At 39.8% G+C, this 72089-nt stretch overlaps 1 long non-coding RNA gene across 1 annotated transcript; it reads right to left on the bottom strand.

Annotated features, from left to right (window-relative positions):
* Window positions 1-42952: 42952 nt before the first annotated feature.
* LOC130431236 (uncharacterized) lies at window positions 42953-70775 on the bottom strand. Its single transcript, XR_008908190.1, has 6 exons — window positions 70567-70775; window positions 61560-61640; window positions 61116-61416; window positions 52795-53078; window positions 43799-43866; window positions 42953-43274 (listed from the first exon to the last, which is right to left on the bottom strand). It is a non-coding gene; the product is annotated as an uncharacterized LOC130431236 (long non-coding RNA).
* Window positions 70776-72089: the final 1314 nt, after the last annotated feature.

Here is a 72089-nt window from a genome sequence, read left to right as displayed (position 1 = left end):
AAGGACACGTTCTGGCATCCCAGATCAGACCTCTGGAACACCCATGTCTGGTCTCTAGACGGGACGAGAAGATCCTAAGATGGCTACTCCCCCTATACGGCTGAGACCATCACCCAGGCTAGGGCCCCATCTACTAGGCGGTTACACGCCTCTAGACGGTGCCTCTTCTCGTCCTGGTGTCTTTCTCAACGAGAAAGACCCACTGAGGTGCTTGATCAGGATTGTGTTCCCCTCCTCACGAGACTGGAGACTAACATCTCCCTTCCACACTGAAAGTGTATGTAGTCGCTATTGCCACTCATCACGACTCAGTCGGTGGAAAGTTTCTAGGGCAACACGACCTGGTCACCAGGTTCCTAAGCAGCGAGAGGGCGGAATCCGCCTCATCTCCGCTCCATACCCTCTTGGGACCCTAAGTGGTCCTGGGGAGCCTCAGGGCCCCCCAAAGAGCCCCTCGGAGGTTCTGATCTTCCTCATAGAGTAAGACGGCCCTCCTGACGGCGCTCACTTCCTTCAAGAGGGTAGGGGACCACCGAGCATCCTCCGTGTCCCTGGATTGCCTTAAACTCGGCCCTGGAAACTCTCACGTTATCTTGAGACCCAGGCCCGGATGCGTGCCCAAGAAGTTCCCATTACTCCCTCCGGGGCCAAGTGGTGAACTTGCAGGCGCTCCCCATGGGGGAGGAAGACCCAACCCGATTAGTGTTGTGTCCAGTACGTACTGGACCGCACGCAGAGCTCTGAAGCTCTGACCAGCTCCGTGTCTGTTGGAGGACAGCAGAAGGGGAAGGCTGTCTCCAAACAGAGGCTGGCGCACTGGGTCGTGGACGCCGTTACGACGGCATTCCGATCTCAGAATCTCCCATGCCCATTGGCAGTGAGGGCTCACTCCACACGGAGTTTAGCCACCTCCTGGACACTGGCAGAAGCGCCTCTCTAGCAGACATCTGTAGAGCTGCGGGTTGGGCTATGCCCAAACACCTTCGCAAGGGTTAACAACCTTCGCGTAAACCCGGTGTCAGCCCACGTCCTGCGTGGCGACATGTAGGACTGGCATCCGGGGGGGCGTATGCCTGCGAAAGCACCTTTCCACCCTCTAACAGGTTGGGTCAGTGTGCTATTTACCTTTTCTTCTTACCCGAACACATCGCTAAGAAACTGGTACCTCACCAGCCTCCCTTCTTACCCAGACACTGGTTAAGAATAGGCATTCCATCCATCACCAAACAAGCACCCCCTGGGGGCTGGCTGGGCAGAGCAGCCTTCCCCCTTAGGCCGGGATACCATGTGAGCTATCACAGATAGCTCTAACCGGACCTAGTGCTACCGGACGTCTGTAACACCCCCTCCGTGGGCTGTTCCTTCTGATGTATCCTCATGAGAATGGTTCCCACTCCTGGTAACCCATGAGCTTCCCCAGGTGGGCCTCCACCTCGCGGTTAACTACTCAGTCCGCACGTTCCATGCGTTCTCCTCCAAGGACGAGACCATACCTATATCCACCATATTCCTCCCCACGGGTAGGAGGTGGCCTCTGTAGCGCTTCTCTGATTAAGAGTCGCGCTTACCCGGTGTAAACTGATCTGGACGGCCTCTCGCCTATAGAGAGCTAAGGCCCCGTCCGTGAAAGTTACCGGTCAGGGCTGTACCCATCTTTCTCCAAGAAAGCTCTGGAACCCCCCGACCACCACACTGGAAGGTTACAGTCTCACGAAAGCTTCGAGATGACACGCCCAGGCTTGTTACCGTCGCTTCGCTAGAGATTGTGACGCGATACAGCGTTGTGGCGTTTTCCATAGGCAACCCCATCTGTCGTTCTCGACACAACGTCGAGAGACCGACAGAAAGGGAACGTCTTGGTTACGTATGTAACCTCAGTTCCCTGATGGAGGGAACGAGACGTTGTGTCCCTTATGCCACGAACACGTATCGTATTCTGCTGCAGTTTGAGAGGTCTCAGGCTCTTCAGAACAAAGGTAAGTGAATGCTGCACGCCGGCCTCCTTTTATACCGGATTTCCGGGGGCGGAGCCCGGCATGCAAATTGCATTCGCCAAATTTCATTGGCCTTTTCTATAGTAGTCAGAGTTGATTGGTTCTCAAGGGCGAACCCCATCTGTCGTTCTCGACACAACGTCTCGTTCCCTCCATCAGGGAACTGAGGTTACATACGTAACCAAGACGTTATTATTGCAAACTAAAATCAACATAATTACGTAACAAGCCCTTTCGTAGTAATAAAATAAAATATATAGAGTACTTTTTCTTACAGTATAATATATAAATATATGTGCAAAATGTTCTGTAGCTTCAAATGAATACAGAGTCACTTGGTCTGGTGTATTCAGAGTTGAATCAGTCTTAGCAATAATCATCATTTACATTTAGTCATTTAGCAGACGCTTTTATCCAAAGTGAATTACAGATGAGGTAAACAATGGAAGCAATAGGAACAACATAAGGGCAACAAACAAAAAGCATAATGGCAATAAAAAACTGGTCTCATATAGCCTAACACAGTATAGAGAGCTAAGTAGAAAAGAGATAGAAGTCAGAGAAACGAGATAGAAGTCAGCAATCAATAACAACACTTCTCTTCCTCTTTTTAAATAAGCAGATCCAAATCTAATGTCATCTGCCTTTAGATGCATAGACAGGCAGCATTTGAAGACTATTTGAACACATTTACACCTATTTATATTTCTGTAAAATTGAAAATGCATTTAAAATTATTCTGTGAAATTCAGCTAATTTTCCCCAAATTTAGGGTGGAATAACCAAAAAGTCTGCAGATTCCGTTTGACCTGCTTATGAAGGAAACAACTTGAAGAAAACCGTTATGTTAGCAAAACCGAGAGGGAAGATTTACGCACAACAGGATAACAAAGTATGTGATTAAAAAAAGGAAGTTCATGTTATGGGGATGAATTTTTTGTCTGCAGCCCCGATATGCCACACAGAGCCTGTGTTACACACAGCGGAGGCCTGCGTACAGCAGAGACAATATTGACCTTGAGTAGACTGTGAATATTTAAACAATTTGCCAATAGAAACTGCCCATTTACACAAGGGTTTGATCTGAAACCACCGCACGAGAGCTCATTATTGAAGACTGCTGGTGGACAGTATTTAGCACAACCGCAAAATCAAGCTAATCACACAAACCGAAGGTAATTAAATACGAGACGTTCCCCATGCCATCATCCTCACACCTGGGAGCTTCTTACAGCGTTTCTAACAAATCTATTTGAGAAAAATTCTTGTGAAAATCCACCAGAGTAATTCAGGTTAAATGAATCTCTCTGAGGTATGGCAGTGAGTGTTCCACCAGGAATTGAAGTCTGAAAGCCTCTGGTTCCTCTTCCCGTGTTTGATTTAGTGTAGCTCCAGACGGACGCAGTCAGACGGTTCCCCTCAAGACTGCCTTCTCCTGAGGAACTGTCTCCACTCCCTAAACTTTTCCTGGGAGATGTACCACCTTTCCAGAGAGCTCCACTCCACCGAGGAGCAGAATGAAGGACCTTCGCTCACTTTTGACACATGCATATTCGCTCAGTTTTGAAACACTGAGGGTGTCTATTGAAAAGTAAATCTGTGGTGGAAATGTTCCACCTTGACAGGTCAGACACTGAGCATATATAGTATTTAAAGGCATATTAAAATATTAAAACCATATTATGTTCTCAGACCCAAGCCAGCTTTACAACTTGATCAAAAAGCATTAGATCAAGGAGGAGTTTGACGTGACACTGTTCATGTGATCATTAGTAACCCGTTTTGAAATGTAAATGAAAGAATTATTTAAAAAATATCGAAAATATAATTAAAAAATAACATTATATTTATTTTAAAACGTTAATATTGTTGTTAAATATTCACCTCACTAGTAATACCCTGCCGCAATGTAAATGAAACAAAAAACTGAGATCTCTTAATTTAACTTTTTTTCTGTAACGTACCCATTTGTGAAATATTCAACATTTAGATTTTTTTTAAGTTTAATAGATTTTATTTAAATCAAGAATCTACAGAATGCAATGAGGGTAAAAAAGTTGAAATGCATAAAACACAAATTGGACAGGCTCTAGACTGCGATCAAATGGTCGCATTTTGCGACTATTTTCCTGCGAAACATAGGACGAAACATTCACTGATGAATTGTGAATAACCAAGGAATTGTGTTTTTCTATGAGTTGTTAAGATAAAGAAAAAGGTATCGCACAGTAATTTCACAGTCAAAAAGGTGTTGATAGAGACTTTATGAATAAGCAAAAAATGTTTGGATGTACTTTAGTGTTTCCTTTTTCTTGCCGCACCCCACGACTCATACACTACCAAATTAAGGGCTGGTGCCACAAACATTTTAACTTGCTTTTCATGTCTATAAATCATCAAGAAAGGGCTTGGGATTGACAGGAAACAGGATATTGGGACACGGCTGTCTCAATGGGTCTTGGTCAGTGGGGCAGAGGCCTAGGAAATGACTGTTAGCACACTATCAACAAACTCCTTGACACCTGACCAAACTTCCTGTGTGGAAAGGAAGTGAGAGTGGCCGCAGGGGCCAACAGTTAACAGTCAGCTCATGTACTTATGGGGAGGAAGAAGGAGAGAGAGGAGATAAGGGCTGATTTAACCTGTCGTTTATCAGCTATCTGACATGAGGAGATGGGCCTAGTGCATTAGATGATCAAAAATGACATTATACGGGTTATGTAATATTATCCGAGACTGGCCAGAAACACACACGCGTATTCACACTCACTGGCACTTTCACTGACATGCGACGTGTTTGCTCTCACTCGTACAATAATATGAAGCAATGCTAATGTCTGGCTTAAAATATTTCAGGGTTGAGTAAAGTCGCCTATGAAATGCAAATTGTAAATCGGCAGTAAGAAAAAATATGACCAGAGCCATGTAGTCCTGAAGTGTTTAAACTACTGAGATTCCATGAATATTAATGTTCTGAAAAACGACAATATCACAGAGATGTTTACAGGAGTCAGCAGCGTGTTCTGTGGCCGAATATACTGCTTAGTATAAACCCGAAACGCTATCAAATATGCTGCTATCCAGCAGACGCTGTGCATCGTGACCCACGGACAGGAAAAAGAACAAGAGAGAGAGACTGATCGTGCCGGAGTCAACTGTAGCCCAACATTGTACTTCTGACCCCCTGTCTTTTTTTAGTGTGATGTTAGTGTGTCTCTGAAGCAGCGGTGCATGAGCGTCTAGCTTACTACATATGTTCCAGTCAGAGTTAGCCCGGTCGACGTTATGAAACAATGACAATCTATTCTACGGCTGGCAGTGAGCAGTCCAATATAAACATCTACACACTACGTCAAAGCCAAAGCATTTAATAGGACGTTATCATTATTATACCGTGGCTGAATTAACCTAATAAACATCAGCGAGAGACTGTACGATAGCAAACTAGAATTACCATTGCGGTCATCCCATCATAATTGCACAAACAGAAAGAGAAGTCACTCTAAATTGGATATCAGTGTATTGAAATGTATCATATCACATTAAGACCTGCTGAGATGATAGTAACTAAATGAGAGTGTTGATTGCAGACTGTTAACAAGTTTGTGGATTGGATAACAGGGGTGATTTTTGGTGCTTCACAAATTGAAATGAAGCACAATATACCTTCAATTTATTGGAATTACAATTTATCGTAAGTGTGTTAAAGAGAAGCAGCGGATCTAACAAACGTGACCACTGTTGCTGTTATGAAGACGTTATTAATACTATAATTTCAATATTTAAAGTATTGGTGCCCACTGTGAAAAAGAGGCAAAGAAACTCCACCGTCGGCCATTTCGTGACACCTGCGAGGACACAGAAAACAGTCGCTTGTGCTTTCCTTCTAGCAGAATGGTGGCTATAGCTTTATTGGTTTGTTAGTTAAGAAAGTAGGCCAGCATAAGCAGGACACAATAATAATTCCTTGAGTGGCTGGGCTCTGGCCTCGGCGAGGCCACCGATGATGAATCTTTGTGCCATGGTACATTATAGTGGGATAAAAGAAGGAGGGGGGTGAAGGACACTGCCTTTTCTGAACCTTAATCAGATGCAGATCAGACTAAAAGCATCAGAGCAGCAAATCCGCTCCGAAGTGCAGTGCCACACTGGCTTCTCTCTCTCTCTCTCTCTCTCTCTCTCTCTCTGTTTTCTTCCATGCCTCTAACCCTCTTCTACCCCGCCCCCTCCCTGAGCCTTTTATAAAAGGTTGGTAGATAGATTCAAGTCTTTATTGGAAGATCATATGGGAAGACTGCAAAATCCCATTACTTGTTGATTAAGTATTGATCCCACCCCCAAGTATTAACAAGTAAGCTAATATGGAGTGACCCGTGAGACCAGTGGCTGTGGAGCAAAGAAATCAAACGCTTCAGGGACAGAGAATTAGAGAGAGAGGGAGAAAGGGAGATCTTACACAAAACAAAAAAGGCATGGAGTAAAGTGAATTGAAACAGACAGATGTGCGAAGACAGAGCAAGAGAGAGAATGAGGCCTGCTCGAGACATGCAATAAACTCTCTGGTTAAAATGTCACTCATCAATGAAAGCCTTATTTTTCGCAACCTTTTTCTTTCTGCCATCATCAGATGGCTCTCCTCTCGTACCTCCTAATGACTCGGTCTCAATTCTCTCTCTGCTCAGTTTCAGCGTACAGCTAAGTTCCCTTTATCTTCTCTTGATTCCGTTCGGCCGCTTCAAGCATGCTCTGTGTTCTTCTGACACGCGTGCCATCCACCCGCCCACATACTCATACTCAAAGCAAATGGGTACCGGATGTATTCAAAATGTGGTCCACGGCTAATTTTTCTTTCAGTTTTATTCTGCGCTTTGCATTCGACCGGGTCTTCAAAGAATAGTTCAGCCAAAAGTTAAAAAATGTCACTCATCCTCCTTTCTTCATGCAGCTCTTTTCGACATCTCATGATGTCAAGGTTCTGTCAGGCTCCAAAAAGCTCCAAAAAAGTAGCCAATCTCACTTGCTAGTATCCAAATATTCTGAAATCAAATAATGTTTTGTGTGAGGTACAGAATCAGACGCAATTATTTATTTATTCCAGAAATAAGATTATATATGGGTCAATGACTAAGAAGGATTTTTTTTTAATTTCAAATGCAAATAAAAAACATCTATTGCAGTTATTCAAACATTAAGAATGTGGTGTATACATAAATGCATGATTTTAGTGTTTTCCATGGGGTTAAAAGTGTCCACGTGGTGTGACCACGATTTATCTAAAAAAAGAATGCATTGCCTTGACATGCTCAACTTCTTTTTTGTAAATCTTTATTATTGAAAGTGTTTAGAATTAGCGTTTCTTTGAGTTTTGGTAAGTAATCATCTCATTGTTTTCTTAAAGTCTTCTAAAATTAACAAAATTAACAAACTTGTATTTCCTGAAAATCACATACAACTGATATGAAAATAATTGAATGAACCATACTGTATCAAAGATTCATATTTCAGCAACAATTTATTTTTAATTTAATCTGATTATTGATATTATAACTTTTGATTTTATTAGTCGCACCACATGATATTATATGTTATACATCATTGATCCACATGCAAACTTTAAAAATGTTATTCTTTTCATCACAGAAGCTGTAGAAAATATAGTGTAGCATGTCATATAAGTCATACAAATGACATTTTAGGGCAGCCTGTGTTCCCTATGAACCAAAGCCTTGACACATATTTATGTAAAAGGTTTCTATAAACAACCATATTGCCCTGTTCATACTTTTCGCCATTTCTTGGCAATGTTGCACCAATTTTCCACTTACTGTCTTAAAAGAAACACGACAGATAAGGCCTCTATACTGCCTCTCATGTCCTCATGAAGCTGTGGCAGTTACGGCCTTACCCTCACCCAAGTGCTCACCGTCAATAATTCATATTTCATTTAAAGCCCATCCGTACCGAGATCACACTGTTTGCTATTGCACACAGGAAAATGACTTCAGCAGGACCGAACGGCCAGAGCATAAACAGATTGTTTGTCTTCATGTAACTGTCATCTGGTACTTCCCTTTTGTGTAAAGAGAACAAATGGAGACAATAAAACAAGCAAGAATCAATGAGTGAGACTGTCAGAATTTTCATATTAAAATGGCGCTGTGAAAAAATGCACACAAAGGATTTGTTATTCTGGCAGGCTGCTCGGCCAGTCGATATGTCCACAGATTATTCAGATTAGTGGGAGGTTTAACTCCACTCATTGACTTGACGAAGGTTTTGTCCGGTTAAAAAGCTGACACAGTCCATTACGAATAACATTGCACTATTGATTAGTTCATTCCGAGAGAAACTCTTCCACATCCCAGGCTTTCCTGCCTCATTACTCTGCTCTGTAAATTATGTGTGCATTATGTAACCCCACAAGGTCCATAAACTATTTTTATGAGTACAGTAAAAGGATTTTTTAACAAAATAATATTTATATAGTATTTATTCGGTTATGTTTTAGAAAGTATGGATGGGCACCACAGAAGAAGAAACTTCTTAATGCCTTGAGCCTTACTGAACTCAAAGAAAAAAAAAACAATGTCTCCTAGTTGCAGTTAACAGACAATTCGATTGAGTTTGGCAAAAGTTTGCTTTGCAATATAAATACAAAGCGGCACAGCTAACTCCTCTTTATTAGATTTACAAAGGTCTATTGATCGATCATTAAGAACTGTCCGGCTCTCGTTGCTGCTGTGTGGAATGTGTTTGTGGAGCTTGCTGAGTAACCAAAAATGTCTCTCCCTTAATTTATTAGATACAAACTCCTTATGAAGTATGAAGGACAAAATGATATTTGTCTGACTAATGGCCAATTAAGCCACTTTAAACGAGAAAGAAGGAAATTAGAAGCTCTCCGGTCCCCCTTTAAGGCACTAAGATAACCGTTTTCTCTCTCAACCTTTAGCTCTTTTGGAAAAGACGGATCTACTTTAGGAAAAGGAACAAAAGTGTTATGCAACGCTTCAAACTTATACTTGTACAGTGCCTATTCACTTTTTGTTAAAAAAAATTCAGAAAACATTTGTTCCTTCTTTGGATGTATTTTTGCACATTGTTTTAGACATCTGACAAGGTCTTTTACGCTAACAATTTCTCAGTGAGCGAGACCTCTAGCTGCAGACTCTTTCAGCCAACATAAAAAAACACTTCAATATGGGGTCTCTGTGTAGGACTCGGCCCACAAATGTTTTAAATCCAGGCCTTTGTCTCTTGCCAAAATATTCTGTGGTTTTCTGTGGTTTAAACGACTCTCCTGTGATCTAAGATGGCTTGGAAATTGGATATCGGCCTATAATAAGCGAGCCTGGAAAACCATGGCCCACCCCAGCCAAGCAATAGCGACATCAATACGTCCCAAGAACACTGGGTCACACAAAGGCTTGATTGATTGGATCAGATGCTTGGTATGATCAGATACCTCAGCCCAATTGAAATCAAAGGGAGGCGGGTTTTCTTAAGCACACATCAGGGGAAGGGGTGCCGGCCAAACCTTAGCTCTGAGGAGCCAGTCAATCTTGTTGTCTAAGACACTGGATTCCTGTGGTATTGAAAGGATAGCGCAAAGCCAATGACGAGTCTGAACATGACAAATAACGCTTACAGAAATTTCTAAAGTACTCCAAATCCTGCTAATGTGCTCTGGGATATTAAAAAAAGAACAAGAGAGAAAGAGAGAGGTTTCTGTTTAAAGGAAGACAGAGGATGCAGTCCCATCATTCTCTTCATTACACCCATGTGGTGACAATTGTAGTGCCCGTTCTCGGCCCCTCCCCCTACCATGTTTAGGAGAGGAGGACATCAACATGCACAGCATGTAATGATGTCAAAGAGCTATTTCATGGTGAACGTTTGGTTTGAATTAGAGGCCAGCGGGAGTGCGGACTCTCACACACTCAGGCACAGTCTCTTTGTTCCACCCTGATCTGTGGTGCAGAGGAGACTGTCTCTCTCTTTTTCTCCTGGTCTGCAACACACTCTTTTCACCCCTTTCCCACCCCACTATTATGCATATATCCACGACACCCTGATGTTCACACTCTCAGATGGATGATCTTGGAAACACTGACGTTTCCTATGTGCCACGCACATGCACATTTTAGCATCCATTTGGCACTTTTAAAATGCAAATCTACAGCGCATAACATGTTGTATAAACATAGACATGCTATGCATTTACACCGACCGAACAATATAAAGATGTGTTTCCACATTGCATCTCAATGTCATTTCATTGCTCAAAAGCTGAGGAAATGCGATTTACAGAGCAAATAAGCGACCCTGTTACTTTTTCATTTCTCTTTCAACTGCGTCGCAGACAGCTTCGTTGATTATAATGGGAACAATTTAGCTTTAACGCATCACATCAAGATGCTCAGCTCTTGTCAGGTGTGAACCAGCGTTGTTTATGGTTGCCAAGCAACGTCACATCTTAGTGAACTAATAAGGTTATATATAAGGTTAATATATACTGTATATACCATCATCGAGTCAGTGTGGGTTTATCTGAAAACAGAATAAAAACAGGAGTATACATCTATAAGAACTGTGGCGACATTGAATATCATGCATGATATGTGACCCTGGACAACAAAACCAGTCTTATGGGTCAATATTTTTAAATTGAGATTTTTACATCATATGAAAGCTGAATAAATAAGCGTTGTTTGATGTATGAGTTGTTAGAATATGACAATGTCTTACTGATATACAATCGTTTAAAACTCAGAAATCTGAGGGTGCGAAAAAATCTAAATATTGAGAAAATTGCCTTTGAAGTTGTTAATCAGGGACACTGTGGCAGGCCATCCACTCACAAAAATAAAGTTTTTATATATTAAAGGTAGGAAATTTACAAAATATCTTCATGGAACATGATCTTTACTTAATATCTTAGTGATTTTTGGCATAAAAGAAAAATCGATAATTTTCACCCACACAATGTATTTTTGTCTTCTACTACAAATGGTCCCGTGCTACTTAAGACTGGTTTTGTGATCCAGGGTCACATATACACTTTTACAATGTTACAGTATCATTCATAACACTAATAGTTGCGTCATTTGCAACATTAATATGAACCAATTCCTGCTTTGAGCTTTCTAAAGTTAAGGAGACATTTTAAAAAGTGTGAACAAAAAATGATGATTTTCTGTGAGCTGAATATGGATCGAGACCAGACATGACTGAATGAATAAATGGAAAGTTTGAGAGGCTGAGAGGAAAGGAGCGGACAGTGTGACCTTTTTAAGATCCCAGTCAAATGGGTAAATAAGATCCCGAGGTGACTGTCATTTACAGGTTGGTTATTGACGTGAAGTTGGTCAGTCCTAAGAGATCAGACCACACTGACAGAAGGAAAGAAAAAATACACATGTGCTAGAACACACAGACAGACACGCTTATACAAATACACCACCATAGAGATGACAAGGAAAACAGACATAAATTAAAAATTAAAAAAAGGCAAACTGCATTAAATGAAAATTTGCTTAAGTTAACCTGACTATCTTTAATGAAACATTTATTTATTTATTTAACATTAATAATAATTATAATCATATTTTAATCTATTTCATTTTATTTATTTGCTTTCCATTTAACATTCCCATCTGAAATTTGCTAGTAATACCAGATTTGCTAAATTATCTCCCTTGCTATCACTCTGTGTTTCTCCATCAAAGAGTTAATTTACAAAATTTAGCTAAGGGCAAACATGTCTCAATCCTCACTTCAAAACAAACTATACTACTTCTGTCATTTCTTTGCTTACTGTTCCTCTCCTAGAGCCATATCTAATAAGGGGGATGTTTTCCTAAGTTATGGTCAAGGATGCCTCCTGTTAACTTATCACACAGGGAAATGCCAGAGACAGCATTGCTGGAGGCTGTGCACTGGGTAAAACTTGGCATAAGCTCCTTATCAGAAAATATTAGGTTTACGCCCTTAAGGTGCTTGCTTGTGTCATCTTCTGAGGCTGTCTGAAATCCCTGCCTCGATGTGACAGGTCACTGTGCCAAAACTAGCCAGCAGATGGAAGAAGCCCCTACATGCATGTCCCCCACACACATAAATAAAAAATGTTAACTCTATTAACTGTATTTAAAACATTAAAACTTAAAACAAATATTTTCTTCTTAAACTAGTAGGCCTAATTTTTCTCATTCATTAAAAAGAAAAATACTCGGAGATTATAATTTGAATTCTTTTGTTTGTTTAAAATAAACAAAAAACAAAAAAGTTGGTTTGGTTTCACGTGCTCATTTTTGCTCTGAAAATCATTATTTTATCATTGCTCCTCATTAAATTTAAACTGTAAATAATATATTCATGGCCAAACAAGGAAAACAACATCAAGATATGTTGCTTGCCTTCAGAAAGTGGATTTAATAATGACAGGTTTGTACTGCTGTGCTATTTAATTAATCAAACACATAAATACAATAAAAAATACTATTTTATCAAGGTTGAGCGAAACTTTTCTGCAGTTTCTAGATCATTCAAATCGCATTTATAAATAACCGCGCACATGTAATAGAGATCAAACAATAGAGTTATTTGAAGTGCAAGCAATATGTGCAAGTTGTTCAGCGTTCTTGGATCGATTGAGAGGGTCTTATAGGGGTCAGAGTGGATGCCTGAGGGAGAGCAGGAGTCAAACATAATGTTTGGTGTCAGACTGTTGACATTTCAGATCTTCAGATGTATTTACCATGCCAGCACAAAGAGAGATAAAAGGATGCCAGGGGCAGAGTGCACACAAACACACACCGTATATGTATGTGTTGCCTGAAATGGCCGGGGTCATTGTGGGAGCTGACAGGCCAAGTTGCCAATAACGATAATCAGTATGGGTCATGAGAGCATGTAAATATATTTTGCATTAATTTACATATCTTAATTGTTTTTTGGCCCCAATAACTTTTAGATCGTAATTTTCTAGAAGTCATTATTAATATTATTTTAAACATTATTCAGATTGTATTTAAATATCATAAAATGTTAACATTAAAAACAACATTTAAGAAATGTGTAAATGATACAATAATTTTAAGTGTTTTCTCTACAAAAAAAACAGCTCACATTCAAGGTTTCTCATGTCTTAACATTAAACAAATCATGGTCAAATCAAAACACACAACTTTTTGTAATAAAAAAACATATTTAAAATTGATCATGCGAAATGTTTTTGTCAACACACAGTTAAAAAAAGATCTATGAGCGCTCAAGCAGGATGCTTAAAAATCCTGAAACACAATATAAATTAGCTTTAGAGGTAATGCCGGGACACATAGTAAAAAGATATCTTTTCCATGTAAATCATAGGTTTTGAATGGGATAAGTTTCCCACCAAAAGAATAGCGGGTAGAAAAAGTTGTCCAAATGACACACAAAATAATGTTTTCCTTGGTTGTTTTACTCTTTTTTTTTGTGTTCTCTCATATTTTCTGCTTATATTTAAAAAAATCTGCGCATATTTTATTTTTCCCTCGCTTGTTATTTCACGTTCTACGCTTGCATTTCCAAATGCTGCAGTTCCATATTCATTGAAATTAGGGCGGGCCTGAGCGTCACCATTGGTCCACTACTTCTAGATTGACAGCTCCTCCTCTAGCCAATCAGTCGAACAGGGGTTTGACGTCACTCTAAACGTGATTCACGTCATACCCTTGAAGATAGATAACCATAAACTGCAAATCCCGGACAATGACAGGTTATTGAACACAATTATATCGTTACTGAGTGTCAGATACACTTCTTTTGTCTGTTTTGAATATTCTCTGCCAGGTCTATTAAGTAATTTGTTGTCCGATTCGATCATATAGTCCGTTCAGTTAACATACTTATGTCCTGTTAACTGGGTTTAGTCAGTGGTGCTTTAGTTAACAGTTACTCTATTAAGTTATTTAAGATTATTGGCAGTGTATTTAGAAAAAAAGAGTGAATTGGTGTGAATGTGTGATGTTACTAGAGAATGATTATGCCTTGCGTATCTTAACAAATTTAGAAGAGCACATCATCTATGATTTTTTAAATATGCCAGCAATATTTTTGGCGGGAAATTTATCCCATAGATTTGTCCTAACCAGCCATGACAGCGCTGCGCAATGAGCTACGGATGTTTCAATTTTATCTTACACAAAAATGTTGGCCTAGGAACGGTACCGGAATCTGATACCGGTAATATCCTAAACATATCGGTACCACATCGGTACCATAAGTGATCAATTATCAGCCCCAAATAAATTATTTTAAAAAATATTAAGAAGACCACATGAAACTGCTGTAACTGCTTAATGCATGTTTTATATATTATTTTTTATTTAGCACCATTTTATTTCTACTCTTTTACACTCTATTTCTGAAAAATGCTTGGGTTATATAGACTTATCAGCATAATCCCACAAATATGAACAATTACATTTTGAACAACAATTTGATGTTTCAAGTAGGTCTTTTAATTAGACTGCACAGTCTACACTGTATAAAATAAATATGCAATGACTCTATATAAAGCAACACAAGTTTCATTTTCTCTGTAATATGTGACAAGCTCTTTTTTTGATGCCGATATACATTTAAAACACTACGGACTGTGCTTATGTAAATTTTTTGTGTTTTTGACATAGCAGCGTGTGTATTTGACATCATAAGAACATATTCAAGACGCGAAAGAGAACTTCATGAGGATTATTAGGCTAACTGAGATGTCTGGAATAGAGATAAAGTTATATATGCGATGCATGCCATTTAATGGGGATCTACAGACACATTGCAGCATGTAGAATATATGTTACACAGTTAAAGAATCTAAAGATCTCTCCGCAACAGTAGAAAGAGACAAATTTATAATAAATCACCCAGAGTGTCTCAGTTTAAATGATCAAAAGTACTTGTAGAGCCGAACCGGTTAACCATGCAACCATAAGCTCCGCCCACTAGGCATGGGCCGGTATGAGATTTTGACGGTATTATAACCTCTAGCCAACATTTACATTTCTAGCCAACATTTACATTACATTTTTTTATTTTAAATGCCTGAGTAAAAACATCAAACACAATACATTTTATTTTTAAGCAACACAAAATATCTGGAACAATAGTAAACATGTAGCCTACAATATGTCAGGTTAAATCAGTGCTTCCCAAACATTTTGAAAGCATGGCACCCCTTTCTAGTCTTCTTTTAAATGCATTTCCTGCAATTAACCTTTCAAGGTCTTAAAAACTGCGACATTCCAAACCGTGGTATACCTTGAAACCGCCCATTCCTACCGCCCTTACAAAAATCTTATACGATGTAAATTCTGCACCTCATAAATATTAATCTCCGAACATGGATGAGGATAGGGTATATAAATTTGATTACATACGTTTAGATTCTGAAATTATAGCATAGTGTCCAGTTAGGCATCACTGAAGTCATGAGAACAGGACGCATCTCTCTTAGCAGCAGTGTGAGAGGTTGCGTGGACAGAGAAAACTTTTCTGTTTTTGTGATTGATTGTCGTGTCCCGCCCCTTTTTCACGTTCGGTATGGACAAACAAATTGTTTATCCCAGTAATCTCATCACATCGCATTTGGTTAGGATGCGGTGATAGACTTAACATAATAGCAATAAAAACAAAAAAAGAATATAATGGAACCAGCCAGCTTACAGCGATATAAAATAACGGCAAAGTAATACGGTTTAGAGTAACATTAAACATAACCATAGCTATAGATCATAACTAAATTGCACTAAAACTATTGTGACCTACAATAACAAAATGTTCCCTTTTGAGTTAAAACAGCTGTTGTAATGTGGCTAATAACACAAGCCGTATCATTTGGTTGGAGTGACCCATATCTGCCACACGCAAAGGGCCTGGTGCAGATCCCCAAAGCTTTTCTCCTGTCTCCATGTGCCGAATGCAGCGCCTGGCCCTGGCTCTTACTTCTGGGCTTGGATGGGCCCCTGACGAGGCTATCTTAAAAATGCTCTAAGATCCTCTGTCCTTTACTGTCTCATTCAAAGAGTCTCGTTTTAATATTCAGCACTGCAAGATGGTGGGAGCATTTGTTCCGGCCGCCACATTAAAATAGCTCCCACACTCTCTGATGAACTTCAGGCTCAAAAAGTGGGACTATGAATCTATCATATCAAGGTCACAATGGTTTTCAACTCATAAAGAACAATATTTGCATGTATGGATTTATTCAAAATGATAATGTAATACAGTCTTATATATCAAGACATGTGAATAATTTGTTTGTGTGACTGTGTGGGGTTTATTTCATCTGTGTCTTCATGCATATATGGGACTAAAAACACAGGAATATATAGATCCTCATAAATCCACACACAGGTACTTGATAAATATACAGTACATGTGTCCTATGGTGTGGGACATAGCAAAAATGTAATGTAACAAACTATTTATAATATGTTTTTATATTATTTACATTTATAATAAAAAAAGCATAAAACATAAAATATGTCTTCGTTGATAGTATTTATTTTTATTTTGCAGTCACACCATAGGACAATTAAATTTTTATTAGGTGTGCTATAGTACTCGACAAACTTCTAAAACAAAATAAAGAAGTATAACCTATTTAGAAAGTGAGGAATAATTTAATAATCACAACAACCATTACATTGCTCTTAATACTAATAATATTGCTTTTACATTAGAAATGCATATCTGAGAGCATTTTCGCAGGAAGGTGCAGAGAAATTCTTCGAAAAGGAAAGAACCAGACAAGCTTCGAGAACTTCTCGGAGAATTCTGTTAAATGAAAAGAGTATAAGCAACTTCCCAGATTACAGATTCTGCATGAAGATGAGATCACTTCACCCTCTGCCATCATCCGATAGTTATGATACCTTACTATGTGTGACCCCTACATAACAGCAAAAATGCTAATAAAATAAACCATTAGTTTCTCTGAATCTTCATTCTACATGACTCACAACACCAGATGACACCTTTCTGGTTATTGGTTATTTATTGTGCCTCTCAGAATACTTAAGTTGATTCTGGATGTGGCTACCTAGGGAGAATGAATCAGATGATATTGGCTATTCCAGGATTCACTCAAAATTAACCGCCTTGGTTTGACACATCTCTCTCTATTGGAACGCCACATGTTTTCATAAACGCAGTGACACGAGCGTGCACCCAGCTGGGATATAATTAGCTCCTACGGTGTACAAATAAAAACTCACTTCACCATGCATCGATCCTATAAGAGTGATGAGAAATAACACAACAGTGCGTAAGAAAAGTCCAGATGGTTACTCTGGTAAAAAATGTACTGAGATCCATACGTGCAGTAAAACAAGAGAAGGTCTTCAACCATGAAGAGGACATTAGCTAATACCCCTGACACAACTGACCACCTCATTAAACTACGCATTTATGGGCCATTACGCACTGGGTCAATGAACACACAAGTTCAAGCTGTCCATAGTCAGACAGCAACGCACACACTCCGATTTGGTGCACTTCCATATTTACGTGCAACATTTTCCATCAAGATATATAACAGCCTATAAGGGGGCGGAAGAGAGTTTGTTTTGGGGAACCTGAACAGGACCTGATAGAGCATCTCATTCCGCCCCATCTCTTTATTTCTCTCCCTCTCAATTATTGCTGTGATTTGTAAGTTGTGATTACAGTCGTGCACTTGGGAGTGAGCTAGCGCCAGTCTACACCAGGAGATAACACACTCCATGCAAACTTACAAAGCGGCCACTGACTCCTCTCTCCTAGGGTAATGAATAGAAATGCAGCTTTCAGGACAGCGGGGGGGAGAGGCGTTTGTGTGTGTGTGTGTGTGCTACAGGGGTGGCAGGGTTGCAGGGTGAGCAATGCAGTTCCATTCTCTACCTCGCTGTCAGAAAATATAATTTGCGCCTTCAGTGATTCACCTGGTTCATATGCAGCATGCAAATTTATTTCCTTAATAATCAGAGCAAGAGGCTGCCCAGGAGGATTAATGGCATCATTCCTTATGCACCGGCAGCTTCCCGGACCGCAAGGATATTACCCACCTCTGACATGGAAAAATTGTGTTAGTTCTACAGAGAAAACGCCAGGATATTTGTCCTGTGCGACAATATAATGGGCTGGTGCATCATCAGATTGCAATGTCATTTCAAAAGCCTTGAATACAAATAATGTACAGTGAGAGAATAGATGGCGCGTACCTTAATACAGTTGGCTAGTTATCCTTCATGCAGGTATAAAGGGGGTTTTCTGACATCAGCCTTTATTTAAATGAAGCTCACCGCATCGGGCGGCTGTAGGGTCTGTCCTAGGACAGATCCCTCACGTTTCTCTTTTAATTAATCTTGTCTTCTCTCCCTCACTCTCGTTTTTTTCGCTCTCCGAGAATATCTTTTCTTGCCTCCTTCACAATTTTAAAGCAAACAACATGAAATATGTATGGGGCAGACGTATTAATTATCCCCCTATGAGGGGAAAAACAATGCCATGGTGGCACGGAGGGTTTGGGTGCAGATCTGTCACCGATCGTGGGGAGGGGAGAGACGGCGTGAAGTGAAAACCTAATTAACAAGATAAGTGACCAACAGGAACCCTTTGTCAGGAGTCACACCCACCCCAGAGCCGAGCCAACATGGACGCCGCTGGAGCTGGAGCAGTGCTACCGCAGAGCTGCCTGGGCAGCCATCTTGATGAAGCTGTTTGTGCGGTGATCCACAGTGGCACGTCACTGCCGGCATCATGCTTGCATTAGCGTGACCTTTGAATAGCAGTGGCTGGTGGTAATGCAGCTACAATTTCATGAAAAAACAACATTAGTCATCTGAAAGCTTATAGACTTTATTTTTTAAATGATGACCGAGACAGTGAAATGTTTCATTGGAGAAGTATTATGATTGCTTTGAGTAAATCTGTCTAAAGTCCACCTAAAGGTCGAGTGTATGAAATATGGCGGCATCTAGTGGTGAGTAGTGCTTTCGAAGGACTAAGATATCATCAAATTTTTGCTTCACTGTTGAAGGAGATAACATATCTACAAAACGTGCTCCGTAGAGCAGTTTGTCCATTTAGGGCTACTGTAGAAACAACATGGGGAATTCCATGCAATCGGATCTGCGACTGTGCGCGTTTGGCTACAGCTTCACTCCGGGCTGTTTGTTTGGTTTTGTTTAAACTGTTTGTTGTACGTCTTAAACACTTTGAAATTAAAGACTTCAACTTTAATCTCACTTTAACTTGACAATTCATTGCGTCGAGGAGGTGGTGTGGTCTGCTACATTATGTTGACTGTTGTGATGTTTCATCCGGTCTACCTAAACCCACCGGCTGGTGTTTGTTGTATTGGTGCTGCGGGCGGATTGTCTGCGTTCCTGGTGGGAGGTTTTCCTGGTGTCGCTCTGACTCTGCCCTGCGTTTGTTTGGTCGCTCCAGTGGATGCGTCGAGTGATCCCGTTTGCTGCTCCGAGTCCTAGAGTTTTCACTCGCTTGGACTCTGTGGTGTTCAACTGGAGGCATGGTTTGAGGTTGGTTGCTCTTTTAGGGAATACTGGGGTTGCTGCCTTTTTTGTTCTCTGCTTTTGCTCCAAGGACATTTTGGACGGATAATTTCACAGACAGAACATTTGGACAGAAAAATTGCTCACTTTGGACTATGTTTTGAACTCTGTACTATCACTGTTTGTGATGTATGTTGTGTTTTTATTTCCCATTTTCTTTTCCCCTTTTGGTTCTTCTGTAAGGCCCAGGCTGACTTGCAGTCAGTACTACTGGTAGTTTTCCTTACTGTCAAATAGGGATGGGTACCGAGAACCGGTACTTTTTTGGACCGGTACATAATTGGGTCGATACCAGAGTATCGATAAGCTGCACGACAAACAATACTGATATCAATACTTCCGTTGTTTTATCCGTGTGTATTCGGGTGTTAAATGGCGAATTAGAGGCTGCTGCCTGACATTTTCCACGTATGTGTGATATCTAGGGCCATATGATTTCCTCAATGTATTTGTAATCTGCATGTTTTGTGTGTTTATGAGTGAAATAGTGGCATGGTTCTAGAAGAGCTAAAAGACGGTTACACGCCAAATATCTAAGTCTTCATAGTTTGAATATTTTTCCATAAGAAAATTTGCATCATTTTTCATACCTCTTTTGCCATTTTATGAAGTCTCCATTTACAAAAAAAGAAAAACCTTAAAAAGCCTAATCTGGGTTGCTGCTCGGCTAGCCCGACCGGCTGAAATATGCACAAAACCCCTATAAACCAGCAAAGAAACAATAAATGGTCCAGTAAAGCTACAACACACTAACAACCTCTCAGTATTACACAGAACCACATAGTACTGGTCAACCACCCAGAAACTTGAGCTATACATTTTTATCAGTTATAAAGGTTGCCCTAAATAGTGTCACCTTTATTAAAAGGCTGTTGAGATGACAAAACATATTCAGATACTCACACCGTGTCTACACCGGATGCGACAGGCGCGACTCAACATGACAAAATTTTAAATTATAATGTGTTCTAATCCGTTTCTAATGTCTTTTGTCGTGTCGCGCTGGTCGCGTCCGGTGTAGACACAGTGTTAGGATAGTGGATACATAGAAACATTCAAGTCATGTCCGTTTCACAGCAAGCTTCTTAAGAAATATTAATCTGGACAATTCCAACACATCAAAGACTGCATAGAAATGCTCTGTCATTGTTCAACAACAGCCCCCTGATGTTTACATCTGAGGTGAAACGGCTTTAAGATGACCTGTCGCCACGCAGCATGGCTGATGATTAAGCTGTAGGTACGTTAATGAAACGTATTAACGACTCTTCTCATCTGAAATGGGATTTATTAAAATGAACGCATAATTAAATTTAGCGATGAGCCACGTCGAACAATGCCAGATAGCGGCTACTTTGATTTTGTTTAAAGTAATTATGCAGAATTGACATGAGTGAGAGTGGAGCTGTGGCCCCTCTAATGAGTTAAATAAGAAAAATCGCTCAAGTTTCAGACTCTGGCAGGAGCTAATTGTGTTGATATGATGGTTTCCACATTGCTGTCATTTCATTTTGGCTTTTATTTTCTTTTTCCTATCTGCCTCTTTTTTCTTTCAAGGTAAACAAGGGGTGATTGCTTTATTTTCATGTCTCATGCTTAACATGGATTTTCGCGGCAACATTTATATACAAATAAACATATACAAGCCTTGTCATTAGCAATGCTTACACAAGCCGAGCAGACAAATGGATCTTAGTCTTTGTATGGAGGTTGTTAATGTGTTAGTAAACATCAGAAAATAAGGAAGACACACAGAATTATTGTCTCTTTATGAACAAGTTTACTTTGGCTTCTCACTACGGTTTCACTCTCTTCTCATGGTCTTAGTCAATATTAAAGAGTTTATGTTTTCATAAACGTTTTTTACATTATGTTGGATGACTTCATGTATCACTGTAAAATCACAAAAAATAAACTTAGCTAGGTTTTCAAAAGGAGGTTTACGTGTTTGTGCAAAACTTCTAGTACACAAAAATATAACAATGACACTCAAGCTTATGTCCAGTGCGCACATAAAAGATTGCTTATACCAAATATGCAAGTTTATGAAATATCACTTGTCCAATAATCTTTGAGAATCAGAATTAACTGCTGTATAAATGCAAATATCGGTCAATGTATGCATCCTACAAAAAACCGTCATAGTACAGGTGTCAAAGGAAATGAGATAGTTTGCATATTAAAACTCCCCCCGCTACACTCTCAAACAAACTACACATCTTCTTTTCCATTAAGTGCTGACAGACAGACATTGACTAATTGGTAGTGTCACTAGTCTGAAAGCTACAGTCAATGTAGCCTTCTGTAGAAAACTCCAGACAGGATCAAGTGCCCTCCTGCAAACACAGTCTTCACGTTAAGGGCCCACAAGTTTACCAACACATTGCCATGGAGACGGATCGCACAATAGCCATAATTTGGCCCCTTGGCCAAGACAACATGAAGTAAGAAAACAAACTGCTGCGACACACTCGTTCGAATATAATAAACGTGGCCCACACAACACAAACTGGGGAAATAATCACGGTCGGTGCCCTGTGCGCTGCACAAAACAGAGCTGTAAACATGGATGCTGTGCTGAGGGGCGACAAACAGTACTTTTCATATGAGGTGAGAAGAGGTTATCAGCATCACAACCCTCGCTGCATCTGGACACGTATTAATTATCACACTCGGCATTCACGGCTGTTTCTCAGAGCCAGAAGATATTAGGTTGGGGACGTGAGGTCTCATTATTACAGGGGCTGCTCGCAATGTCCTCTGCTCTTCCCATCCACAAGGAAGACAAAAAAAGTCTCACTGTCCTCTGGTTCCCAGTAGAAATCGGCAAGCCCATCTCACTGCTTAGCAACCAGCCCTGGGGCCTGTTTTACACAGCTTAATTCAGATGTGAGTTAGCTGCAGTTGATTGGCTATGCGGCCTCTCTCTCCATCTCTCAGAGGTGAGGACTGGAGAGAGAGAGAGAGAGAGAGAGAGAGAGAGAGGGCTACTGTGTGTGACAGTAATGAAGGATGGCTAGCACAAGAGGAGGGCAGCACTGGGACTGCGCTCAGAGGAGATAATGGTCAGTATCCTCGCTAAGAGCTCTGAACACCTTTTTAAAAGTTTCGCTTTTCAATACACATTAGCTGACATTTCAACTGTCTTCTTGGTTCTTGTGGGGGATTTCTTTTTTAAGTCACGATGAGCTGCATGCAAAGCACATTTCTGGAAATTTCTTGTTTTAAACTAAAACAATTAAAATGGTGCTTTCATGCCTGTAAATCTACAACCATAACAGATACTAAAATAAAACATAAACCTATTATGAATAAGTAAATTATTCAATAAAATGTACTTTTCGTAAACTTTACTTCTGTATATACAGCTGTCACATCATTTAAAGGGATATTTCTAAAAAAAAAAAAAAAATTTACTCTCTCTCATTGCAGTCCAACCCTCCAAACACAAAAAAAAGATATTTTGAAGAATGTCGGCGGCTAAACAACATTGCCCTGTTATGAACACTATTTTAAGCTGTTGGTAAAATTTGTTTAAGAAATTCCTTAAAATGTAAGAGTCATATACAGGTTTTAAACCACGAGGTTGAATAAATGTTGAACGAAAATTTGACCTTTAAAAAAGGCGTTTTTATACTAATTTCTAATAACTTATAACTTATAACTTAATATACTAAATAATAAAATTTGTGTCATATGCTGTGTAAGAAAAAGAAAAGATTAATATTGTGAGAAATAATGTGTAATTTGTTTCACAACACTTGCAGCAATATGCACTATGAGACGTAACCGTAATTGAAGCTCAACCCTCTACTGAGGGCTAGAAAGACAGAGAGACAGATTGGACGGAAGTGAGCTCAACAGGGACTTACACCAGTGAGCTTAACATCTTGGCTGATAGTGGGTCAATTACCTGTGTGTAATTGCAATAATTCCAATAACGCACCAGTCATGCTTGACAGTTTCCAGATCAGGTCCAGTAATTGCTGGGTGATGTGTATGACTGGAATCAAAGGAGAGTCTCTGGATCTCAACTCTGCCATCCGCAGCCAAACCCACAATGCCTAATGCAATAAATCCTGAGCTTATTAGTACTGCGCTAAATGGCAAATTGGTGTGAATACCAAATTATTCAGGTTATGATTGAGGGGCAAAAGTTGAGGAGGAGATTTCACAGAAAATGGCAGGTATTGAAACAACTGTCTGCGAATCGACTTCATTTATTTCACCTCACGCCATTACATTTATGTTTACACGCATAAATCAGCACAAAACAATCCAGAGGTAAATGTGCACCACTCTGATCACTTGTAACACCCCACAACATTTCGGATTATTGTGCGTTACATTCAGCTGTGATCGCTCACTAGGCAACAGCACTCGCCTTAAGCAGCGTTTGGTGAAAATATTTACATTTACATTTACACATTTGGCAGACACTTTAATCCAAAGCGATTTACATTTCATTGTATTATACATTTGTTTCCGCCTATATGCAATCCCCTGGAATCGAACCCATGACCTTGGCATTGCTAGAGCCATGCTTTAACCACTGAGCCACAGGAAAGCTGAGTGAAAACAGGGCCCTGTTGACACTCACATCACAAGGCACTCAGCAACTCAAAGCAACAAGAGGCTAATAGGACCACCGCCCGTTTACCGAGGTAATTAAACGGCCGTGCGAGAGGACTGAAGAGAGAGAAAGCTACGGGGACTGAGGAAATATCGCCCGAGTGTGGGGCCACTTTGCTAATAGGCCTGGCGTGATGATGGATCTTGTGAAGTGGGCCCTCTGCATTAGCAGGAAGACATTAATAAACACGAATGGGTTAATAGCGCAGAAAAAGCCAGCAGTCAGACCGTGGGGGTGTGGAATATTCCTTTCCTTAAGTCAGCTGTAAGTAATTACGCCACGGTGAGCTCCTGACGATTACCATAACAGAGCAATTGGACGTGAAGAATGGATAATAGTATGAATATGGAAGTGTGTTTAGAGTGGGGCTGTGAGAGCTGGGTAATGCTACACATTCTTCTCCTCTCACAGGACATGCGTTGGGGGCGATCCCAAGATTTCAACATAATTTCAACCATGATTTTTAGGGCGACCCTTTGAGATATTTCAGGTTTACGGATTGTGACAAGGCCTTTCTTCACCTTGGTCGAGGTTTGTGCTCTATGTTTCAGGCAGCTGTCCATTCTTTGTACATATAAACTAACATTTTGCCGCCCTGTAGACAAAGGAAAGTAAGACAAGAATATTGTGTTTTCTCAAATAAGGGCACCTGCTTGTGTTTAATAATCAAGTACAAGGAATGCTGAAATTATTACCCTTTGTGCGGGTCCCAGAATATTCTTTAATTATACGTACAAGTTAACTAATAATAACTGGTTCTCCTTTTGGCAGTTCCTTAATCTCACATTAATAATGTTGATTTAACGTTCAAACAGAGAAATGAAAATATAATAAAAATGAACCTCCGTCATGAACAGAGAGGCAAGATTCTTATTTAAGATTTTTTTGTACTTTCCAACAAAGTGTAGCTACACACTGAATCTGAGCAGAGTGAAATTGGTTTTTTTCAGTACCATGCATGACACAGAAACTATATGGCAAAGGAAAAGGCATTCACAGATAAACAGATCTCACTCATAACACAGGACAGAAGACTTTGTTCTTCAACAGACGGAGTTGGGAGGGTGGAGGAGTCCAGAGGTCTCCATCCTTACAGTCAAAGCAGCCAACATGTGACGGTTCCCACAGCTGGGCTGCCACTCTGCTTTGGATAAGGTCATAGAGCCTTCGGAACGGTCAAAGAGCAAAGGTCAGCCTGTCTGAAGAAACTTCCTAAGGGACTCTCAGTACATTTCAGCATTGAACAACAAAGACACTTTCACAGGTGAATGAGTGTGTGGATTTAGAGGGAGAAAGAGACAGGAGATAAAACTGATTTTTTTTCCTGGAATATTTTCTCTCACCTCTTACAAAAAAACAGTCCATATGACAGGCATTCTTGAATGCTCTAAGTTGGTGCACACTATAAAGAAATTCTGGCCAGTGAATGAAACGACTTATAAAAAAAAATGGTGCAGTATTTGGGTTTATCATATTTTATAAATAACCACAGACAAACAATTAAATAGCAACTTTAAATATTAGATACAGTTGTATAAGGCCTTGGAACACTTTGAGCAACAGACATTACTAAAATAATTTAGAATAAAACAGGAACCTGGTACATACATTCTTGATTCAGTCATAGAACTTCCTTAGCATAGCTCCATTAAAGCTCAGGCCAAAAGCCACAGCTCATCTGCAGGGGTATGCTCTGGCAAAAGTTCATCCACTGCATCAAGAGCAGCCAAACTAGCAGCCGCACAGTCATGGCCAGCATCCAGACTGTGTACTCAGATATATTTATGTGCATTGCATTAAGGCTGAGGCCTGCGTTTGGACTGAGCTGTAAAGTGACGTCTCAATCTGTCGTGACACACAGCCGGCTGTCTTATTTCTCTCCTTGCGTCTGTCTGGCCCTGCGTACACGGCGCGCTGGCGGAAAGATGGACTTGACCAGACTGCCAGCCCGAACTCTCACCCCACCAGCCTTCCTAACCGTTCAGCTATCCCAGACTTCACCACTCCAGCACCCACTGCTCAAGTGCAACGCTTAAAAGATTTAGAACAGACAAGGCCATTTTTCTCCTCTGCCTGTCTGGGCCAGTATGTGCGTTTGTGCGTCTGCCAGTCTGAGCCATCAGCTTGGAACGCTCGGGCCGGGTCAGGGCCCAGCAGGCTGTCTCCTCCAGTCTTCCCTGTGCATCTTCCAGAAAATTCTACTTAAAAAGCCCTAAATAAATATTTGCGGACGATGTGACACAAGGATATCTGAACATCACCATGATGAGTTAAAGAGAAGGCATATGGCATGGCCAAACACTCCTATTAGCTGCTCAACAAGTCTTCTCTCTAAAGATACTCATTCAAATGAAAATTAAAGGGATAGCTTATCCAAAAAAAAATTCTGTCAACATTCACTTGTTGTTCCAAAACCATATGGTTTTCTTTCGGGCGTTAAACAGAAAAGGAGATGTTAAGGAGACTGTTAGTGAATGACAGCCTCAGTTATCAACCTGAAACCTCAATGTTAGGAATACATCCCACCCCTATAAAAATTCCTAACACATTATACTACTGTCAATAAATGTCTGCACTTTATGGATTACCAAAGGATCACTAAGGCGTTACCACTGAGTGAGAAAAATTTGACCATAAGCGCTACTGTCGAAGCATTACAGTAGATGTCAACTATGCCACAAAGATTTCCAGTACTAAACGGATAATTTCTGTTTTCCTTTCTTATAGTATTCCTTTTCTGAGATGGTGGCTTATATATGTTGTCAGCTAAGCAGAGCAGGGTGCAGTTTGTGGCCATTTTGTGGGATGTATTTTAATAGATGGTTAACCATCACATCCCTATCGTAATCTGCAATGTTTCTGGTATCCTCCTGCAGCCCTATAAACACACAGACTTTAAAATGCATTCACTGACTCACCAATACAATAACTGTAGCCGTCAGTCTACTGCCCAACCACTAACAAGCCAGCCAAGTTTAATTGGTTTGCTCTATTTTCCCTCTGGCTTTAAGAGCTTAGAAAGCAATTCTTTATTGTAAGGGGTCAAAGGCACTTTTCTCAGTGTTACTTCTAAGTATCCTTGAACACTGCAAACAAATGATGCTAGCTTAGCACAAACCAAGACATTTTTGCAATTACTTTTAACCAACTGGTAGCAAGATCATTTTTAATAGATGCATTAAGTCAGTACCTTGCTTTCACACATTCACAATACAGCACCCCACATACACTTTCTACAACAAAAGGCTCCTACAGTTCTTTAATGAGATGCCTTTTTTTCTCTGAAATGGAGAAAGTTGAAGACTGTCGTAAAATATAATACTTGTTAATGTGTCCTTTTACAACTATTTAAAAGAATGTTAAATTGTTACTAATTACTATGCTACTTAAAACAATGAACTCTAAAATGAATTAAAAATTATCTCTTTTCACTATATTTACTTCTTTATTGTTGCAATTTTTACTGTTGATGTGACACTGCATTATCTGATATTTGGTGTAGTTACAATGCGATGTAGAACCACCAAATTATATACATATTGGTCATTGATTCTATTTATGTTTTTTATAGTGTGTGGGGTATTGTCACAAAAGGGAAAATATACAAGCAAAGCATAAAGCAAAAAGCTAACAATATGTGTGCTAAAATATATGTCTTATAAAGGAAACTAGAATAATGAGTTGATTTGGATAATGTATAAAACACCCTGAACTAAAAAACATAATAAAATTAATATTTCAAGAAATGTATGATAATCAGGTTGCTTAAACAGAGTGAAATGACGTCAGAATGTTTTCTCTTTCATTCCGGATCGACCGACAATGGGCCGCAGTGCTGAGGTCTTTGAACAGGAAAGGGCCAAAGTCCGACAGCCTTGGGGCTCTCATACTCCTGCCAGGAGGCCTGAAGTTCGTCACCTACAAAGCCTGGCCATAGACGGCCAGCGGGGACGGGCACGATCCGGGAGGACATACAGGCAGATGGTGCTTACACCAAGGGGAGAGGCACCAAACACACACTCATGCATTCTGGCTTTTAGCCCAGCAATCACAGGCACTAAAGCTAATACTAAGGGTAACTCAAAATCTAAAGAGGACGGAGCAAAGCACCAGCCAGCCCGTCCTCTTCATCCACTCAATTACCCCCTCACACACACATACGCCCAATGCCGCTAGGCCAGGCACCCAAACGGCAACAGGCATCATTACACTTCAGTACACATTCTCTCACCCAGTGTATCAAGGCAGGCTGAGCGATGGAAGAACAGACTGTTTAAAGTGGAAAAGATGAAAAAGTTTGTAATGAGGCACATGTGGGAGTCGCGGCGGTCCCGTTTCTGTGTGTGCGTCTGATGAACTGGGCTGCTGCTTGTGTTACCTGGGGCTTGTGTGCAGATGGGCTTATGTCCTGGACTCATCCTCACTTTATGCGCCTACAGCTAGAAAAGAAACAAAAGATCTGACATGCACACACACAGCAGCTGCAACCAAAATCTCTCTCACTCCCCAAACATAACTACACACGCTGCTGAACTCCCATATGATGACCGACAAAGTACCAGATCGCACAGAAAGAGATACATTCCATCACCCTCAGGTAAGAATGTCCCTTATGGCGTGAGCTATAAGAGATTGTGTAAACCAATGCACTTTGATGCTCTGATATGTTTGTATCCCGCGATTGTAATACAAAACACATTCTCAATTTGGTGTGTGCCACTTTCTCCAAACCTCCTCATCTCTACTTCGTACCCGAGAAGCATAAACGGATCACCCGATGGCAGATTACCTCTCAGAGGGAGATTTCAGTTTTCAGTTAGGTTTCACAAACTTCCTAAACATTCTTAACTTTTCTAGGAGAACCAACAAGGAAACCGACTGAGATGTCAATTAAATCTCATTTATATTTCATTACAAATTACTTTATTACAATAAACCACTGTCACCACTGAGGCTCCATAACGCAATCTCCATTTTCAAAAATCCGGAAAAGGGGTGCGAAAGTGACACTCTTCTTCGGCAAAAGGCGGTCGATAAACAAATGAAAGGCAGAGAGAAAAAGTGCCGCCCCATGGATTTCTGTCCGGCTATCAGTGCCCACAACCACTCGCCTACGACAACATGACAGGTGTAAGTTTCACCAACTTAAACTGCAGGATTAGCCACTAGTGGTTCTCTTCATATGCATTCCTTATGGGAATTAATTCCATTTGAAATGCAAGGCCAAAGGCAAGATTAGAGAGGCAAAGCCCCATGGGGAGCTGTATGCTGCAGCTAAAAGCTGGGATTTGAATAATTGTACAGGCTTAGACCCAGAATCTGCACAAAACAGAACGAATGGATTATTACTGGGAACTTTGTACATTTGTGACTGCCTTGCTCTCTGAAATACCTTTGTGACAGCCTCGCTCTCTGAAATACCTGTGTGTGTGTGTGTGTGTGTGTGTGTGTACAGGATGTGTGATCTTAATAAAATCGAGAGAACAGGATGAGAACAAGAGAGAGAAAAGACACAGAAAAGTGTAAAGTACGCCCTCGAGTGTATTGCGATCCACTGGCATGTCTGTTTCAGACTGCCTTACATGCGGGTGAACCATGCGCAGACACATGTAACACTATATGAAGACATACTATGTCATTCAAAGGATTAAAAGAATAGCTAATAAAAGCAGAGCAATGAAAATGCATCCTGGGTGATTGGATGGAGACATCTAGCAGCCTTGTAAAGTGAGAGAGAGGGAATTTAGTATGAAAGGGTGGGCTCATGCCCTGGAGACAGACAGGTGAGGGGCAGCTCACACAGACGGCTGAATTACCACACTGTTACTCGGCAACATCTCAGGAACAGCGCCCCGCCGTCGCCATGTTTATTTCATGCAGCCAATCAGTGTAATCTGATCATTACCCTCCTGCCCCACGCCTGAGCGGGGATCCAAAACGGCCCTTATCCCGCCACTTTGCGCACTCACGCTTTAATCAAAGCCTCTCAGTCCCGACTTCCTCTGTTAGCGCCAAACCCGAGACAAGCACAAGCAACAATGGCCACACATTCAGATGAAGTGCTTATGAAAAGCGCTGGCTGACATGATTATAAAGGCATGGCTGTGCACTAACATTCATTTGTTGTCCTAATATTACAACGCAAGATGAAAATTGCAAACAGTCACTTTTTACACGGCCGCACGACAAACTGTAAATCTTGGCTGGGGTTTGTAATAATTGGCAATATGCCTTGCATTCCTTAGTGTGTGTGTTATAGTGGTTTCGAGAGAATGAAAGAATGACATGGGGATGAAAGAGTGAAAGAGAGAGAGGGAGAGAGAGACGGAGCTCAGGAGGCAATTTCAGAAGTGTCAATGACCAAATCCCACACAGGCTGAAGTATATCAGAGACTCGAAGCAAGCATATGCAAAGCAAGAGGTCAGAGTCATCACTTTCTAAATGGTGTGACCAACACTTCAGTCATGCCCAGTGAAAACAGATGATGAGAACTGGGACATGAGAGGCCTTTAGTTTGGAGAAGAAAAAAACTGTAAACATTAATACCGTCGATTCGGAACGGCACACGTGAACGCAACCAGAGACTACGCTAAACACGCACACACAAACGCAGCAAATAACACAAACAAAAAATCAATAGCTTTACAGGACAATAGACATCTAAGGCCATCCCATTGGCTGTTTATGTGTATTGTTACAAACTGCATCTCTGTTGTTTTGACAATTCATCTTTAAGTGACAACCGGCAAGGTGACAAGAGCCCTTCAGACGAGGCATGGGACAAGCGCAGGAACCATTCATCTGACGAATGGGCTTCACCTATGTGTCAATCACGCACTAACACACGTGCTGAGCTCAGTAGCCCCTTCTTCCTCCACGTGCTTTAGGCAGGCAAACAAGGTGGGTTCCGCCGTTCCTCTCAAACATTGTCAGATCTTCCGACAGCTCCTGCTCTCTACACTCTTACATTCTTCATTATTTTTGTAACCCAATAGTTCGGTTAGAGATATTGGGTCGTTTGGTTGGCTAATTTCTGACGTTTAATGGGCCATTCCTGTAACCACCCAGCCAGTTGGGTTAAAATTGAGCTGCGTGAGTGGTTATTTAAAATTATTATTTTTACATAAGATCAATAAAAAAGGATATTTTAAACAGAAATGTCAGGCTTCGGAAAAGTATGTTAATTTCTATGTACTCAATATTTGGTTGGGAAAGCTTTTGCATGAATTACTGCATCAATGTGGCATGGCATGGATGCAATCAGTCTGTGGCACTGCTCAGGTGTAATGGAAGCCCAGGTTGCTTTGATAGTCGCCTTGATGTCATCTGCATTGTTGGGTCTGGTGTCTCTCATATTCCTCTTGACAATACCCCATAGATTCTCTATGGGTTTGCTTGCCAATCAAGCACAGAACCACCATGGTCATTGAACCAGCTTTTGGTATCTTTAACAGTGTCAGTGTGGGCAGGTGCCAAGTCCTGCTGGAAAATGAAATCTGCATCTCCATACAGCTTGTCAGCAGAAGGAAGCATGAAGTGCTGTAAAATTTCCTGGTAGATAGCTGTGGACTTCAGAACACCATATTTTCCTTTCCCGATCCGAATCCGATACCTGAATTCTGTGTATCAGCTGATACTGACCCCGATCAGATACTAGCACTGTTTTTTTCCTGATCAATGTAGAATTACATATATTTAAAATAAACATTATAATGCATATATCATACGTTCACTAAATTTCATAAATTATTGTTTTTGCTTGAATTAGTACATTAAAATCTACCACTAATTTTCATAATTAAAGTCACCCCTAAACAGGTCGTCAGGCTAAGATGTAAAGACATATGATTTCTTCATCTTCTTGAAGTGTGCTTGTACTTTTTTCCACATGACTGTACATGATTTTTGACAAAACTGTTTTAATTATAAAATAATATTGTAATTATAATAATACTACTGTGTATGTGTAAATATTTGCAAAAGAGAATATCTGTTTATAGGTTGGAACAAACATCATTCAGTATCAGATGGAACAATGGAAGACCTTCATGTTCTGCAGCTTGGTAATAAAACCAGTTCCTTTTAAGTCTTCCTTATTGTGGGTATGTGTTTATTTACATTTTGGAGGATGCCAAGCCTGGTGGTGCTGCTGTTTGTTAGCTTTTGCTTAGGTAGTTTATGATTGCATAAGTTAAAAACTAGCCTCTGTTCTGTTCTGTTTATTTATTTATTTGATTCTTGTAAATTGATACTTAACTGCTAGTAACTTACTGATAAAAAGAAGTATATTAATGAAACAACTCCAACCCAAACGTTTTGTATTGGAAATAAAGAATTATAAAAGTATTTCAATGTTGTGCATTATTTGTTTATACTGCAATAAAAGAATAATAAATAAGGCTGCCAGAATTGTAAAAATTATGATAAAATAATAATTTAAATGATTGGGAAAATAATCCAACACATTAGTTATTTCATAACCCAACAATTGGTTAAATTTGTAACCCAATATATTGGGTTAAAATAACCCAAGAATGGGTCAGTGCTATAGTAACCCAGCATTGGAATATTTGTTTGGTAAATTTTAACCCAACTGTTTTTAGTGAGTAGTTAAGAAATTATGCTGATTAAATCTTTATGAGGGCGTGCCATGCTCAATTCTGTATTTGAGAATTGAGTCTTTCTGAATGTGTAAATAATTTAATTTTTTGGATTAGACAAGTGGATTTATCCAGCGGTCATATAATACCCTGGGCTAGAGGTACTTATCAGGAGAAAGGTGGTCTGTGACTGGGCTCGAGGTGTTTAATTTATAGACTACTCTCAGGGAAACAGAAGGAAAGATAATTCCTCATGCAAAACCATCACATTAGTTGTTTTTATTCACATGATGTCTATATCAAAAAGACGGACTTGGAGTTGTTCACCTTCAAATGAAAATACTTTCTAATTCTTCAAAAATATTATTTTGTGTTCTGCGGAAGAAAGAAAGTCATAAAGGTTTGAATGACAAGAGGGTGAGTAAATGATGACAGAATTTTAATTTTGAAGGTGGAACTACATCTTTAAGACAAGTACTTGAGCTTGGCAAGATGACTTCATGGTCAATGCCTCACAAACTGAGATTTGATGTAGCTGATAATCCTGCAGCAATGCACAGTTTGTGATCCTATTTGGACCTATTTGACATTCACATAATAAAACACAAGAAAGTTAGGAACAACTAATTCGTACAGACCTGTATAAAGACATTTTATCGGAATATTTCTAAAAATGTACACTAGACAGTTTTGATATAGTTAGGTAACATCTCCTTATTTAACATTAGCTAGATTTGAAGTCATTTAAGCAGGCAAATTGAGATTACGCTGTAAAAAAGAATGCAAAATGTATTGGTGATTTTCTGCCAGCACTTTATCCGTTTATTTTATGTAAAAAGATATAATCATCAAAAAATTTCTTTATGCTTAAACACAACACAATGCATTACAAAATGTAAAAAACAGGTAAAACAACTGTAAAAATTTCTTCCTATCAATGCAGTAAGTATATTGTGCTCTATCTTTACAGACTTTTTTACAGTGTAAGGCATACCAAGCTCCCTAATGTGTAACGTGCAAAATGCTTAAGAATTACTACAGATCCAAAAGCCTATAATGACATATGACCTCCATCAATCTAATAATTCCAAGAAAATAAAAAAGGACCACTCGTAGTTTCTGTGCTTAAATTCAGCATGGTGCTCTACTGAAGTGCTGTTAGATTAATGTCACCTCCCTTGTTCAGCTGGTGATACATCCATTTCTTTTCTGCTTTCCAGCAATCACCAGTTACATTTAAATATATCAAGTCATAGGAAAGTGACAAGTCACAACGGAGCAGTAATGACATAGGCTAGAGCTGCTCTGTGGGCCAGCTGGGCAGCATTTGGGAATAAGGAAAGTAATACAGCAGGATAAAAACTCCTCTCTCTATTTAAAAAGGGAGGGTGAAGGCTTCTCCCCCCACGGTGCTAGCGCCAGCTGAAGATTGTGATGGCAGGACCCCAATCTCCTCCCTGTGCCAGGCCTGCTAGAGCAGACGGTCCCGGCTGAAATACCTGGCCCTCCTGCGCCGCCTGCTTCACTACGCTGCTAATCAAATAAATAAATCAAATGAAGAGACGTGCGAATTGCTTTTTTCGACCGGGTCCCATTCTTCCGCGGGACACTTGGAGTGTCTCAGCTGGATGCCTAGCGGGGAGTCTGGGCATATTTTAGCACAGGTACAGATCAGACCCGGAGTGCATGCGAGACATTGCCCAGCACAGGCAAGCCCGGACAGACTTCACACACAGCCAAGCATACACACGCAGATGAACTGTAACATTACACTATACTAGACAGTTTAAGGGGTGGGCAGCCCAAAATGCAGTAACAGATGATGTCCTTAGCTCGAATCTAAAATCTAAAGTCAGCCATCCCTCTGAAGGTTGCATACTAACTTTTGTGGAACCTCAGAAGGGACAAATTCAGAAAGCTCTGTAGAGTAAATGGATCAGCTTTAAAGCAGAGGAGAAAAAAGACCATTAGTTCAGGGCCAAACAATTGAATACATAATCTGATCTCAAACCTGGTCATATGGTTATTTCCACTAAGCAAAAACACTTCATTCAATATCGACCAATACATCCAAATGTGTCGCAGAGAGTTCCTTATCAAAACAAATGATATTTCAAAATAAATCAAAAACAAGGTTTTAACTGCAAAGCAAACATCACTGTAAATACTTAGTGTGTGAGTGTGCGTGTTTATGCATTGAGCTCTGAGGTAATAAGAAAAGTAGTGAGTTTACTGTATGTTCTTGTTCTGACCTTCTGCCTCATTAATAATGCATCATCAGTATAAACCTTTATGAAAGTTTAATATAGAAAAACTATCTTGCTTGTCTCCGGTCACAGCATTATGACAGAGTATTCTTTAAAGGCAGGGTGTCCGATTTCTCATAGCCGTTGATGTTCAAATCACCAAAACAAACACACCCCTACCCCCATCTTTCGCCACCGCTCGGCTAATGTCTGTCCTGTGCACTGTGCACCTTACTGCTGATTGGCTACAAGGTTGCTTTGGTACTCGGCCCGACTCAGTTGTCTAAAACTTAATTTGGACATTGGTTACCCCACCTTTAATAAGCATGATTGGAATGGGATGTCACCCAAATGCTGCTGTGATCTTACTGAGACACCTGCCTCGACATACAAGCTATACTGCAGCATCTTTACCTCTGCCTGCCTCTCTCTTAACACTTCTCACTATTCAACAGTCAGAAAAGCAGTAATTCAAAGAAAATAAAGTCGTAGCTTCTGTCTCCAGTCTCCATCTTATGCATTCTGACACAGCTGCAGAAACTTATTAAGTTCCTCTTTTCCAGTTGATCAGTATTATGATGATAAGTTGGACATGAAATACGGAAGAAGCCGAAACATAACATAGCATAAACAAATAAATGAAAATAAAGCTGCTGTGTTTAAAGAGACTAACCTGCACTTTTAAGGAAAATCCATTTTGACAGACGCTTCCGTTCCACTCAAGCGACTATGGAAGCGTTCAAATAAAACATGTTAAAATGTAAAAAACTATAATAACTTACAAGTGAAAACACCATAAAGCGGTGATATATGTAACAAGAAAAGCGTTCTTTGATGCACTTGTTACACAAATGTTACACCTGAGTAAGTTAAATTGATTTCGCTGCATACGACGACGTCCACATTGGTCACGTGAAGGGATGACGCCCATGTCCTGAAAAGTTAAGCTGCCGGTCCTTTGATCGTCACCACGTGGATGGCTGCAGTATAGGTCATGAAGCCCGTCCTCCCCCTGTAAACAAACGAGACAGGAGGACAGTAGGATTACGCAATATAAACAATACTGAACAAGTAAACAGCGAAGCTGCAGTTTTTTAAAGATTATAAAATAACATTTCAGAATGATTTCAATAGTGTATGATCTATGTAACAGTTAGACAACCTTCCGTCAGTTAGAATTGAGATTGTCTCTATCTCCATCGGAGATTGAGACAATAGTAAGGGCTGTATCATTCTCAAAATTCTTCTATTGCACTGAAACTTTTGTTCCCTAAAAATCCCCACAATGCACTGCAAAAACCAGGGAACATCGGTGCTCCCTGTGTTCTCTTATCGGAAATCACGTGTTAAGTTTAGAAGAAGTTTACCCGAAATCGCAGGAGCCTACTCAATGAACCTCATGAAACATTTGAAAAGACAAACGCTTATTTTAGGCCTATGTTAAGTATGAACAAACGTTGCTAAACAGGCAGGCAATATAATCTACCTAACAGTAGATAAGTAATTGACAAAATTTGTGTCTGATATGTAACAGAATAGTGAAAGTGTTTCTCATATGTAGGCTACTTCAGCCAGTAGGCCTATTTAAAAAATAAAGTCAGAGAGACGTCGGTTTTGCCGGTTGTTGATGAATACCACCTGTGAGGTATCTCAAGGCACTTAAGCACTCGCGCCACTGTAAAATAAGTGAGCAGTGTCCCGATGTGAAGAGCCAGGGTCCTCAACGGTGCCCGAACCCATGTACACTATATAGCTTACTGATTCACGACCTCGGAAACAAGGGAGCTGATGGAGACAGAGGGATAGATACACTCCAGTGCATATGAAATGGTCATTTAGGTTGATGCGTTAATCATGCTGTTAACTATATAAAAGTAATGTATAATCACATTTAATTCTAAATTAATTTGATTTCAACCGCTTATTTATTTAAATTACCTTTTTAAAAGAATTATTTTCATATCCACATTGCAAAGCACAGCATGTCATTTAGGAATTGTTACAGACATTGTGAAATACAGCTAGAGAGAAAATAATGCTTGTCATTCTCTATTGGTCTTTACTTATTATTTTCAAGTTACCGTTAAGAAAACTGAGCAAGTTTAAGAATGGAATATGTACCTCTGCCTGCTCTGTAACAACTAATGCCTGTCTTTGTTTGGGTAGATTTGGGATTGAATCAACTGTAAGCTGCATCACACAGAGTTTCATCCAAGGGATATGAGCTCCCAAACTTGCCTGATGAATGTCTGGAGTCCAAAGCTTCCTGCTGAATACGGATGCTCTTATATAGATCTGTATCCTCACACAGCGGTGGAGAGGTCTTTCCTCAAATCCAGCATTATAATACACAGCGATAATTCAAACATGACTGGGGTGGTGCAACATATTTGACCTCATAATTTCAGCAATGCCTCTTTTTAACTCAATAAAGCCTTTACAATAACGACTTCCATCGTGTATCTGTCAAGATTAAACTACTTATGTGGAAGCAATTGTAAACACAAAATAAACATAACTCAGAATGACAACTTTAAAAGCATAATGCAAGATATTAATGAGCCGTTGGTTTTGTTTTGTCTATACTTTATTGGAATGCCCTGGTCAACTGTCAAGATCACTTTAAGCTAGGCAATAATAATTATATTAATAGGCAACATGCATATATTGAGTCAAACTGTAAATAAATCTTATGCTAAAATCACTTTGGTGTAAATTATTAAACAGGACTGAACTCTCGTGAACTCAACCTGCAACAAACATTCCTTGGGTATTAGAAGAACAATGGAAATAAATAAAATTACATTTTGAACTGTACATTACTTCACACTTTCATGTGTACCCCATTGCAGTTTCAAAGTCCAAGCACTCTCCATAATCCAGATTTCCACTTGATTTTGTAACACTGTTTATTTTGGATGAAATATGTCTGGACTTGCTGCATACTGTAGCTCTGATGAGCACTGAGACTCTGTTTTTCTCATAAGTCATTTCTACAGTGCATGATCTCTTTTGTGGATGAGGCATGTTATGATAGCCTCCAATAATATGAATAAAAGTAGTTTCCATGTAATCATGGAAAATCTCAAAATAAGATCTTTAGCAGTTTTCTCCGTTGTCAACTACCATCTCTGTTTTCCCCTGCTACCCTAAATGTTTATTCTGCTTTTGGAGCTCCCAGCTGGCATCAGGCAGAAATTATAGTTGTCTGGTGATGTGTCTGTACATGTCACTTCTGCTTTTACCGCATAACTCTGTCCAATGTCTTGGTTAATGTTGATTGAAATATGGGCACTGCCTGACTGCAAAACCACTTTGTGTCAACGTGTCAATAGCCGCACAAGGAGAAATAAGTCAAAAAACGACCACATTGTCAAATCACACGGTACACAGAGCCGAGCGTCGTGGATACTTTGGCCAGCGTCAAATTTGCGAGGTTTTGACAAGGATTTCACGTGGCACATCTTGTGTTTCAGAATTAATCCCGCTGCAAAATTATGGGTTCTTTTCAACCTAAACTCCCATTGCCATGGTTACAATGTTTAAGCCTGGGAGATGAGCAGAATGAGGTGTTAAAGAGAAAAAAGGGAGGCAGTGCCAAGCTTTGATTCTCTTACCGTTTCAACTGCGATCAAACGAGGGAATCTAATCGTAACAAAGGACAAATTCCATTTTGCCGGGGCTCATTGTGCTATGAATGAAAAGAGGAGGGGGTGAGCAGAGTTATAGCAAAGTGATGGGGTCTGATGCTTAATTAAAGTACAATTTAGTTTCTGTTGGATAAGGAGGAGCTAGATGATGAAAGAGACCAGTATGGAAGGCCTCAAGATGGATGTCTACAGAGTTTTGGATCCTGGGAAAACAAAATTGAACAGTCTTTATTGCAATATTATTTCAGCTAATCTTTAGATCTAAAATTAACTTTTGCCATCTCATTCAATGACAAGTGAAATTGCACAGAGCTCCTATACTGTACAGTATCTGTTGTTGTGTAAAGCAAACAGTGATTGAACTCCCCTCCAAGTTTTTCTAGCAGTTTAAATGATGTTAGCAGAAGTCGCGGAGGGGTACGACCCAAAGCAGAAAACAGGTCTTTGACCCCGGCTTCACCCTCCCCTCACACGATCCCATAGCACGGCAGTTAAAGAACCTGACTGTCTCTGTGTGTTAACTCACCCCCTCAGCTTCATACAGGATGCAGATGCACAGAGCTGCCGCTGTGCCACTGCAGGCGAGACTCAGCTCATGAATCTTGCAAAACACAACAGACCCCATGCGAGTACTTCTTTACTTTGGGGAGATATGTTACAGTAATGTCAGATGTAATACCATGGAACTTTGACATAAAGACCAGAGTTGCTTTTTACACATTTGGGTTTGCTTTAAGTTGTTTAGCTAGTGTGTGGGCACAAATCTCGAAAAGGAGACTTGTGTTGGTGACTTAGATATAGTCCATGTGATAATGTTTTTGTGTACCTTAGAATTAAATGATTACCCCATTTGTGTACAATTAAAAAAAAAAAATGTGTACATGGTACCCCAAACATAGAAATTGACTGCAAAATGATGCATTAGATGAGCATTAGATGAGCCTTAACAAGCAGTGCAAGAATACAAATGATCTTAACATATAGACTGAAGCTATCATGTAGTTTGTACATTGGTTAAAGTCTGTTGTCTGTGAGAAATGGGCTGTTCTGTAATAATGGCTGACTTGACACCTCATTCGATGCCAAACATGTTGGGTGTCATCCAAATCTCACCAATACGCCTATTGCCACTGCACTGTGTGTTCCAACCACCCCAGCTTTGTCATATGGACAATGATAAAGACAATTTAAGCATGGACAAACCTGTGAGTAAGTCCTACAGAGGGAATAAGTGTAATTACGGTCAGTCTGTAATGTGAGGCCACCAATACATACAACTATTGAGTCTACAACTGAGCAACTGAGTCTAACACTTACATAGTCCTAAACAATAGAATCTGGTCTCAGTAGTATATACCACTGAAAAACAGATGCAGAAAATGAAATATAACCTTCAAATGGAACAGATTCAATGAAGTCAGCAGTGTTTCATGATGACAATAATCTAACCTTGGATTTACAAACCACCACAAAGATTCAATAGACTAACTAACAAGTGATCACACTCAGTTTTAATAAAAGACCAGAAAATACTTTCATTTTAGTAGACACGACATTAAAGGGAAACTTCACCCAAAAATGATTTACTGACCCTCAGATTCTTCCAAACCAGTTAAATTTCTTTGTTTTGCTGGAAGATACAAACAGGAAGATATTTAGAAGAATGTCAGATCACGCCCCCCATCGACTCCCATACATTTCCTCTTCCCTACTATGGGAATAACGCAAAGTGTCTATTCTTCATAAGCGTTTATTAAATTTATGTCATATATACAAAAAGAAAAGCAGAGTGGAGAATGTGACATTTTGCGAGCCCAAGCTTGTGGCTGCCTTAAGCAGTAACACTGCAGCGAATGTCGCTGCAAAGAGTTTCATCACACTGAATCACACAGCTATGCCCTCCTTTCTTTTCTTTTCTTTCTTTTCCTTTTAGTTCTGGCCTTCACTAGCCACAGAAAGGCTAAGTCCTCAAAGGCTTAGTTCAAACAGACGGAGCTGTGGAGGTCTTAACTGCGGAAGACTTCCCTCTGAGGAGCTGGATTCCAAAAGGGTTGATTTCTGAGAAGAAATACTTCTGGAGAGAAGTCGTCTTAAAGCTGGTGAGTTCCAGGTGTTTGGGCCAGAAAAAAGCATCAGATGATTGTGAAACCTTGACAGGAGACAGATGGACTTTGTAATGGGCAGATTTTTTAGCGGTCGGGTCAGGTAAGGTCAACCCTGCGGACAGCGCTGAGGTGTTTTTCTACGGAAGAGATGATCCACATGACCGCACGTCCCAAGAGGCCGCTGACAGCAGAGGCTAGTGCTGAATTTATGGGTATCCTCCGTCACCCACTGCCAAGACTATATAACAGATTTAACCAGTTGACTTTGGCCAACTAAGGCTGAGATTCATGGCTTTTTATCCTGGTATGTTTGAGAGCAGAAGATGCTCTCTCTCCACCACCCCGACTTGGAGAGGACTGTGTCCGGAGAAATGAGCGAATAAATCAAAACCGCTCGTTTCCCAAGAAACTCTGCAAAAGTCACAATTTTCCACAAACAGGATGATTGCGTGCCTAATGGAAAATCTGACCATTAAGTATGAAATGAGATGAATAACAATGCCACACAACAACTCTGCGTGTAGCTGAATCAGGACGCATGGTGCAATCGTTACCCCACTGAGACCATCAGACAGCTGAACATCTCTCAGCACCAGTGACGCTTCATCAGAATGATGAAGGGGAACGTTTGCTGACTCAGCATCCTCAAAGACCTGGCTGTACTTTACTGAAAGCGTTGAAATTTACATCAACAAATACCTGCAGTAGCTGTACAATTCAATGTACGGTTGTGGTTTGTTTCGTGGTTGGGGGGTCAGCATCTACACACACAAAGTTATCGGTGATTTTATGAAGCCCATCCATGTACTGCCCAATAACTTGGTCAATGAATCATCAAAATATAAAACAACGTATTTAAAAAGGGTGCTTTGATTAATGAAGACAGAACTAAAATGATACATGTGACAAAAAACATGCAATAAATTTGGCTTCTAAATTTGACAACTTCCAGATGGTATTTTTGCAAACATACATGTGCTGCTGAGTTTGTGCAATTAGAAGTGCTAATTACCTGCTGACCTCTGAGTTTTGAGCGTAGCGTTACAAATGAATGCCACTAAAATGTCAGCATTTGACTTTCAAAAAAAAAGTTTTCCTAAGATTACAACGATTAATCAAACCTGGAGGAAGATTCGTACCAAACAAAAAGTTCAGATACATCTCCACCTTTTGTTCACTAAGTCTAAACACAATTTTTTACCTTACATCTCAGTGGAATAACACCGGTATGGAGTTTGAAAACATGCATGAATTATTACATCAAAAATCTTACAGCCTCAAAGATTATTAATCAAAATAAGCAAGTACTGTATATACGTATTTAAAACATTTCAATGGTGTGTATTCCGTGTCATATTTAGCTGCAAGGAATGGTTTATATTGCCATATAATCTACATTTAAAACTTCAAACCAGCTTAAGTTAAAACAAATTGTAACACTTACAATAAGATTGTTTTTGTTAACATTAGTTAATCTATTAGTTAACATTAACTAACAATGAGCAATATTTATACAGCATTTATTTATCTTATTAATATTAATTTCAGCATTCGGGTAGTCAACAGGCTAATGTGCAAATGTGTCCTATGGTGTGACGGCAACAATTAGAAAAAAAAAAAAAATTATTACTGTGCTAATTTGGTAAATATAAATTGTAAAAACATAAAACAATGTCATATTAACAGTTTGTTATCAAACTTTTGCTGTTACACAAAGCACGATTTATTCGCCAACTACGTATTCAGTGACACATTTTAAAAGCAGAAATTGATAAATGCAGAAAAACTACAGCAAATGCATTAACTACAATGAATGAACCATGAACAATAATGTATAAATAAAACTTTGTGATAAGTGTTACACAAGTAAGTGCCTTAAGTGATAAGACATGCAAGTATAAAAACAGAAGCGCAATATATTTGTTTCTACTGTAGGTGTACTTGCTATCCTTATAACAACAGCATAGCTGGACTGAAGATGGCCTCTTTCTCCTTTCATCGGTGACAGCCCCCATATAACACCACCCCCCAACCCCACCCTGCCCCCTTTCATGCAGAACAGCATGCATATGCAAATAAACCATAAGCCCTCCCCATTCCACCAGTCTATTTTTTTGCAAGCAAAACGTTAAGGTTGTAATGATGGAAGTTTGACACGGAGGAGGACATAATCAAATTTTATTTTGTACAGTATATATTCTTTACTATATCTGTCTGTCTTTTCTTCTTCCATACTGCTAGCCAGTGGTCTGGGATCCGTCTTAATATGCCTGGTCCATTGTGGCCCGGCTTTGTTATCCTCGCCAGTCACTATCATCCGTTCTCAGTGCAGACAATGGGCGGCGTTGACGCTGGACACAGCGGTCATGTTCTATTTGCTGATGTGCATTATCTCCCAATCCCGTCCTTTTGCCGTCGATGCTCTGCGAGTGTCCCTGCTCTGAATGGAGTCTAAAGCCATTATTTGAGGGGTAAGGGGGGAAAGTGGGCATAGACTGTTATATAGGCTACATTTGGGCTCGGCCACATGCATACTAATAACATCATTACAGGGCAGCGCTTCTGGAGAGTATGTTTATTTTGTTACGGTTTCTCTCACCTTCCTCCCCTCCTCTCAGCCACCAAATCACTAATACCCACCCCTCTCTCTCTCTCTCTCTCACACCTTTTTTGCAAATGTAAATAGCAGGTAGGGCTAATTTTCTTACGTTTCCCCCCTAAAATTAAGTTACATAGTTCTCTCTCTGGCGGGTGAACAGTGTGTGGGTGGCGCTCCTCACAGCGAGAACTTCTTTTCCATGGCATTGAACTTGACCCTGAATGACCTTTTTATAATGAGTGAATTGAAAACATCTCCCTTTGGAATGCAGCTTGTAGACACTGGCTAGGGCTGTTATTTCTTTTTTTCTCTCCACTCTCCATCCACACATTCTTCTTTTGATGAATTAAAGGGGCAGTATCGTCATCCTACTCACCTGCGCTGTGCCGCGCTGCTCTCAAAGGAAGCGAGGTCAATAACGCCGCTTTTATAATGCTCGGTCCTCTGTAGAGAGAGAGACAGTAAGAGGGAAAAAAGTATTTTAGACGCCGCTTTCTCCTTCTGGCACTGAGGCAGCAAAAGAAACCGATACCTGTGCTTTTATTTACAGCATAAATACAAGTTTACAAGAGTGAGGTGTTTGTACAGCCTGAGCTGTGGCTCAATTCCCCACCATATCGCTAAACACTTGAAAGCCGAGACAGTATAACATGGGGAACATCTACAGATCCACAGAAGTGTGATTACTGAAAACCCAGGTTCAAGTGAGGTTTCTGCGCACTTCTCAGCATCACCCTGGGACAAATCAATGGCTGACGCAAAGCTCAGCTTAGCAAACTGCCTGTGAATGGAAATGATATACCTGCAGCGCTGCCTTCCACATAAGCACCTAATGAACTGAATTAGGTTTATATGTAAATATGCAAGTCTCTTACAATGAAGTAATACTTAGTCTGTGACCTTCTTTAATACGCACTATACAAACGATTCAGCGTTCTTTCTTTTCAACCGCATTGATGCAGTCAGATAACAGAGGCCGTGGGGTCCGGTATGTTGTGCGTGTCGCTCTGAAGTGTGCTAGAGAGGTGCATTTGATCTTAATGGTGATATATTCTCCGTCAGCTCTGTCACGATCCATCACTTAGCGCAGACCTGCCGCAGCTGCCCAGCTGAGGTGTGGCTTATTACACCACCCCAAAGCTCATGAATAATAAACAGGGTTGAAGAGCCATCTATGCGGAGACCCTGAGAAGCAATATCCCCGTGGCAACGTCACCTCACCCCCGGCCTTGCCACCAACATTCCTCTCTCCCCCTCCCTCTCCTGTGCATGTTTATGCATGATGCCTGTTTCATATGTATCGGCCGCATCATTTCTGTTGTCGTCCCGGGAACTGATGACACGCTCTGCATTAGGAGTGATGACCTGCACACAAGGGCCCAACACTTGCTCCATTTTACAGCCATTGTCAGAACACTGCTGCATTATGTACACACACACACGCAACACAAGTGCTTTTTTTTATACATCTGGGATAAGCATTTGCATGTGCATGAGTGCATGTTTATTGCGTTTATTAATGTTTACCGTTAGAAAATTATAATATCTCTCAATTCAGAGGTGGAAGCCCATATTTTCACCCTATTTGCGATGCATGGAGTCATATTCTGCCATAACGTATTTGCAGTTTGCTTACACTTACGGCTTGCATATTATCAGGCACACAAAACAAAGAGAAGGAAAAATTAAGAGTAGGAAAAAAGACAAGGTGCTATCTGACAACCATCCTCTCGTAATTACAGCTGTCTTATTATTCCTCATATCTTGCTTTGGTGTCATGAGAGATGAGAGTTGGTCCTTTCAATTGGAAGTTTTTTTCTTCATGCTTTCAGCATGAAGAAGTTTCCGATCTGGCTGGAATAGAAAGAATATATAATGCATATTATAGACAAGTAAAAAACAGTACTTTATAAATATTTAATCAGTTGATGCTTTTAATATTTCCATATCAAAACAGATATTATGGTTTGTTTAGATCAGGGCTCATTTGTAAAATTTCAGCTTTTTTCCTTTAATGCCGCTGTGATGAAGATAGCGTGTTTTGTTTAAGCAGCGCTGATTGTTGGCAAATTGAAAAAGCACACTCAGATCTCGCAAGTGACTTTATAGTACAGCTGGTGTTTCTGCAATAAATTCCTTCATTTGGATTACACAGTAAATATTCCAATGGAAGGTAAAATCCATCAAGATTAAGCTCCTCTTTCATGACGAAAGAATGAGAGAAATAAGGAAAGAACAATGGCAGTGTTGGTAAAAGCTTGTCAAGCAATAGGCCGCTCATCATTTAAAGTGCTTTCATCACAGATACGTCACTCTTTAAATGTAGTTACCAACACTGCCAGCTATTACTATTAAACTAGAAAAAAGGACAACATCTCAATTAAGGTATCAGCAACAAACCTCAACATTTGTACTTATAAAAAATTAGAAGAAAAAAAAACGTTAAGGAAACAAATAGATTACTTTGAAGTGTTAATTCGATTTTAATATTTATTTTATTTACAATATTTTATATAAACGTAATTTTCAATAATAATATAAAAAACTTTTAAATTCCACTTGTAAAGCAATATACTGCGACTCACTGTTATCACTGTCACACTTCTAAAATATGGTCAAGTTAGTTATGTTAGAACTTTCAGTTCCTTCCATCCTGAACAATAATAAAACTAAAACCACACATTGTACTTGTGCCCACAGCAACTTATTCATCAGATTTCAGACATTACATTAAGTTTTAAATTTTACTTTTAATCAGAAGAGACCTCTAACTGATTGCATCTGTCTCCAATTACAGCATTATTCACCTAAATTCTCAAGTAAATTCGAGCAGGTGGGAAAACGCTCTGCTTGTGAATTTGAGCAGACAACAGCTCAGACGAACACACACACACGCACGCAGCCCTAGCTTTTTTCTCTTAATCTCTCCCTCTCTCCAATTTCCCTTAGATCTCCTTTTCTCTCATCTTTTGTCTCTTTATTACTGCTCACTGTCTATTGACTTGTTCATAGCGACTTGTTTTCTTAGTTCTCTTCTTTCCCGCTTCAACTATCCTTCACTTCCGTCTCTTCGTACTTCCCCGGTCCTCACTTCTTCCTTCAAACACTTTTGTCCTTAAGCATTCCTTCACAACCTTCCCCCATTTGAGATCATTGCAGCCCCATCTGAGCCTTCTCTGGCCGTCTGCCCGTACACACATTTGTGTCGGCCTTTTGAGTGTTTTCAGAGGCCCATTAAACAGCGTCTTGGCAGGGCCAGAAACACTCACCTCACCCCCAAGACCCACAGAAAGAAGAAAGGTTATCAGATTCCCTTATCCATGCCAGACACACACACACACACACACACACAGACATTCAAAGACATGCAAGGCTGAAGGTAATATGTTCATGTACAAAAAGTGCTTTGCTTCCTGTACCCCACGTTGGAGCCTGTAAACGTGTCACTAATGCCGGGTGGCAAGGATTTCCCCCAGCAGACACTGGGGCCATTGGAGGTGGGGTTGAAGCCATTACGTCTGGTCACCGGTGGGCTGGACTCTATGCCCGAAAGATGAGAAGGGGGACTGGAAGAGGGTGAAGGGGTGCACCTCTTAAATCTGGGTATGCTACAACTGTGCCTTCTGCTGGCCAGCCGAAGAAACTCAAGTCACACTCACGCTCCTGCGAGTGAAACTAAATACGTACTATCGGGTGCTGAAGAAAACACTTCCAAAGTTTAAAATATTTACTGTGCTTTTTGTCAACGACCTTATTTGTTTACACAGCAGGTCCGATAGGTTAGGGATTGATATACTGTATGTAAACAACACGATACACTTATACAATGTAAAGATTTTCTTGCAGACTTTTGTAGTGACCATATGGTATAAACTATAGCCACTATAACAAGCAAAGGGGGGAAAAATCATCATTACCATTGTGCTTAAATACATTGGAGTTGTCATGGCAATTGTCTAAAGTCATTGCTAATTAAGGATTTAACGGATGCCAGGGAAGGAATATTTCTAATTACCAAAACAAGAAGGCTGATGAGTAAATATAGATCATGGTGCTGCAGCGGTGGCTGTTTGATACGACTATGCAGAGACGTGTTAGAGTCAATCACCATATTTTCTCACACCTGCAAAAACGGAACATGAACTCCTGAGAGGAAGCAGAAATTATACAAATTTGAGAGAGCGAGGAAAGGACAGCATAACAAAAAGCAAGAAACAACCAAGAAACTCGGGACATGAGAGGAGAGCAAGATGAGACAAAGAAAATGAGAGGAAAGACAGATAAAGAAAAGCATTTTAAAAAAGGCAGAAAGGAGAGTGTGGATAAAAGAGCCATTGGAGAAGTGGATATTTTGATTTGACTTGTGAATTTGATGACTACCTCCTCCTGCCACCTGTGAAGGTCTCTGCACCATCAAAGCACATTAGACACATTAGGCCCATGCTTACTTATGAGCAAGATAAAAAGCTGTGGGGCCTCTGCCTTCTCAAGCTGTGAGTGGAATAGCTTTGCAATTTGCCTGCAAAAAAAACAGCATTTTGATCTTAATGAATATAAAATGGCTGCCATTAAAAGTAAAACAGATTATTTTGGGCTTTTCAGCCAGCGTGGCTCTCTGACAGTCTTGGAGGGCCACTATGATCTTTCATTAAAACCTCACAGCAGGGTCCCCTCCGCGGCCGTCCGGGGCCTCAGCCCTCAAAGAGATTGGCTACGTTTAAAAGTAATTTTCATAAATCTGCACAGATTTCTGAAATTCGGTAATGAAAGCCATGCGAGAGGGGGCGGCGGCACGGCGGCCGGGCTTTGCCGAGATGATGGTCACACTGTCTAGGGAGGGAGGAAGAGAGAGAGGACCAGACCCATCCGCATCACCTCGTGGCAACCGTCCACATGAGCCTAGATGCTTGTTAATAACTAGCATGTGCTAATGACTATCAGCAGCCAGACTCCGGCACACAGCACTACAGATCCCCAACACACACTACCTGGCCGATCCAGGGTCTGGACGCTGCACACTTTTAATTGCATTAAACTTTGCTTAGCGATTTGTTGCGCTGGGAAAGAGAGGCGAGGACTGACAGCTGGCTAGCTCCACTAATGGACCTTCAGAAATCCAATGGGGATGAATGTTATTGGTCTTGTTTTTAGTCATCTGCGTGATCTTGACACCGTATCAAAACATCTCTCGCAGCCTCCGGGAGCGAATACTGCCAAAAAACACAATTCTATTAAACGGCAATCAGTTATCATCAAATCAATCACCTCTCATTGCTTCAAAAAGTTACGATCTGTTTACAGCAGACCCACTAGGAGACGCTGTATCTGCTGTCAATTCAAAGAGCAAAAGTGGAAGTTTGGAAACAAAACTTCAGTAAAGCGCACCCCCCGGCATGCTGCTCATGGCAGTCAGGATCGCTGTAATATGCATGAGAAGTGGACGGTGAGTTTCACATCCATTCATTTATGCACTGATCTGTGGCCTTCTGGGTCAATCATAAACCCTTTCGTGCAAACATCGCTCCCTGCACTCTTTCATCTTCTGTTTGCAACCGCTTAGATCTTTCTCTTGGACATCTCTGATATATCTCTACAAACAGAAAACATAAGTAGCATGTCATATCTTTAGGCAAACAAACGGGTAAATACATAAATTATAGATCGAGATATAAATGAGGATGGTACACGGATATGTGAATGCCTACACGGGGCGATGTACAAACAGCGGCGGGCGACACTGAACGATTGGCTCTGGCTCCAATCCCCTGCTAAGAGAGAGCTTAGAGGACGACGCACATCCACACACACCCTGAGACAGACACTTCAACATCGTGGTCGGAGATCCAAGGGGAAATTAGTGGGCACTTAGCTCCACACATGTCGAGTGTTTCAGCTGGGATCCAGGCCATAAGATCCAAGCAGCAGCACATGAAAGAGACTCAACTGCCCTACAGCCTCTAGCTCTCCTCTGCTGCACCACAACACCTCAAAGAGAAGCGTTTGCTTCTACACATAGATGTTTCACATCTGCCTGTGCGTTTGTGTGTGTGTGTTTCCACTGCTAAAACTAAGGGACGTCACCATTATTTCGTCATAATCGTCTTTTCATCGACTCTTTATGTGCTGTGAGCTAATCCACACTTTCCATCTCCACTAATACCTCAATTTTTCAGTTGATGTAAAAATCTAAATATATCCAAGGTGTTAATATAGTGTCAAACTCACAGAAATTCATATGTTGTGACACACAACTAGTGGCTTAATGAGAACTCCCACACTGCCTGAATCACTACTCCGAAACATCTCAGTGATTGATGCAGCCAAGAATTGTGCCATTTCAGGTCTCATTTAAGTTTATAGCGCACTGTTCACTAAAAATGAAAAATTACTACATTTTAAAAGCTTGTGCAATTTATGTGACTGAAACGTCGGAGGGCAACAAATCCCACCCACCCTTTGAAAGTCGGCTCAGTGTCATCCAGCTATTTTTGAACGGGGCACATTCTATTACAATTTTGTAGTGTTTATTTCTTTCTCATATAATGTCATGGATACAGCAATAATTAGTTCTGCATATCTCACCTTTTCTGTGAACCTTGAAATAAATAGGCGGTGCTACTTCACCTTTAACACCGTGTCAACACTAGACGCAACACGTCACTATGTATTAGAAAATATATCTTTTCATGTTATTTAGAGATTTCATGATGCCGATACGCTTCATGTTACAACGGATATAAAAAATCCCCAAATTTGACATATCACATCGTGTGTGAGACTAGTGATGTGGAAAACACCAATAACCACCAAAATATGTTGTTTCGTTTCTGCGTAACACACTGTAAAGTCTACTCTACGTGTCCTTCAAAATGGCCGGCACTCATCAGGCAGATGAAAGAGAGTGTAAGCAGCGAGCAAAAGTTTCACGACTGCCACAGGGCGCCGACGGGCTCAGGAGCAGCACGGAATGTTCCCGGCCACTCTACAGACCACCGCGCTGTTTAGCGCCGGTGGTCTGTTGTAATTCTGTGTTTATCAACTCTTTATTATGGGCGCATCATCATTTACAATGGTACCATCTGCTCATTACCTTTCCTGAGTATGGGGCAAATTGCTTTCACAGGGAGTTAACCAGGAGAAGGAAAATTGTCAGCAATAGAGAGAAAATCAAGGAACCTGCTCCCGTCTATTTGCAAAGGCTGTTACCCACACAAGAGATTCAGAAACACGTTTATTTTTTAAGGGGATAAAATAATTAGCCGGCTCTAGTTGTGCAAAGAGAAACAAGGAGATTGGTAAATTAGAGCGAGAGGCCTCAGTCGAAATCAAATAAATTCGGAGCGTTTTATGGGTACCTGCAGCTGTGTAGCAAAAACAAATATCGCATATGACCACATGACTCTAATTTATCTGCTTCTATCCTAATTTAACAGCCCGGGCCAGGCAATGGGAAAAACAGTAGGAAGCAGAAAATAGGAGAATTCCTATCGCCTCTCTCACATTTAGTCCATTAACTCTTCTAACCACGACGGATGAGGAGAGGCACTCGCGTACAAAAAGCACCCATTAGGGAAAAACGCAAACACCTAACACCTAAACCTTTACTCAATGTGGAGAATTAGACTGCCTTTCTCGTCCGGCGGTGAATATCGATACCGCGGGTGGCACCGTTTTCTCCCACATCCACAGCAGAAGAGGGAAAGGGAGGGAGACGTAAGACCATCTGCTTCATTTCGCCTTTACAGTGATATATGGAGAGAAACACAGATAAATTAATCCGCATTAGAATGCAGGGAGGGGGGATAAAAAGTGAGGAAAGAAACGCAACCCATCAAACAGCGTGTCATTATGAAAGACAGATAGCCCTGTATCTCCCGACCCAAACTTGCAACATTGTTCCACCAATGTTGCATAGTCATGTTGTAATGGCATGCTTAAACCAAAGTCAAAATTCTGACAGATGGAAGCACAAATCAAAGTTTTAGATTTCCTGGCATATTTATCAGGGTCGATTTAAGCAAAAAAAAAAAAAACATATCAACAAGCAATAAGTGAAGAGCATCATAAGTAGTAATAGCCATAAAAATGATGAAAATAGGTTTACAACTCAAGTTTTTATTTCTAACATGAGAAGTATTGGAATGTTGTTCACACTACGTTTTATACTTCACGTTTATTTGGTCTTATTCAATCTATTTTCAAGAAATCAAGGTTTTATCATTTACAGAATGTTCTTTACATCATCGTATGATGATTTTCTGTAGAAAAACGTGAATCACAAAAAATGACTTCGGCCGGGTTTTCACAGCCTGAGTTACATACGTTTCTGTTCATCCAATTACATTGGATTCAATGGATACAATTCATGTTTTTATACAGTTTACCTCTTCAGACTCCTAAATGATATCCACGGAGGGTCAGAAAGCAAGAAATAAACAGAAATTCTGAGGTCCCTAATGGATTGTTACAATAAGGTATCAATGCTTAGAGACCAACCCTCTTTTGCCATCTGATTTATGTAACGGGTCACACTGCTGCCTGTGTCAGATAGATTCGAGACTGTCAGAACGAGTTGTTAGACTTTTGGATGTTCTCCAATGTGAAGGCTGACATTATTCATGATATTTTGGAAGGAACAGAGGCCAAAAGATCTTTGACATTCAAGGATTGCGACCCTGCAGCTACGTGAAAATGTGTGAGGCACGGGGAAGGCCATCAGATGAATCAGTGGTCACTGCCACACAACGTTATCAGAGCTCACACACCCCTCCCAGCAAACAAACACACACATATATAAATCAGCCTTGATCTGACAAGTATTATTTGTGATGGCTGAGCACCATACGGGACAATAGTCATCATAAACATACAAAGCACTTCTTAGGCTCTTTACACCTTTACGCCTCCTACAACTAACTTTCAAACATTTGCATTTTTACATTTTTATTAGGACTTTATTTAGTAGTTACGTATACTAAGCAATTTTTCATGCGGGTTATGATGCGGGTGATTTCAGGTTTTACTATGCCCACACACACAAACATCTACACGACTATATTACACTGCAATACACAGTGATTCATCTACTCCCGAGCTAATCCAAACAAATCCGAAATCTTTCTTTTTTATCACACCAGCCACCACACACATATACTCGCGTTATTACAGCCTCATGATAGGATTTCAGATGAGAATGTGAAAACAAATGGAAACAACGGGCCAGAAAAACATAAAAGGAAAACCGAGGAGCCACCTTTGTGCGCATTACCTCCGCGTCACAATATTCTCATATCTATTGAGACTGATTTACAACCCTCCCTCAAAGCCAGCGCTGCCGCTGCGCAGATTTATGTAGCGGGGGTCAGATCTCACCTAGCTGCAGCCATATGCACGCCTCATTTCCATATGCTGTATTAGGGTGGTGTCAGACACTATGTAGAGATGGAGGTCTTATTAGGCACGAGGGTCCCTGCCACAGTACAAATCAACACCGCTGGGACTTCTGCTCATTCTCTGTCGCCGGCTCCGCTCAACAAAGCTCCATATGCGCTGCATTACGCTTTATCGGCGACTGGTGAGCCCCCCTCGGCCATCGGCCCTTCACCGCACGAATCCCCCAGTGCTGGAAGCGGTAGGGCCGCGGCCATTGGAAGCGTCTGGGGAAAGGAAGACACAAACAGTGAGCGGGGAGGGTTTTGGGAGTGCCATAAAGTTGGCAGCGTGTGATTGCAACAGCTTTGATTCCCAAGAAGAGAGTAAATAAACAAGATCCCCTGTGGTTCCTGCGGAGACACGGAGCGGCAGTACAATATGGAAGAGGGGAAAAGAGGAAACGAGGATGAGGAGCAAGCAGATGAAGACAAGAGAGAGACAAAAGAGTAATCAGAAGGTGTAACACTGAGTGCGCTAACAGGGCATGTTGGAAATTCAAAACAAAAGTTTGTTTTATTCTGCTGACATTCAACTAAACAGCAGTCTTTTAATAACATGTGATAAGAGCAAAAATATTGTTAGATTTGTTTTACTTGAAATGAATACTCTTTTAAAAATTAAGGAGCTTAAAAGGTTCTTCACAGCGATGTCATAGAAGAGCCATTTTTGGTTCCACATAGAACCTTTTGTGAAACAGATTATTGGTGGTTCTATGGAATCGAAGAACCATTTGAAGCACCTTTTTTTAAGAGTGTACTTCACCCAAAAATATTTTTGAATAATTTACCATCGTGCCTTTAAAATGAACATGTCTTCTTTCCTTTTTTGACATATGGGTGAGCGGATAAGAGATTTTTCATTTTGGGTAAATTATTCCTCGACTACACGTTAACATCCGAAGAGCCTTTCTGTTTCACAAAAGGTTCTTTGTAGTAAAAATAGCAATTGTGGTAAAAAGGTGGTTCTTTTGAAGAACCTTTGACTGAATGGTTCTTTGTGGATTATCACAGATTATTAGGTGAATTCCAAGACATGAGTGAATTTTTTTGTTTAATGCACACATAATTTCTCTACTGTTATACTGTACAAATGATCAGAAATGCAACAATGGAACAAAACAAGTTACCCCAACCACATAACAACAAATAAACAGACTGAGAGGAAATAAATACCCAAATGTACGAAACCCAATTTCAACATTCATGCAATATGTATAGTTGCCTTCAGACACAAAGTTCAGCTAGAAGCTGTAATAATTTGATAAGACTGTCCATACGTCAATGGCGGCATGAGTCAGACCGCTAAAGACATCTGCTTTGTGTAACCTGCTGGAGACAGCGAGAGCATCCGAGAAAAAAGTGAGAGAGTGCAACAAAGAGAAAGAAATCAAAAGTAAAAGAAAGGATGTAGAAAATAAGGATTAATGTCATGGCCCGGAGCTGTGGGCAGTCAGAGTCAGAGCTGTATTGAAATACTGGCTTAACTACACAAATTCATATTCCAGATATGAGCGATATGCAGGACGGCCACACTCAGCTGGAACTAAAGGAATAAGACATCAAGTGCAGGGTGAACTAAACATGTAGAAATGCTATATAGGGGCGTGGGGCTGAATAAGAAAAGAAGGATTCTCCTTTTTTTGTATTCTAATATAAATTCATGTTTCTACATGTAGTGTTTCTACAGTTTTTAGGGCATATAAAACACCTCACCTCACACTTGGTTGATGCTAGAAAAAAGCAACTAAAATGAAATACTACATTAAAGGGATAGTTCACCCAAAAATTCTGTCATTTACTCACCTTCAGATTGTTCCAAACCTGAATATGATTAATTTCTTCTGCTAAACACAAAGGAAGATACTTGGAAGAATGTCAGTAATAAAAAAATCGCCTTAAATAGTATTTATTTCCCCTGCAAAGATGTGTTTGGTTACAGACATTCTTTCAAATATCTTCCTTTGTGTTTAGCAAAACAAAGAAATTGATACAGGTTTGAAACAATCAGATGATGAGGAAATGATGACAGAATTTTCATTTTTGGGTGAACTATCCCTTTAAGATTGTTGACAAGTTTTTGAACAGCAAGACTTTTCATGTATGTATTGCTTGTTTTTTTTGGAGTTGTTTAGTTGTTTCTACCAATAATAACCTCTATTCAGACCATTCATCATAAAATTATTGTTTAACATTGCTGAGTGCTCTTTAAGAGATCATTTTGTGTTTTAAAAGCTTGCACATTCTAATTGGGAAAACACAAAAAGTGATGATGTCTGAGTGGGTGAGCTGTCTGTAATTTGTCCATCCATTTTCATTAGTTTGACCCATTCAGGCCAATTTGTGGACCAGCTGCAAACATGATACTTGGGTAACAGGGAAGCCAACTGCACAGTACTTGATCTCATGTTTTGCAATATTTGTTTAGCCTTGTTTAATTTTTGTTTCCCATCTTTTTTTTATCTTTCCAGAGATTAGACTAATGATGCAAAAGAGTAGGGCTCATATTTTGCATTTACAATCATGAGCTTGGAGGGAAGAAGTGCTTTGGCATCTTTAAACTGTTCTGCAAATTGACCCAGATTAAATCAAATTTAAACTCTGTAGCCAATCAGACATTTGGCACTCTAAGATGCAACTAAAATAGGATATCAATCTCAGCATTTGCATCATAAAGGAGACATTGTGGAATGTGGAGAGAAAATTGCCAGTGTTACAGTAGATCTAAACCGAGCTGGCTGGACATCAGAGAATAAGTCCTGAATGGCTGAAATATGTTTAGAAGGGAAGAACTAGAAATATGTTTTTGGTGAGATCTGGGTTGTGTACTTCCTGGCATTCCAGGATCATATCACCTTTATTGAGATACCAAAAACCTTTGACAGTCAGGATCAGTGGATTCACTTTTTATGTTATCACAATTTAGCTGTTGTTCTAAAAAACACTTTTGCTAAATCGATATTGCTTGATTTACACTGTTCGGTGGACTTTATTTTAAGTATCAAAAACATTAACAATACTAGGTTTTATTAATTTGTTTTCAAATGGTCGCTCATTCACGCTTAGCAGTGCTTGACTTTAGTCCAAAGCTTGAGGAAAGTGGCTGTGTTATTGTTATTTATAAAGAGCTTGATACACAGACGCATCTCAAATCCTCTTAGCCCTGACTGCAAGCCGCTTTTGGGTGGCAGCTTAAAGGAACCATTGTGGCGCTTCAGGTTTTGAAACTTCCTACAATGCCTTTTGGCCAGGCTAATGTAAATAAATGAGAGCAAGACCACAGAAAGAGCAAAATAAAGTGTGTGTGAGAGAATGAATGAGAGGGGATCAAAGCTCAGGTCTTCAACACCTTAAAGGGTACAGCAGAAAGGGGGCGCTATTCAGGTGTTCCAAAAACAAGAAAGCAACTGATTTTTTGTATGTAGGACCCTTTCACAAGACTTTTAGGGATGTTTGAAGTTTTTAACATGAGGTTTTAAAGGGATGGTTTAAAAATCCTGTCATCATTTATTCACCCTCATATGGTTCAAAATCTATAGATGACTTGAGAGGAACTGATAGATGGTATTATTTAGATCAACAAGATAGTACAATCTATCAGATCTATCATATGGCATTGTCTGTTGGATTGTCAGACCTATTAGAACAGAAAAAAAATATATTTTGAAATATTTTGTTAACCAAACAATGGTGGCACAGATGGACTTCTAATGAATGGACACAAAACCACTGAGAAGTCAATGGGTGCCAAAGTTGTTTTGTTTCCAGCTTTCTTCAAAATATCATATAGGTTTAACATTACAAGGGGAAGTAAACCATGAAAGAATTTAAATTTTTTGGTTATTTACAGAAAATATTTACTTTTGTGATGTTTTCTCTAAACATTAAAGAGAATAGTACACGCGTCTAAGATTTGAGATAACACAAGGATGCTTTAAAGCCACAGCAATTTTAATATTTCAAAAAATATTTTTTCCATGCCATGTTAATGTTTCCTGCTCCAAACAGACATGCACTTCAAAGTAACCAAATGCTCTGCCCTTAAGAATGAGCAGGGCCCACTTTCTAATGAACTCTGCCCACAGTAACACCAACTAAAAGACAACTGGGAGGTGACAGAAGCCAGAAAAGAAAGTGAAGCAAGAACAGACCCCATCTTTTCCTTTCCCCATTTCTCCAGGAAGCCAAGTCCTGCTTTGCTCGGTTCTTCATCTATTCAATTTCCACGTATGTAATTGGCTGCATGTAGATTGTGATCTTTGTAATCTAGACCGAAGAGGGAATGCAATGGCCAGAGCTGCTGTTTCTCATAAGAGGCCCAGACAGAGCGCTGCTTCATTAGGGGGCGGAGAAGGACGTGCACGAGCCACTGTCCTCCCCTGACAGAAGCCACAGGCCGACATGCAGAGAGATTATGCATTATGGAAATCAGCATGGCACCGCGTTTGAGACCATAAAGATTTAACACTGATCTCCATGTGCCTGCACATTGTAATCTGTTTTTTATTAGTTGGGGAATTTAGGTACAATTGTTTCAATATCGTCATGCTATGCAGACAATTGTTGGGATATTGCTTGTTTTACATAAAGCACATAACAAACCGCCACTGTAACATCCAGGGGGACAATGCATGGTTTCATTTTGGCATTCTATACACTATTAAATTGTTCATTTAAAACTAAATACAGGAGGAAGCCTATGTATTAGTTCAAATATGACACCTGCTCATTAAAATTTCATCAAACCTTTGAAGGGGCTTAAGTTGATTTTGCCTTAATGTGACTGAAACATTGGCTAATATTTCACCTGCATAATTCTGTGGAATGAAGAATGATAGAACAAAGAACATTACAAAATTACAGCGCATGGCAGACCGGGGGTTTATTGCGCACATAAAGCATTGATGGACAGCCCTTCTCATGTGTATTTTTCAAAAAGACCAAATTACGAATAGAAGCGAGATGAAAATCAGACTGTCAACAAAGAGAAAGGGAATGAAAACCAGGAAAGAGAATATAATATTATTATCCCAACAATAAATGGTCACAAACGGGAATATGAAAAAGAACTAATGACGGATACATACTGCCAACCCCATTTATTCAAAGAGCTTCTCGTCAACACGGAAAACAAACAAACTCTTAAGAAGAGCAGATGCATTGATGTTTTCTCCTCATCTCCATAAAGGTAAAAAATGTACGCCAGCCTCTCGAGTGATTCCAATGAAATATATATGTTGTTTTAATAAACCACTTCTCAAAGTATACACCAAAGTGAAGGACTTCTTTTAACTTCCCCTAATCTTCTTTACATCAAGGGAGCAAAAAACGTTCCAACAGTTCCAAGCATCGTCGGATAAACTTTTACGGGAAAGAAAATAAAACAAGAGAAGGGTTTATACCATGATCTAGTCGGTGACAAATACAATTAGATAAAAGGCATGTTAGAACATGGTAGGCCTATAAGTTGACTTTTTCTGTAAACACTTTGAAAGCCCTGGCACGGAGTACACATAGCCATGAGGGAAATGTTGTCGGAATGGCATGAGCTCTCCATATCATATTCTTAATATGGCTGTACAGTGCATGAGTGATGATGAGCCTGAGGTCATGCTCATAAAGGGGCATGATTTTTATAGAAGATGGCACCAAACCATTTCCAGATGGCTCATCAGTACGGGCTGAAGGTTCAGAGACTCCCAAAAAAACAAACATTGAGATATCAGAGCATCTCGACCCGTGTGCAATTTGACCAGCACCGCCTGGGAGCGGTGCAATGAGAACCTCCCCAACTCTCAACCGCCTTCCAGGCTAATGCCATGCAAAAAAACTGACTTTTATCAATGTGCATATTGCATGCTCCTCACACAGATCTGAAACCTATTTCTGTAGTCGTGTTCGCAAACAGTCACAAAGTTCATCTTAGTCTTGACGAAAGCTATGTAACAAAAAAGTATTTGGACATACAGGTGCAGTTATGAACACCATGGTAAATGAATATGGTAATATTAAATGAAAAAACAAAATATTAAAAGAAAAAAGAACAAAACTTTATTTTAAGACCTTAATATTTATTAATAAATGTTTAATGGAGCACAAATCCCATTATTATACTGTTGTAGGCATTTATATGCTGCACATTTTGTAGAACAATTTCTTCCATTTCTTGCAGTCTGTCAGTGGATCAAAGTGAGCTTGTTAAAAGAAACACTCACTCCAACTTACAGATGATTATTCATTTAGCTGCTGTATAGAGTCTCGCAAGTGATAAGAGCTCTCTATTCATTTGCCCAGGAAAAGACCATCACAACATCCTCCATCCCCCCCCCCCCGTTCTCTACCTAGGCATGGAATATAGCTGTTCATTCAAATCTGATTCCTTGCTAATTGAAAATCACAGCCTCTTCTTGCGCATTGATTGATGGCTTATTCACCCTCACATCACAGCGTCATAAATACAGGTAATGCTTGATTTTGTTATTCTCACAGATCTTGACACAGAAAATGAGGTAATAAAATGCGAGGAGTGGTATTGAAATAGCGAGCGATACAGCAGTCCTGTTAATTTGTTTGCGCGTGGTGTAATAAACTTGCGGTTGGTCACATGGGTGTGTGATTAAATGCAGCCCCGGCTGACCTGTAGGCCCTGTAGTTACATTTTTATCAAAATCGTATTGTAAATATAGAGCTGTGTATTTTTTATATACAGATGTGCAAAAGTAATTCATCATTTTTAATAAATTGAATTCCACCATAGACTTGGACAATTTTTTTTAATAAACAACAGAACTTGTAATAAAAATTCCACATGTTACATTTTGAAATTTATTTTTGTTTCAGAATTTTTTTATTAAAAATAATGAAAAACTATGTAATCACATATAATATCGTTGTAGAGACAAACATCACATTAATTTGTAATTTTCTTTTCATTGTGCTGCTTCGTTTAAATGGAAAAAAAGTCAGGTCATTGGAGGGTACTTCAGCAATGTGACAAACCACTTCAAAACCATTTCTCTTTACTTTTACTTGCATTATCTCACCTTCTTTTCCTCTTCTCATCTCTAGTGTTATTTCAGAGGAATCTCTTTCAACTAGAGAGGGCTTAGGACAACTGCAGAGTTTGACATAATTATGTCTTGGCTTGCTTTAATCACTTTGGGCATTCACTCCTTGACGCATATTATCTGACTCCAAACATGTCAGATCCATGCTTGAAATAGGCCAATTTATCCTACGTATTCTGCGAGGAAATCTAGCTCAGTGTCAAAGGCGCAGATGCATAATTGTCCTCATTTTTTTTTATGTGTTTTTGAACGCTGCTTGTCTACAGTAAAGGCGAAAAGTAAGTTTGACTCGTTCCACAAATTTAAAATGAAAACCGAACCTACTCAGGGTTAATAAAGCCATGAGTGTTTGTCACAACAGATTTAATGTTGAGTTTTCGAAGAGTTTCAGAGTTAATTACAGTCAGGTGATGTGAATGAAACAACACTAAGCTTTGTGCGATATAGAGCGGGCTTTAATAAAAAATCCTATCATTTACATCAAGGTAGAGGTAATGTTGTGACATGTGGTTCCGTCCCAAAAAAGGATTAAACTTTTAAAGCTATAACCAAAAAACATTTTTTTTCCCTCAATAGATCCACGATCCATTTCCCTGCACGCGACTTCCTTTATGTCCTGCGTGTTGTCGTAAACTGCCCTTTCGGCGGGACCCTGCTTTCAGCTTAGTACGGAGAAACCCAGATCTGTGGATTTTCAGCCACCCTCCTTTTACAGGCACACCACATGCCCAGCCAAGACTCAAATGGGTCAGAGAACAAAGGCACATCAAAGCCACACAACCAGGTCATGCACACACAGGCTAATGTGCTCCCAAGATGCAGCCATTCAACCTAAAACCAGGACCTTTGATGATAGCAGCCTGATGGACCATTGTTAAAAAAGAAGCCATCAGCAAATATGAGCAAATCTACTCTCAAGATAATGCAGGCCTGATCTACACACACTGAGACCAGAACAAGGCACAGCAGGGTACAGAGTCTGATAATGAAAAATACTGCGCTTCTATCAATGAGCATGCGTGGGTGCACGAGCTTGTGCGCACGGGTTTCATCTGCGGTCATGTAATAAAAAACAACTCTAAAACAAAGACTTACATGCAAGTCTCGCTAGTCTGAACGCTATCGTTTTTGTTTTTCTCCTTGCACCAGGTCCTCTGACTAGACAAGAAACAGACGCAGAGGAAAAAAACAACGTAACTGGACGGACCGCAGGGGCCTCATGGAAACGTTTAGATGATGCTTCAGTTTGAGAGGTTCAAAGAGGTCTATGTTGACTGCTTCTCGCATGGCAAGAGCGCAGGGCACAGCCACCAGCCGGAGCTCCCAGCGGAACGGCAGGCTCTCAAAACTGGACCGGGCAGAGAGCAGCTCCCTCTCTCTCCTGAGGCCCTGAAGCTGAACCCAAACCTGATGTATCTGTCATCCTGAGAGAGTGGAAAGGAGGCAGCTGACATGACTGAGCTTGTGGTCTCTTGTGAGAAGCTTGAGACCCATTTGTCCTTCAAAGGGGAGAGAAATGGAGACGGGAAAAAAACAGATTTAAAGGTGAAGTGTGCACCAGACAGAATGAAAAAAGTGTTTCTTAAAAACTTTCAAAAGTGGCAATTGGTCAGACAAGCAGATGGATGCATGTCAAACGTACTTCACTGGATCAGGCAGATGTGTCCAGCCGTTTTAAGTGACGTTTTCGAACATGTGACAATTCCGTTTGATGCCGCTGGTGCTGCACAAAGAGACAAAAAAAGACACATTTACACATACCTTTGACAAATACAGTGGGGTACAAAAGTTTGAGACCACTAGCAAAATAAAAAAACTTTTTCATTTGTTTAATAATTTTATTAGAAACATTTATATGACTTAGTATTCTGTATGTGCTTCTACTGTAATTATGTGCAAGATTTCTCACTTGTTCATAGATTTATATGGAGAAAAAATCCAAATTACCCAGAACTCTGGTGTTTATTGTGTGATCAAAGATATGATCAAATGATCACTAAAGTAAAAAATAAATTAGCAGCAATGATGAATGTGTTATTCACCCGTAACAAGTTTTGGAAAGATGTAAAAACTCCACTTAAATAAGTCCTGAAATACATTTTTATGTACTCTAAATGCAATTCTAAAACAGGAATGTGCCAGAATGCTTAACTGCACTGCACACGCACATGGTTTTGTGTATGATCAGCATTGAACGTATTTGGACAAAGTAAGTGGCAACACACAGTAACCCACACAGTCTGTTTAAGCAAGTTAACATGTAGGCCTCCAGCACAGCTATTACAGATCCTGATCCATTCTGACTCTTTGTGTAATTGTCTCTCGCATCTGAATGCAAATTTCCAGCCCTCATGATTCGTCATATTTATTTATTCTTATTTCCTCCAGCTAAGTCTTTTATTAGTCCTGCTCGCTGTGTCAGGATTTAATTTCTGCTGGAAAAACAACAACAACAGAGGCAGTTGATTATTGTTATTAAGCATGTGATATCGCAACGTCAGAAATACAATATATGGCGCATTAAAGTGACAGATAAGAGCGCTCATTTACAAGTGCCAGGCAACGGAAAATGAAAATCAACTGTTTCCAACTGTTTGTGTGATGCAGAATCTCAAGGGTAGGTGAGGGAACAGTGCGTGTGTGTGTGTGACTGTCACCATTAGAGGAGGGGCAAAGACACTGGGATTGTGGTTCCCTAACCTTTAGTAGAAAAGGATGAAACAGACCCCTCCTCCATTTACCTAGAGAAATGAAGCAGTTTTATCTCCTCATCTCTAAGGCACCATGTGTAAGATATGACCAACGACAGGGGAAATTATGGAGCAGATTACCCGGGCCATTGTTATATTACATAAAGTCTCATTTCCTCCTCTTCTAGAGTAGCAATAGTTATGCTTACTAAAATTACAAATTTTACAAATATATGAACATTTTGTTAAGAAGACCATCATATTTATTTGACGTAATAAACAATATCAGAGTACAGTGGCGTCGCAAGCCCCTTTTAGGTGGGCTTTAGACACCCTAAATTTCTACCTTAGCTCTCATAAACATTGTGAGTAATTATGTCATTTGTGCAGGAATTCGAGATCGCTTTAGGCCTCTTTAAAACTCTTTTTATGAAAACGGCAGCAGCAGGCGGAGTTATTTAGCGCATTTTTAAAGGAGCCAGTCTTTTGCTGTTTTTGTGGCTTTGATTATGCTTTTTGGGAGTTTAACAATGGATGTTCATGTTTCTAATTTCAAAAAACTTTTATATTTCACATATTACAAGTCTATTGTTCACCGTTGTCCTTTTTCTCACAAAACGACTGGATTTCTTCAGGTCTATATAAAGTCCCTCCTTCCGAAACGCTCTTATTGGAAAAGCTGACCAGATGTCCCGCCCATGCCATATCAGCGAGCTTCTGCTTCTCATGCTGTTGTGATTGGTCGGTGCCCCTCTCAATGCACGTGTATTCATTATCTTTGGCCTCTTAGTAATGAACATTAACAATGGCATTAACTTCACTTTATCAGTTAAAAACATGCAGATTGATCGAAGTGTAACAGGGGTCTGCTAGTGCATGTTCAAACGTCATTCTTTGTTAGAGATCGCAAATTATTTTCCTGCTATGGCGATGGAAATGACACCAGACCAGATGGTGTCGGACCGGTTTTATTAGTTATCATAAATACAGAAGCGTTAGTTTTGCCTTTTTATATTGGACCAGAGTTGGATAATAAAACAACCAGATTGACCAAGAGACATTTGCAAGCAGGACTTTAAAGGACGTTTCATAGAAGTGTTTAAGAGGTATGCACACACACACACAATATCAGCGAATTACACAGAACAGCTTTCACAGCCAATGTTAAAGTTATAGAGAGCTGACGGTAGTTTTCAGATCCCTGGAAAGACGAAGGGCAGAAGCTCTTTGTCGTTTTTCAGAAGCTTCAAAATTTGTATTATTCATTTAAAACATATTGTGGATGTGACAGATGAACACACAGTCATGCACAGGAGTGACCGCTTTCTAGCTAATCAGAATGAATGGCAGGGAAACATCATATCAAGTTTTTCCTACTAAAGTAGGAAACTAAGTTGTTTCTACTAAACAATGACTCAGCAGTTGATTGTGACATTTATTTTATGGATTTGTGGCTGTTGATTTCACTTTGAATCATAAATGTTGCATATTGATTAATGTGATATTGATATACATTTTAATAACGATAACTTGTCTTTATTCTGCATATTCTTTTATTAATTATTTATGTTAGTTATGTATACAGTATGGAGTGATATTTATATATATATATAAACTAGTGGTGGGCCGTTAATGCCGTTAACGCAGTGAGACTCTTATCGCGCGATAAAAAAAATGTCGCCGTTAATCTATTCTCAAAGTTGGATTGGGAGCTGGGTCTATACTACGCAAGCTATGATGACTTTCACCTTGATATTTTAGCGCGGATGTATACCAGCTTAACTGCACTGTACGGGGCGAGAACGAGATTTTTCAACTCGCGTGATTCGCGTCATTCGCGGAAGCAGAAGCCGCCTCATCATCTCATAACCAGGGCTTCATTCGCGCGATTCGCACAGCAAGTAGGTCTATTGGCTCTTTGCATTAACATATAAATCACTCGCGCTTGACGCGCCATTCGCGTTTGGTCTGAACACAACATAACGTTACTGTGAAATTACCGCATCAAACGTGACGTGCTAACATGGATGCAGCTATGAAGTCGCCGGGTTTGCTTCAGGGAATATTAATTTTTAAGAAGCTTCCCAATAGAAACATCGACAAGACTAAGGTTGTTTGCACCTTGTGCAATGCGGAATTGGTTTAATAAAAACACTTTCTCTCAACAGGTAGTGGTCTAGCTTTAGTTGAAACCAGTAACTTTGTATTGAGATCTAATGTATTATGGCTCCTGTATGACATATCGCTTGTTGCTCCCTCACTCTTTGTAAATCGCTTTGGATAAAAGCGTCTGCTAAATGACTAAATGTAAATGTACTGTAGGAGCTCTTCCAGTCTCAAGTACCACCTAAACGCAAATCATCCCTTAGCTAATGCGGAAGTAAACACAAATTCATCTTATTGAACATAATTTAATTTTCATCACCAATTATCATAGTAGAACAGCTTTCTCAAGCAGTTTGTGATGCATTTTGGAAACAGGAGATGAGCCCCTGGTCTAATGCGCCACCTGGCTTGAGAAACCCGTTCTCAAAGACTTACTTTTAGTCATTATTTGGGTAGCACACATATTCTGAATGCCTTCGGCAGAATTCAAATGAGCCATTTTAATCTAGATTAATCTAGATTAATCTTGGAATTAATCTAGATTAAAAAAAATAATCTATGCCCACTACTAATATAAACACACATCCTCATTGGAGGCTGAGCCCCCCTATTATTGAAAACCTAGAATCGCTCCTGTCATGGAAGTAACAGTAACTGATGCTGTAAAAATACACCTGCATCTCCACCTGCATGGAGATGGTGGTCTAGTGGGTTAAACCACTAAATCAAAGGTTGCTGGTTCGATCCCAGCAGCCACCACCAGTGTGTCCTTGAGCAAGACACTTTACTCCATGTTGCTCCAGGGGATTGTCCCTGTAATAAGTGCACTGTAAGTCGCTTTGGATAAAAGCGTCTGCCAAATGACTAAATGTAAATGTAATGTAAATGCAACGATACAGTAATAATGTAACGGTAGTAACGCTATAATACTGACATAATCATAATGGGTTTAAAAGTGTGGCCAATGAAAGTATTGTTCAGATATCACTAGACTTTACGGTTCTTTAATTGCTCTGAGGATCTATTCGTTTTATTTCTTTCTGCTGGACTGAATACAATTGCCGTAAATGTGTGTGCCAATAAATAATAAAAGCTTGTAAAAGTAATTGTCATAATGTAACAGTGCTGCTTTATGAAACAATAATGGCTTAAACATCCAAAGCACTATTTAATCACGACTATAACAATTGAAGTATAAATACAGTGAACCTGATACACAAGTGTTAGTTATGAAGCAATCACAGTGTTGAGGTAACAGTGGCAGTTATTTGGCTGAAGAAATGATGATAATTGTGCTACAGGCACGATGTGCTAAACAACAGCTACTAATATTCATAAAAATGCCATTTTCCCTTCTGCGATTCTAACATACTGAGATAATGACAGCAGACAGTTATGAATCATTTAGATGCTCATCTCTGGAAATCAAAGACCAACAATGGACACAAAAGTATAAAGGATGAAATTAGCCATAATGGCATAATGGCGAATCGCTCTGAAGCTGACATTATGACTCATTTTCTAACCAGTCTCATTGAATTGATTTTTATTAAGCAAGATACTTGATCCTTTCAGTAAGCTTTTAACCTAAGCATTCTGCATGATGCCCCCAGATATGTGCCCGCTGTCTGATTTCAAAGAGAACAGAGTTAATCAAAACCAGAAGCTCGCCAATCAGTGTTCACAAAGCCATAGAAGACAGAGAGAGAGAAATGCAGAATTAAAAGAGAGTGACAGAATGGCAGATAAAGACCAAAAACCGCACCCCAGGGAGCTGGTCAGTGGAGGCATGTTATGGTATGATCAATAACCATCTGTAATGAGTGAGTGTAATAAATATGAGAGGATTCATGCAAATGTCTCGTCACTGGTGATCATGTGTATTGTGTGTCCTCTCTGACCTGAAGGATTCTCAGCACCCATATATTCTTTCAAGTGATTTGGGTTTCACATATCACACATATGCTTTTCAGTCACAGACTTTCAAAACGGTCCATTGAAACTGCTGAAGAACATTTAATTTTTTCAACTCTAATTGGAGGAGATTTGGAAATCTAAACATTTACAGTAGTTTGTTTTCCTAGTGAGGTCTGGAACCAGATCAATTTAAAATAAAAAAAACTTTTTGAAAAACAGTTAAGAAAGAAATGTTATTAAATCCATAGTTCACCCAAAAATAAAAATTCAGTCATCATACTCACCCTCTTGTCATTTAAAACCTTTATGACTTTCTTCCACACAACATAAAATAACATATTTTGAAGAAAGTTGGTAATCGAACACTGGACCCCATGTTCCCATGTTATTTATTGCTAGCCAGTTAACAACATTCTTCAAAATATCTTCTTTTGTCTTCTGCAAATTTTGTCTTCTGGTGTGAAATGACAAGAGGGTGAGTCAATGATGACAGATTTTTTATTTTTGGGAGAACTATCACTTTAATCCAAACAATAAAATTAGCAAAACAAACAATAAGGCACGATAAACTTTAAACATTGTCAAATAATGCTGCATGGACATCAGGCTTTTCAACCCAAAATACTTAGAAATATTAATATTTTAATTCTATACATATGTTAAGAGACCATTAGTAATAAAAAATATATTCGAAAAAATAATAAGAGACGTGGTTATAAACTTGTAATCATAGTGTACACTCGGCTGTATGCACTTTCTAATAATTTCTCTTTTTCAAGAGCTTTTCCTTTCACGCGTAGTGCCTTTCTCTGGTATCCATGGTCACTGGGGCTGTATCAGCAATGATCTAAATCACAATCGTACAATGGGAAATTATTTTTCCTCAGGAGCCTTCTGGTAAGACTGCTCGACAGAAGCGTAGAGATCTGAATCAATTACCGAGGTCAGACTGGCCTTAGGAGCACTTCTTAAAAAGTCTTATTCCTGTTATGCAAGCCTGCACACTATATTAGTACTGATTTCGATGGGCAGTGTATAATGTATGATACATTAATCTCCACTATTTCAATTTCTGACGGCAGGGCTGTAAAATTGTTATGCTGCATATCTAATTCACTTTTTTTCCCTGTTCCCCTCGAATAGCCGATTTATGCCTCTCTCTGAAGACGAGGTGCAGATCCCATTGTGGACCCTATGGTACATTAAGAACATCAGCTCTCAAATCTTATCTTGTTAAATCAGACAAACGCATGTGGCTGAATGGGAGAGAATTAATGGGGAGGATGCTGCAGGGAGAGAACGGAGCATTTTAATGTGGAGAACGAGGGGTGTGCGTGTACGAGTGTGTGAGGGGGAAGACATGGCTGACTAAAGATGGGTATCTGCCATAAGGGTTGTGGTGCGCCGCTGGCGCCTCGGGTTCATCTCCCTGCCATTCGCTGTGTTGATTGTGCCGTAGTTGATGTATCTAATTCATCTGGAAGTGTGATAGTTTATGACACAGGAAGGCCGGATAGTGTCCAGAGATGCTGGCTTCAAGACATTGGATTGAGGTTGAGAGAGGGGGAGAGAGAGTGAGAGATGATGAGGAGTAATTGACAGGTTTATGGTATATGTTCTATAGTTGACATGAACCTTGTCTCTCTGTAACAGAGAGCTGTGCAAAGTAAACCTCACTGTCCTACCAACAGAGACGCACGTACTAGCGACCGACGCTTCCCATGCCAAATCCCAGACCGTTACCCATGCTGGACCGTTGCTGGTTTGAGGCCCGCTCAGAGCGGGTGAGTAAAGGTTATGACCTCAGTAGTCGACACCTAGCTGAAGCCATTACAAAATCGGGGAAAAGCAATCCAACCGTTTTGCTTTGCAAAGAAAAATAGTGTTAATCTGAAATCTGGACATAAGTCCCATTAGGAATCCAGAGTACATATACTCTTGTATCATTGCTATTCTGTCAGAAGAAAGGCGTTCAGGCCCTGAGGTCGTGATAGGGGTCCACGGTGGAGGGGCTAATTTGATTGTGGCAGAACAATGGCACTGTAGCCTCCTTCCTCTAAAACGCATACTAATTACAAAGGCTGCCCTTGATCCTGACCTTGGTGGGTCACTTAGCAGTTGTGATCTGTCTCTGACTCTTAATAAAGTCTCTTTCACCCTTGTGAACCGGAGTGGCAGGCTCCCCTCACTCTCTCTCTCTCACTGTCCCTAATTACCAGCATGCTAAGCGGGTAGAGACATAATGACTGGGGCCATCACTCTCTCTCGGCCTTGCAAAACCAATTCCAGTGACAATCGTTTCAAATGAACTGCAACACTCACTTGCAGTCCTGAAGGGAAAAAATTTGAAATGGAGAGTAATGTGCGCCGAACTGCAGCCTGGGCTGAAAACATGTTATTGAAAATTCAGCAAAAATTTTAAAAAGAGAAGGAAATATTTTCATTACACAAGTGGCTGCAATACTGTGTTTTGAAGGCTCCTGGAAAAAAAAGAGTGGGTTTAAAGATGGAATTCAAATGATAATATTATGTACAATTAATAATAATAATTAGTATTATCATAACTTTTATCACCATTGTTGTTGTTGTTATTATTAATAATAAAAATGTTATTCATATATATATATATATATATATTTGGATAATTATATAATTATTCATTATTATTATCATTATTATTCCCATTTAAGTATAATTAATATAATAACAGCATTTAAAATCACAATAATAACAACAACTGATATGAAATATTATTCTTAATAATTATAATAATGCAAATTATTACTTATTGCTATAATAGTGATAACAATTATTATATTTTTCAAAGTCAATCTCTATTCCAAAATGGCAAATTATAAAACATACTGCAATCACCAATTTTTTCCTAAACCAAACACTTTTAGGGACTGGTACCAAGTGAAATAGTTTACTCTTGCAGAGTCCCAGTAAGTGCACTTCTTTGAAAGATTAAGTCCAGTTTGGCAAGGTTTACGAAATTGACAATTACAATGTACATAGAATTAGTCGAACCGCCTTGTGTATCTAGAATGTAAGTTTGATTCTTAACTTTAGTTTCTTTGCTCATGTGGTAGCTGTTAACAATCCAATCCTATCGCCTAATATTACTGTTTCATAAAACATAAAACAGCCCGCAGCTTTTGACTTTCATAAACTAGCTGTATACAGAGCAGCAATATGCTGAAATTGAATTACAGTTTTGTTTTGTGATTATTTATAAGTGCATTAAGCCCAAAGTTCACTCTGAAAATGCACGACACCTCTAGACTCTAAATGCATGCATGTATCACTCTCTTCTTAGCATTCGGAAGCGAATTTCATTATTTTTGCATAAAACAATTTACTTTTTTCTAAATTTCCTCTAACAGCACGCAGACATTATGAGCAGTCGATGAAGCACTCGTTCTGTGGGCAAGAACGACAGCGCAGGTTTAAAATGCAACCCCAGGAGGCCAAACAATAAGCCAGTGACAGGCAAAAGAGGGAGGGAGTCCAGACAGTCAAGAATAATGGCTGCATCTTTCAAGTTGGATCAGGTCCTTCAGTAATGAAGAGAGGAGTTCTTTTCCTCTTGTGTGGCAGGGAGAGCGAGAGAGAATCATCTTGGGTCTCAGTCTCTCCAGTGTGGGATATGCAGAGACAGAATGAGGGAGAGAGAGAGTTGGAGAGAGAGGGAACAGCAGGGAGGCTGGGATAATTACACACTGTTTGTGCATCCGGGAAAAGCGAATCTGAGAGCTGAATGCTGGTGTGACTGAACACTGATGCTTTTTTTAATGAAAAAAGAAAGAAAAACAACACCTTATTTACTCCTCCTCTCTCCAACTATTTACTGTTTTTAAAGAAACCATTGTCCAACGACTCTTTGTTTGTGTCACGATTAATTGTACTACAGAACAGAATATCAAGTATACATACCGTATATTTTTGTAGTGTTTATTCCTGTATAATTTTTTTCCTGCTCTCTTTCTCTTTTCCCAGAGCAGACGTGTGTTCACACTTGGTAGCTGACAGAGAGGACACTCTGTGTTTTTTGATGGTTATCTACCCCACAGCCCACTTCCTTTAGAGAAAGAGACACATAAAAAATTGAATAAACGAAAGACAGTTCTTGGAAGGATGAAAGTAAGCGAGTTATTGCTGATAACTGAATCTCTACAGACGTGGCAGTTCATTTAATGGAAATAAAACTGAATATTTGTCGAGCACTGGTTTCCTCTGGAATGTATATGGTGGGGTTGCATGCTCTCCCAGTACTGCTGGGAAGTCAACACAAATTAAAACTTCCCAAACTGTCAAATACAAACTTAATACATCCAAAAGTCATCAGCATAGCGAGTACCATAGCACCAAGAACTGTTCAAGAAAAGAAAACATATTTGGGGGAGTAAATCCTAAAGTAGCACAATAATCAGAAAATTTAAAAGACTGTTTCTTTCGCACATTTATCCTTTTAGGACCTCATCATAATCATCGAACAATAAAAAGTATACTTGCTGATGTGAGTTACATAAGTAATTGAAAAGAAAATAAATGTCAACTTTATCAAACATATTAACCTTAAGAATCAGAATTTATCCCAGAAAAATATTAAAATCAAAATTCTGTCATCATTTACCCACCCTCATGTTGTTCTAAATCTGTATAAATGTCTTTGTTTAGATGTAATTCTTACAATGGAAGTCAAAAGTGCCCCAGAATTGTTTCCTACATTCTTCAAAATATCTAACAGAACAAATAAATTTACTAAGAAAAGTAAAACAAAGAAATCGATTTAGATTTGGAACAACTTGAGGGTGAGTGAATGAAATCAGAATTTTCTTTTTTTTTCTCCCAAACTATTTTTTTTATTTATTACCAAGATGATGTTGTTATTAATGTCACTTTTGTTGATGGCGCAAAGTTTGAAACCTAATTAGAGTTTTTTAAACCTCAAAACAATCTCAATATTTACAGTTAAATAAAAAAGTTGTGCAAGGTACAGTTTCATAGCCTGTTAATATTTATAGAATGTCTATGACCGGGTACATTGAGCAGTGAGCAGTTAATTCATGAACTCTGCATACATATGCACACGGGTGACCATGGTAAAGTCCCGCAGTGCACGGTGGGAGTATAACGTCCACCGGGTGCGTTGTAATGAAGAGCTGTTTCATTCCCAGACCGTCAAGGCCCTTTCTCATTGAATACCACACTTACTGTATCATCTATCAGTCCTGGCAGTCACATCGTCACACCAAACTTCCTGCCTTCTGTGTGTGTGTGTGTGTGTGTGTGTGTGTGTGCATGTGTTTTTGTGTGTGTAGTGAGGCCTGGGCTGCTGTGGGCTATAATGAGGCCCTTTGGTGGCTGTAAAGACTAGAAAGAAGAGAGAGAGAGGAGGACGCACACATATAGCTCTATTTGTCTTACAAATATCACACTAACTACCAATTACAGCA

Source organism: Triplophysa dalaica, chromosome 11 (assembly GCF_015846415.1).
Source record: "Triplophysa dalaica isolate WHDGS20190420 chromosome 11, ASM1584641v1, whole genome shotgun sequence".
NCBI lineage: Eukaryota > Metazoa > Chordata > Actinopteri > Cypriniformes > Nemacheilidae > Triplophysa > Triplophysa dalaica.
Note: the sequence above shows the minus strand (reverse complement) of the source record. Positions and strands in the feature narration are given on the sequence as shown.